The sequence below is a fragment of the Cupressus sempervirens genome, chromosome 8 (assembly GCF_028749045.1).
Source record: "Cupressus sempervirens isolate cs-2001-9-10 chromosome 8, ASM2874904v1, whole genome shotgun sequence".
NCBI classification, from domain to species: Eukaryota; Viridiplantae; Streptophyta; class Pinopsida; order Cupressales; family Cupressaceae; genus Cupressus; species Cupressus sempervirens.
This window is the reverse complement of record NC_143125.1, coordinates 38,929,558-39,001,646: the sequence shown is the minus strand read 5'-3', so window position 1 is coordinate 39,001,646 and position 72,089 is coordinate 38,929,558. Positions and strand designations below refer to the sequence as shown.

Here is a 72,089-nt window from a genome sequence, read left to right as displayed (position 1 = left end):
GCTGAAGCCTAGATCAATTATTATTATTTGTTGGAATAAATTATTATTATATGTTAAGCAAAGGTAGATTCAAACCCAAGACCTCCCACATGAGAGGCTCGTAGGTTACCATTGCATTGTACACTTTTGCCTTTATTAATATTATTATTAATTATTATTTTATTAATAAATTAATAAATATTATTTTATAATGATTTGACAAAAAAATTGATTAATAAATTACCAAAGCCTAGATTAATTATTGTTATTTGTTGTAATTAATTTTTAATTTTTTTATGTGCTAAGCAAATTTGAACCCAAGACCTCCCACATGAGAGGCTCACAAGTTATTGTTGTGTTGTAGGCTCTTGCCTATAATGATTTGATAATTATTATTGATAATTTAAGAATAATTATTAAATTTTAATAATATTTAATTACGAATTTTATTTTTTCATTTATTAATTAAGATATATATAATTTAAGATGGTAATTGTAATTCAATTTTAATTGAGGAAATTTTTAATGAAATTCTATTTTTTGTTGATACGGTATTTCATTTATATAAAAATGTGTTTGTCTACTAAAGTGTGTCTTAATGGAATGTTGGGTCTCTTGAAATACTTGTGTATTCAAAAAACATTAGCAAATGTGAGATTGGAAAATGAAAACTTGAACCCATGTTGTGAATTGAATTTTTTTCATAATATATTGACAAACCTTATTAACTACTTAACTACACTTCTTTGAATACTTGATGAGATGTATTATTTATTTCATGTTGGGCTTGAGTTTAACTTAGTACATTGACCAGTTAGGATGTTTACCAAAGGGTTGGGAGATCTTGTTTTATGATGTTGTATGCATGTCATAATTTTTTGGTGATTCGGCATTTAAGGTTTTGATCAGTGTATTTATTGTGATTTCCAATTACTTGTATAAGATTGATGTGGTCATTCTAACTTGATGAGACTTTTTGTTATGAGCTTAGGGCAGGTTATCTTTATCCATATTGGGAAGTGGATTGCAATAGAGGCCAGAGCCCTAAAGAGGCTTCCTAGGTAATCCATTGTAGGTTGTATTAATAACTAATAACATTTCATTTAAATGGGTTTAAAATGAATTTAACAAGAGGTAGTGGATTACCTTGTCCATGCATTGAGTGCTAGTACATGCAATGATGGGAGAAGAGAGCATGCTTGGTTGTAATCTTGCCTGATTAGTATGCCTTGTCTATAAGAATGGATATTGATGCCAAATAGAGTCACTGGAGGGGTAGAATCTAGAGAGGCTACCAAGGTAACCTTGGAGTTAGCTCATGCGATGACACTTGCACACTTACATAGTAGGTTTCCTATGTGTCTTTGTTGCCTCTGGGATTAGATGTTATGTGTGTACTTGGTACCTTTGAGATAGATTGATATCAAGATTACCTTGACCTAGATTATGGTTATGACTCTTCGATTGTTATCCATATGGGACTTGAGATCATCTCCTCAGCATAGTGGTAGTGGACCATTTAGGTTCCACGAGGTCACGTGGTAGTGTTTCTTATACCATTGAGATCCGACAGCTGGATGTCATTTCCAAATATACTTGTGCATTTGTTCTATTCTTCTAATATCATGATTATGTTCTTTGATCATACTATGATGTATTGTATATGATTATTGGAGATCTTATGAGATGTTGTAGCTATTCATGGTGTATATTCTTTTAGCATTTCATACCCTATAAATTATATAGAGGATGATTATGCATTCTGGTTATGTCGTGTAACATCTTATGCACTTGTATATTATTTCATTTGATTTTTACTTAAAGTTATTCTATGATGTGGATTTTGTTATGTACTAGATTTAATCTTATTAAAACTTTGTATGTGATTCAACATCATGGAACCCTTAAGAGATATAATTGTTAATGTATTGTTGTGTATGTATGTGAGTTATGTATGTGATTATTGCTTTCACTATGTTATCTCTTGTTGTTTTAATCTTCAAAAAAAATGTTTGCAAAACTTAGTGACATAATAGGTTAATTTCTTTTGGGTTCCCTAGCAGGGTGTTACATAATATGCTTCTAAATTTTTTTATCACAGTCAACCATACAAATCTAAGAAAATATATGAAATTATATGTACTTTATAGTTATGCATAGTGAGATAAATATTTTAAGTATATATAATAGATAGTATTTTTAAATTATATGTACAATAGTTTAAGGATTTTTTTTTAATTAAAGATAAAATTATATTAAACAAGTCATTATTAAGTAAGTATATTTATCTTAACAAGATTAATCACAAATCAATTTAAATGGATGAAAATAGAAAAGAAAACCTTTAAACACTATAGGTAGAGCATACACAGTTCTCAAAAAGATTGCAAAAAGAATATTTAAAAATAATAATTATAAAGTTACCCATAATGGAATAAATAAGAAGTACAACACAAGAATGGATCATTAACATGAATCACAAATTCAAAAAGAAATTGTTGTTGCATTCGTAAAGTTGCAAAAATGTCTCATATTTTAACTATGTATGTATTTATATGTGTATGTACATGTACATGTATACGTATATGTATATGTATATGTGTGTATACATACACACACATTTTATAAATGTATATGTGTATACGTATACAAATATTATGTGTGATGCACTAGTGGTCAAACAATCTATACTTAAAATAAGGAGAGACAAAAAACAATGAGGGTAACATAAAGATGACAATACAAAGTGACTATAAGAAATGAGATTGAACCCCTTAAGAAGGGAGGATAATATAGGGGTGAAATGAGTCAAAAATATATGAAGGGAATGGACATCATTTAAATGAGCATGATACATACTATGAAATTGCAATAGTATATAATTGTCCCCAACGTTATTATGGAGGACATGACTAGATAGAGATTTTCTTTTCTTGGAAGCTTTTTCTTAGAGTGTTTGTTGGTTAATTTTGTTTAGTTTAATGCCCCTCAAATTGCATTGGCTTTTCTTGATTAATAATTTTTTACCCCTATTTAAAAATAAATAAAAGATATAAACTATAGCATTATATTTCAACAGTTTGAATATTTCACTAAGATTAATATACATCTTATTATTGAGAGTATAATATTTTATAATATTTAACCTTAATTTTCTCATAAATGACAATTTAGCTATTTTTGAAAACCTTAGTATATTTTGTAAGTGGGTTGTGAGTTTAAGTTATTTACAATTTTGGTCATTAACAATTTAACTGCACACAATATTATGAGAACTATCGGAAGATCTAATCTATTAAATCATACCCCATAATATTTTTAATTAATAAAAAAATAACAATAAAATAATTAATATTTACATTAGTTACTCTATGGCCATTCTTTATCTTTTTCTACAAATGGGTATTGAATTTGTAAAGGCTTATTATCAAGGCAAGATCAAGTGTTTCCTTGGTGTTAAGGATTTCTTCATCGCATCATCTTGTTGTAAAACAAAGTGTACAAATTTTACAATAAGAACTTAAACTACTTATTTACGCAAATTTGAAACCAAAGATCAATCCTTAATGAAGTAATTACAAAATGAAAATAGGAACTAGAAAGTCATTACATATATAACACCATATTTATGTGGAGAAACCCTTTTGGAAAGAAAAAAAAAACTATAGAAAGAGAGACAAGTATATTACCAATTCAATAGAGAATACAACAACAATACACTTCTAGGACTTGTGAAGAAAATTTGGCAGCACTCTACTACCCTAGAGATCGAACAAGACTAAATAAATAACTTTATCTCAAGGCCCCAATCTATATGGATCTCTAAGGATGAATATAATTTTGGTATCATAAAATAATTTATGATATTGCTATCAGGATTTAACTGTGTGATTTTTGAGTCAAACTCATTGACTCGTATTTCATGAGTAGTGATTCAAAATGAATCCATCTCTCATGAGAATAAATGGAACACTTAGCACTCATTAAAACAACATAAATTATCTCCTACTTATCAATCATAAAATAACTTAAAATAAAACTAGTTGGAAAAGCCTCATGCCCACCCCCAAAGTAAGCCTCTTATAGATGCTCTTAAATTTCTCATAAGGAAATTCTCATGCATGTCCATGTGTGTAATGAATCTATCATAAACTTAACTATAGTAAGTGTTGTCATAGAATCTTGTCAGTTGTCATAAACCATATAAAGTATTGTCATAGAATCTTATGATATTTTTAATAACTATCATAGATACTCTTACAACCTCTAGAAAGTGTCCAATTACCTCAAAGTAGAGGATTCCAAGAGGGGATGTCTGGCTATTTATCCACACTTACTATTGTTTATAATAAATTGAGGATTTACAAGGTTAATGTTACTGAAGTCCTAACATTCTCTAAGTTGACATCATGCATTGTAAATTACCCAATAGAGTTACAAAATACAAATAAATCATTGTGATCAAGGCCCATGGTCTTCTTGAACCAAGAGAACTTACCCATGGTTGCTACCTTCATTAAGAGAATATATAACATTATCCAAAGTATCAACCTTTTAAAAAAAAATGTATCCTCTTTCAATTGTTTCTCACACAAAGTGATATTGAACATCATTTGGCTTAGTGCACTCATGATAAATAGGATTTTTGGCCAAACATATAGTACTCTAACTAACACATCCAATTATCACTATCATGCGATCAAAACCATTACCATTACCATTACCAATACTTTGAAGCCAAACTAACTCCTCAGAGGCATGTGTAGCAACCATATACTCTGCAAGTGGTAGATCATGAAACTATAGTTTCTCCTTTACTCATCCAACTAATTTCACCTCCAAACAAAGAAGACACATAGCCACTTTTTGGACTTTCTCTTTTCCAAATCAGTTGCCCAATCTACATTAACAAAACCTTATATGACCAATGACTTATCCACATTATCGGTGTTAGAATAATAAAGTATTTTCTTATTAATTAAATCTATTTGATTTAATTATTAAGTCACTTATTATCTCTAGTTTACTTAAGCTAAATATTAGGCATATAATAATTAATTATTTTATTAATTATTATAGTAAAACCTAGGTTAGTTAACTTTTAGGGTTTTGATCTCCTTTTATAAGTATTGATATCTCTTTGTAATCTACACATTCAATACAATTGCAATCTCAGTTTTTCCCATAAAGACTTCTCTTTTACTATGATAGGTGTTTGCATGTGAGTGATTCTTGGAGTTGTGGGTTGAGCTTTCATCAACTTTCATGGTATCAGAGTCGACTTTCAATCTTGGGACTTTTGGATTGAGCTTTCATTGAGCTTGTGCATGGTATTAGAGCCAAGTTTTGATCTTGGGACCTATGGATTGAGCTTCCATCATCTTCTACAATCAGTACCATGATAAAAAAAGATAATAATAAGAAGTACCTCACAAATATCTTAAAACCTTTTAAATAAAGTCCAATTTTCTCTACCAGAGTTAGACATAAACCTTCTTAGTACTCCAACTAATTGGGCTATATCTAGTCTAGTACAAACCATTGCAGTCACAACTACCAAAAATACTAGTATAATCAATGTTATACATGTCTTTAATATCATCATCAAATTTAGGACACATGTCTAAACTCAATGTAGTACCAACTAGAAGTGGATTACTCGTTGGCTAATAGTCATGCATCTTAAGTCTCTACAAAATGTTGTCAATATACATACTCTAACTTAACCATGTGAACCCAATCCTTGTTGATTTTAATCCCAAGAATATATCTAGCGACCCCCAAGTCCTTCATATCAAATATGCAACAAAGATGAGTTTTGAGCTCTTTAATCATTATCTTGTTGCTACTAATGAACAATATGCCATCAATATATAAGAGAATAATTAACAGCTGGTCATCAATAATCTATTGTGTGTAAACACAATGGTCCCATTTTCTTCCAATATAACCCAAATTTAATGCAACTATATCAAAACAATTTTACCACATTATGGGTGACTTATTCAAAACATACATTGATCTCTTTAACATAAAACCAAGTTTTAATTTCCTTTCACAAAATAACTATCAAGTTTTCACATATAATTTCTTTTTCAAGATCCCCATGTAAGAAAGATTTTTTAACATCCATTTTCTTTGTCTCAAAATCATAAGCAACAATACTACATAGTAGGAATATATAGAAGTTGACTTAACGATAGGAGAAAATATTTCACCAAAATTAACTCCTCTTTGGCAGCGGCCCTTGGCCACCAATCTGGCCTTGTACCACTCTTACTAACCATATGCTCCAAATTTATTCTTACATACCCACTTGCATCCAATGGGTTTCTTCCTTTCAAAAAGCTAACAAGATCCTAGATTTCATAAATCTCTAAAGTTCTCGTCTCCTCTTGTATGGCTTGCATCCAATACTCATTTTCTTGAGAACAAAGTGGCTCCATATGAGATCTATATTTATCATCAATACAAAGTAAAGAAAATTTATAATGAAAATATGGTGGGTTATACTTGTTAACTGGATTTTGTTGTTTTTTGGACCTTCTCAAAGGTGGATTAAGAGCTTCTTCCTTAGGTTATTCCTCATTATGATCAACTTCTTCTTTCATGACTATTTAATCTTTTGCACTTTCACTTAAAATGTCTACTTCTTCTACATCTTCTTCGCCATCCCTTTGTTCATCCACATGTGCATCTTCTTGATTAGTTTCAAAATGCACGATCTTTGACTTTCTATTTGGTTATTCTTCACCCGAGTCAACTCTAAATTCCCTAAAAATCCCATCTGTAGTAAAAATCATTTTCCAAATTAGATAAGTCCAAAGCTTATAATATTTGACATTCTCACCATATCCAAAAAAGACGTATTTTTATGATTTTGGATCCAATTTAGATCAGTTCTCTTGAGGTGCATGATCTAAAGCCTTACAACCAAAGACCCTTAAATGTAAAATTGAAGGTTTTTTCACCAAATCAAACTTTATAAGGATTTTTATTAACAAGAGCTTTACAAGAATTTATATTAACCAAATAGAAGGAAGTATAAATAGCTTCTACCTAGAATCATTTATCTAGATTAGCATTTCTCAACATGCTCCTGGCTCTTTCCATTAATGTATGATTCATTCTTTTTTATACCCGATTTTGTTGAGTGTAATGTGTAGTATTTTTCCTAAAAATTCCTACATGTTTACCAAACTCATCAAATTCCCTAGAGAAATATTTGCATGCATTTTCAAATCTCAACACTTTTATCTTATAATTTGATTTCTTCTCAACCATTGCCTTAAATTCTTTGAACTTAGAAAAACTTTAAATTTTGAATGGAGAAAATAAATCCAAGTATATTATTGAAGTTTATGAAAGATCGCCCCCATAGCTCCCAATAATCACCTGCATACAAACACCTTTCACAAAAAGAGTGAAGCAAAAGCTATGGAGGCTAGAATTTTGAGATCCAAAGATGAGACATTATTGATGAGAAAAAAGAGAGATTGCTATAATCAAAAGTGAAATGAATAATTACAAAGAGAGATCATCCTTATAAAGGAGATCAAAACCCTAAAAGGTAAAACCTAGGTTGCATGATAATAATTAATAAAATAATTAATTATTATATGCCCAAAGTTTAGCTTAAGTAAACTAGAGATAATATGTGACCTAATAATTAAATTGATTTGATTAAATTAATAAGAAAATACTTTACTACTCTTACAACCCCCCTTAAGATAAACTTATGGAGTAGCTAAAAACCTATAAACTACTATTGAAAGTAAATTTGGGTCCTGACAACAAGGCCCAATAAGGTACCCAAGCACAACCAAATCTCTAAAAAGAGGAGAAATGGAGAAAACCACATGAGAAAAGCCCTACTCCAAAAAGAGATGGCAATAACATTGAAAAGAACTAGTGAAGGACTGAAGAAGCCTCCAAAGTAGGGAATGTCCCATAAGATAGGAACAAAGGGTGATCATGAACAACACCACTAAAGCATGTAGAAGCTACAAACCTCTGTGAAAAGTAACTGTTGATTTGAAGAACCTCCATTGAAATAGAACTAGACCAAGTAGAGAAGACAATGATTTGCATAAGTGCTCTTAGAAAACACTACTCAAATCAGAAGGCACACAAAGGAAAATAACTAAACTCAAAGATACAAATGGCATAAAACACCAAAGCCTAAAGATTTGATCAATCAAACATGGAAGGCTGCAACCAAAGTAGGAACAAAAAGAAGAGTGTCCATATGGTAAATGGTCCATCTCACCTAAATGCATAGGTACCTAGCCTCTGTATCCAACTAATACATAGTAACAAAAGATAAATACATAGCTCACTCAATCAAACCAAGGAATCATAAGAACCAACCGAAGAAACCCCCCCAATGCAGACAAGGGTGAGGTGACAAGCAACTGGAAAAGAGAGCCAAATGAAATACATGTCAAGGAACCATAATCGAGATGCAAAAAAGAGTACATATGTGTGTACAGAGGTGATTAATCTCATACATGTCATGTGGCTAATGTCATAGAAGGGAAACTCACTAGACAAAGGAAGATGGCAAAAAAAGGCAAAACATCAACCCCCCATAGCACCTTAATCAGAGTAGTGTATGTACAATAGGTCACAAGATATAATGAATCCCAAGAATACAATAATTTATACGAGTGTCCTTAGGTGACACTACTTGAATGAGAAGGAAAAACAAGGCAAAATAACTAAAATGGAAATATAGATGGAATACGACACTTTATCTCAATGTGTTTGCAAGAATGAATACTAATGATATCTAAATAGACTAGAAGAGATATAAGGCTGATACAATAGGTAGTAAAATCCATGAAGAATCATTTGAAGCAACAAAATTGATCCCCAGACCTGAAATAACCAAGATATTCACTAGAATGCAAAAATGTAAAAAATTAAAGATGCACCTAAAATCAAGGCCTGTGTATTTTAAATGGTGACACGGGGCTACCAAAGTTTACAATGTGCTTTAATAAAGACAAAAACAAAAGGAACCATAGAGTGCCCAAACACATGCACTACAAAACAAAATCACACTAGACCACAACTCAGGAATTGAAAAATTGGAGACCAAAAAATATGGGCATGCACTCAATTTCCACCATTAACTTTGGATTGCTTTCTAAAGTAAGTGAAGCACTTGGCACATAAGCCACAAATTGTGTTATGTAAACACCAAATCACCAACCATCATTCAATCACATCACCAATCATATCACTTGGCCCAAGTAAAAAAATGAGGTGACCTACCTAAGAAATCATGCCAAAAGGAATCAATTGAGGATGTTTCACATTGCAAAAGGGCACAAAGATCTAAAGCTTCAAAATAAACTATGTCTCCAATCAAAATCCACTAATCAAAGGAATCGTCAACCAAGGAATGATTGATGTGTCCAAGTTGTCCCAAAGTGCATAGCTCCTTTTGGTGCCAAAAACAAGAATAACTACATGTATTGTGGGGTCTTAAATTCAAGTGGCATCTCCCAAAATGCATGCAGTGTGGACATCGACCAAAAAGTAGGTGCGAGTGAAAGAAATCCATCCCACAACTTACCATAAATTTTAACCCCACAAAATATGAAAAAATCACTATTTAGATTAAAATTCGTTGGGGGCGGTTGCCCGAAAACCACCGGGATTTGCATGGAAGTACATCTATGTGGGGTCCATAAAGAATATATCACTCCAAATATAAGGAGCCATCGGTTGTTAAACAATGCTCCCCAAAAAAAATCACACCCACCACTTGAGTCTAAAATATGCAATCACCCATACTTTGGCATGTTCTCTAAGGAGGTCACATTAAAAAGAGTCCAAGGCTGGAAGGCACCTAAATAATGGCACAGATAATAAGATGTTGTGATGTGCAGCCTAATAAGACTCGAAGGTTTATTTGACATGATTTTCTCCCTATATTATTTCTATGAGGGGCTGGGGGCAGCGCCTCCAAGATGAGGTCAAGGGGCAGCGCCCTTGTGGGGTCTTGTGTTCTCTTTTATGTGATCTATTATTTTCTAGTATTGGTTATATTTGCATGTAACTATATTTTTGTCTTAGGATAACCTTAACAAGTGGTATCAGAGCTAGACAGTCGTCTTCTTTTTAGCCAAACAGTTGTCATTTTTTTTAGTTAGATTGTCGTCATTATCTTTTTAGCAATCCTTTGCAGGAAGGTCTCACTATTGAGTGGAAGCGATGGTAGATGAGTAAATTGAAGGTTGACAAGTTTAAGTGGTAGAAATTTCAGTAATGGAAAATGCAAATGGAGGACTATCTTTATTAGAAATATTTATGGAAGTTATTGGAAGGAAAAACCAAGAATCAGGGATCTATGACAAATGACGACTAGAATCTTTTAGATAGAAAGTCATTTGGAAGCATTTAGTTATGCCTAGCACCATCGGTGGCATTTAATATAACATAAGCAAAGATAGTGGAAGAGTTGATGGAAACCCTAAAGAAATTGTATGAAAAGCCCTTCACTTCAAACAAGGTATTTCTCATGAACCATTTATTTAATATGAAAATGACAGAAGGTGGATCTATTGCAAATCATTTAAATGAGTTTAATACTATTACTAATAAGTTATTTTCTGTGGGTATCAATTTTGATGAAGAAATTAGTGCTCTCTTAATTTTGTATTCTTTCCCTGAAAGCTGAATAGCTTGGTAGTGGCTGTGAGTAATACTATTTCTAGATCTAGTATTCTAAAATATGATGATGTGATCGATGTTATTTTGAGTGAGGAAACTAGTAGGAAAACCTCGGGTGGATCTACATCATGAAGTGCTTTGAATGCACAAAGTAGAGGCAGAATGACTAGGAGAGGAAATAATTCTGGAAATCATGAGAAATCAAGAGGATAGTCAAAGGAGAAGAGGTCTCAATCCAGAGGACTGAGAGATTGTTGGTATTGTGGAAAATTAGGGCATAAGAAGAAAAATTGTTGGACTAGAAAGAAAAATGAAGGAGATAAACTAGATGGAGACAATGAGGAAAATGTGGTAAGTAACAAATCCAAAGAGGATGTTTTTCTTCTATCTTTAGAAAGTCTTGATGATTCATGTTTTTAAGATTTTGGTGCTTCATTTCATGCTACACCTCATAGAGGTTATTTTATTGATTATGTCCAAGGGGATTTTGGGCTTGTTTATTTGGGGGATAATGAACCCTGTCAAGTTGTTAGAAAGGGAAAAGTTAAGATTAAGTTGTAGAATGGGAATCATTGGCTACTACATGAGGTAAGATGTATTCCAAGGCTAAGTAGGAATTTAATTTTAGTAGGGCAACTTGGTGATGAGGGTTGTGTAGTTACTTTTAATGATAAAAATTTGAAGGTTTCAAAAGGTTCCCTTGTAGAAGCAAAAGGTGTGAAAGTAGGCACCTTATATCTTTGTACAAGTCATATTGTTCTGTCTACTTTGATTGTTTCAGGAAAAAAATGAATGTTCAAGAACATTTGCTACAATTGAGCAGGGAGAACAAATAGCTTTTATAAAATTTGATACAGTGTTCTAGCACAACAAACTTGGGCACATGAGTGAGAAAGGTATGAAAGTACTTCATTCAAAGAAAGTTTTACCAGGTCTAAAATGTGTTAATATGGACTTTTGTGAAAGTTATGTGTATGGTAAACAAAAGAGAGTGATTTTGTGAAGACTGGGAAAGAAAAATAAAGTGAGAAATTAGAGCTTGTGCATACAGATGTATGGGGACCAGCTCCAATATCTTCCCTTGGTGGCTCTAGTTATTATGTTACATTTATTGATGATGCAACTAGAATAGTATGGGTTTATTTCCTTACCCAAAAATCTAATGTATTTCAAACTTTTAAGAAATAGAAATGCTTGGTTGAAAATGAGACTGGAAAGAAATTAAATTGTCTTAGATCTGATAATGTTGGTGAGTATTGTAGTCATAAATTTGAAGATTATTTCTCTGCTAATGGTATTCATAGATAAAAAACTATTCCAAGAACTCCACAGGAAAATGGAGTGGTTGAACACATGAACAAGACTATAATGGAGCTTGCAAGAAGCATGAGGTTGCATGCAGGGTTGCCCTTGAATATGTGGGTGGATTCTATTAATACTATTGTATATTTTATTAATAGAGGTCTCTCTACTCCTTTGGGTTGTGGTATTCTAGAGGAAGCATGGACTGGTAAGAAGGTGAGTTCTTCTTTTCTCAAAACCTTTGGTTGTGAAGCATTTGCTCATATAGATTATGAAAATAGAACCAAGCTGGAGGATAAGTCAAAGAAATGTGTATTTTTTGGATATGGCATTAATGAATTTGGTTATAGGCTTTGGGATTTTGAAAATCATAAAATTATAAGTAGGGATGTCATATTCAATGAGAAATTGTTGTAAAATATCTATTGCAGCAACATGAGAATAAAGAAAATGATTATGTAGTGTTGGATGATACTCCAAAAGTTGATGTTCTAGTAATTCCTCATGATGTGCAACAACCACAACAAAAAATACCACATACCCTAGTGAATGTTAGACGGTCAACAAGGATGAGTAGACCTCCAAAAAGATTTTCTCCTTCCTTGTATTCTATTTTACTTACTGATGCTAGTAAACCTAAATGTTATGATGAAGTTGTGCAAGTGGATACAAAGATTTCGTGGGAGTCTGTAATGAAAGAAGAAATGGACTTTTTGCTGGAAAAATAAGACATGGGATTTATGCAAGTTGCCTGCAGGTAAAAAGACTTTATAGAATAAGTGGGTTTATAGGTTGAAAGAAGAGGATGGAAGTAAGAAAAGATTTAAAGCCAAGATAGTTGTAAAAAGACTTTCATAGAAAAAAAGGCATTGATTTTGATGAGATATTCCCTCCTATTGTTAAAATGACTTCTATTCTCACTATTTTAAGTATTGTGGCTACTGAAGAGTTTCATTTAGAGTAGCTTGATGTTAAAACAACCTTCCTTCATGGTGATTTAGATGAAGTGATATATATGGCTCAGCTATTGGGATTTGAGGTCAAAGGTAAGGAGAACTTAGTGTGCAGATTGAAGAAAAGTTTATATGGCTTGAAGAAAGCACCTTAGCAATGGTATCTAAAATTTGACTGTTTTATACATGAGCATGGATATAGCAGGTGTCATTCAGATTATTTTATTTATTTTAACAGGTTGGATGACGACAGCTACATTATTTTATGTTTATATTTTGATGATATGCTTGTAGCTAGGTCTAACATGGATCATATTAATGGGTTGAAACGCTAGTTAGCATATGCATTCACTGTGAAGGATTTGGGGGCAGCATAAAAAATCTTTGGTATGAAGATTTGTTGAGATAGGAAGAATAGAAAATTGACATTATCTCAGGCTAATTATATTGATAAGGTATTGCAACATTTCTCTATGGAGAATGCTAAAGTTGTCAGTACACCTTTAGTTGTTCATTTAAAGTTGACTAAGGAGATGTGTCCTAAGATACAAGAGGAGGAGGATAAGATGTCCAAGGTGCATTATGATTCTATTGTAGGAAGCTTGATGTATGTTATGGAATGTACAAGGCCAGATATTGCACATGCAATGGGAGTTGCTAGCAGGTATATGAGTCATCTAGGGCTTGAGCATTGGAATGCAGTTAAATGGATTCTTAGATATTTGAGAGGAACATCTAGTAAGTGTTTATGCTTTGGGGTCTCTACTACTAATTTATAGGGCTATGTTGACTCAAATTTGGTAGGGGATATTGATATCAAGTGGAGTACTATAGGTTATGTATTTACTCTTAGTGGGGGAGTTGTGAGCTGGGTTTCTAAGTTACAGAAGGTTAATGCTTTATCCACTACAAAGGAAAAGTATGTTGCTGCTATAGAGGTAGCTAAGAAGATTATATGGCTTCAGTTCTTCTTGGAAGAATTGGGACAACCTCAAAAGGATAATTATTTATTTATAGATAGTCAGAGTGCCATTCATCTTGCAAAGAATTCAGCTTTGCATTCCAAGACAAAACACATACAATTGTGATACCATTTCATTTGTTTAATTTTGGATGATGACCAGTTAAAGCTAGAGAAGATACATACAAATGATAATCCAATAGATATGTTTACAAAGGTTATGACAAGGGAGAAGTTGAATTCCTCTTCAATTTTGGTTGGTCTTCTAGACTAAATAGAATAACAGAACAATGGAGTCTAGGGTGGTTTGATATTCCAATGGAAGCTATAGGTTTAGCAGTGCTATGATCAGTCTCCAAGTGGGAGGTTATTGTTGTGGAGTCTAATCAGTCTCCAAGTGGAAGATTGTTGTGATGTGGAGCCTAATCATACTTGGAGGTTCATTTAGTGCAATTTTCTCCCCATATTATTTCTACGATGGGATCAAGGGGCAGCACCCTTGTGGGGTCCTAGGGTAGTGCCCCATGTGCACTCCCTATTGGAATACTAGGTAGGGTCGAGGGTCAATGCCCTCGTAGGGGTTTTTTGGGGGTAGCACCCCCAAAGCCAAAAATGACCTTATATTGTAAATGACATCAGCTATTATTTCTCTATTATTCTAGCCCTAATTTTGTAAGTGACAAAAAGCTTGTATAAAAGGCTTAGGGTTAGGGATTTTTCATAATGTGTGATATGAAAATTGGTTCTTGTGGCAGTATTGAGCTATAAGGAATTATAGATTGTAATCAGGTTATAATCACTGGATCATAATAATATTGGACTTGTTATTGGTGGACGTACCCCAAGGATTGGATGAACCACGTTAAATCTTGGTGTCTTATGTTCTCTTTTATGTGATCTATTATTTTCTGGTATTGGCTATATTTGCATGTAACTGTTATTTATGTCTAAGATTAATCTTAACATGAGGCAATGCATAATACAAACATTAGAGTGTGTGACTAGCTCCTACTTAAAATATGGGCATAGATCACTAAGCATGGGGCATGAAAATATGGGGCTTTGATACCATGTTGAAGTTGATGAAAGATTAGCCCCACAACTCCCAAGAATCATTTGCATGCAAACACCTGTCACAAAAAGAGAGAAGCAAAAGCTATGGAGGATTTTCTTAGATCCAGAGATGAGACATTCTTAATGAGTGAAAAGAGAGATTTCTATAATTGAAAGTGAAATGAGTAATTACAAAGAGAGATCATCATTATAAAGGAGATCAAAACCCTAAAAGGTAAAACCTAGGTTGCATGATAATAATCAATAATTATTATTATTATTATATACCCAAAGTTTACCTTAAGTAAACTAGAGATAATAAGTGACTTAATAATTAAATCAATATGATTTAATTAATAAGTAGATACTTTATTTCTCTAACATATATTTTGAGACATCATTAATGAAGGGAACATAATATCAAGATATATTCAAAGAGTCAACATCAACTTGACCACATACATTTGAATGAATAATCTCTAAAAGTGTCATAGTTTTATTAACTCCTTTAGGAAATGAAGATCTATTTTGTTTACCAAACACACAATGCTTGCAAAACTCACTTTACTAACAAAATAATTAGAAAACTCCTCAACTAGCTTCTTTTCTAGAATGATCTTAAGACCTTTTTCACCAAGGTGGCCCAATCTATGTTGCCACAAATACATGTATTTTCAATTCTAGTTACAAAAGATGAATTACATAGAGTAGAAGCATACAACTTTTTGAAAAAATCCTTGCCTAAGATCCTTTAGTAACTATGAAACTCCCCCTTATCAACATACAACTAGACTTAACAAATGTCACATGAATTCCATGATTATTTAACTTGCAAACCAAAAGTAAACTTCTTGTAAGATCTAGAATATGTAAAACATTATCAATGGAAACAATCATCCCATCAATATTAAAACATAAATTTACCTTTCATTTTCCTACTGTATTCATTGAGGTGCTATCAGAAAGAAAAAATTCACCTCCACCATATTCCTTATAATCATAAAATGACTCATTATGAGGAATCATATGATAGGAACCACCCAAATCAACAATCCAAGCATCATTTCTAACAAAATTAGATGAAATAAATAAAGTATTTGAATCACCATTGTCTAAGGACTTATATGTTTAAGTATTAGTGATATATTTTCTTGTATATGCACTCCTTCACATGGTCTCTCTTACTACAATTCCAACACTCTACTCTTTCTAGGGGTCTTAGAACACCATTCATAGTATTTCTCCTCATCTCTTCTAAAAGAAGAAGAGTATTTCTATACTTTCTATCTTAGGCTCACAACCACCACTACACATGGAAAGAACTAGATCTTCCCAAGAATTAGGCAAAGATGAAATCAACAAGATACATTTATCTTCATCTTCTATCTTAAAATCTATTGAATCTATCTAACTTAAATCCAAATTAGATTAATTCAAATATTCAGCAAAAGAGTCACCCTCTTTCATTTTCAAAGAATACAAATGCCTTTTCAATTATAGCTTGTTAGACAAACTATTAGTTTGATAGATATTGCTTATTTTTCTCCATATCTTGTAAGATGTGTCTTTTGTAGAGACATTTAGAGGAAAAATTATGGGAGACACAACCAAATGGTTCCTCATGCCTTCTTGTCTAACTTTTCTACTCCTCATCCGAAAAGGAGGATTTATCTAGTTATTTTATTTTTAAATTAGCAAAAACTAATATATCTATTTAAGGAGATCTTCAATTTTCAACTTTTACATCTCATAACCAAGACCATTGAACTTCCCAATATCTTGATGAGATGATGCATCAACTTTTGGGAGTCATAACTTTTAACTCAGACTTGGGTTTTCTCTCAAATTTTTATAGTGGTTTTAGAATGGGGGGTTTGATGGTCTAATGATTCAACTCTGCTCCATTGTGTCTAGAAGAATTTATTTTTTAGATCCTATAAAATCTGTTTGGACTCCCAAAACTCAATTTTTGTAATTTTTGTCCAGTTGTTATAGTTTTTTTTGTAATAACTTCAAATGGACATTTCCAAATTCAAAGTTTAGTTGGTAGGTCAAGTTTTCAGAGCTTAAGGAAATTCTAGTTTTATTTTAATCTTTTTAGGAGTTAATTTCAAAGGTTACCTAAAATGGAAAATTGAAGATTTGTTAAAATTGGTCAAAAAGGATAATCTGTGGTTTTTTCGAATTTAGAGATTTTTTAGTTATTTAAGAAGAAGTAGAGCGACGTAGAAGGAGGTTGGTTAATGAAAGGTATTCGAGTTTCAAAATATGTTTGTTGCTTCTAAATTTTCTCTGTATGTTTCCCTTCTGTAGAATGTATTATTGTAATTAGGTTCTTGGGTACTACATCATGTGGTATCAGAGCGCGAAGATAGTTGGGAGAGGAAGAGGAAGAGAAAGAGGAGGTGTCACTCCAATGTAAAGATTAATGTTGGATATGCAAAGGAAAATTGAATGATTGAATGAGTGAATGGATAATCAAGGAATACCAATAGTACAAGGAGAGAACGAATTAGATGAAGAAGGAAACCAAAGGGGTGATAAACAAAATGAAGAAAATGAAGAAGAACGGTTGGATGAGTTCAACTATGAAGATAGAGTACTTTGAGCTTTAAAAGCTAAAAATAAAGGGATCAAGATCAAAGTTTTAGACTATGTTGGTAGTCTTAAGCTAGAAGAATTGATAGACTGGCTAAATGAGATGGGGAATCTTTTTGAATGGAAGCCTATGATAGAGGAAAAGAAGATGAAGTTTTCATGCACAAAATTAAAAGGGCATGCAATGATATGGTGGGATCACCTCCAAAAGGAATGAACTAGAAAAAAAAAGAAAAAGATCATAACATGGAGCAAGATGGAGAAAAAGCTATGAGAAAAGTTCTTTCCCTTGGATTACTCACAAACCCTCTTTCACAAGTTCCAAAATTTGAAGCAAAATATGTCCTCTATAAAAGAGTACACAAATGAGTTCTATAAGTTATCCATGAGAGTAGAACATCAAGAAGATGATGAGTAGATGATTGTTAGGTACATAAATGGCCTAAAATTTTCTATCCAAGATGAGTTGAGCATGCATCTTATTAGCCAAATGGAAAAAGCCTATCAACTGACCCTGAAGGCTAAAGAAAAATTTAATTGATAGTAAAATCAGAGGAATAGAGGAGGAAGAAGGGGTCCCTCAACACCATTTCGAGGAGGTTCTAATTGTAGCCGAGGAGAATCCTCCCAAGGATTTGAAAGAAATATAGATTCCATACAAGATCTTGCAAAATAGAAAAGAGGAAGGGGATTTTAGCGAGGATGAGGTTATGGTAGTAGAAGAGGCTAGGAAAATCAACGAAGGCCCTTTACCTATTTCAGATGTGGCAAGGAAGGATATAGAGGATGTAGAGCCTTTAAATGCTCAAATTATAATATGCCAGAAATAAATCAAGGAAGACAACCTAGAGTGAACCTGGTTCAGACAGAAGAGAAGGAGCAAGAAGTTTCACCAGATGTGAGAGAAACCCTCATGATGAGAAGATCAATGATCATTCTAGAAAAAGATAAAGTTCTTGTAAACAACTCTGATGATTCATGGCTTTCGACCAACATCTTCAAAACTAGATATACTTCTGGTGGAAAGGTGTGTCAAGTTATTATTGATGGGGGTAGTTGTGAGAATATGGTATCTAGAGAAATAGTAGAGAAATTAAATTTACAATGTGAAAAGCATCCTCATCCTTACCGTATTGTATGGTTTAAGAAAGGAAGTGAAGTAATAGCTGATAAAAGATGTTTAGTCAAATTTACCATAGGGAGATTTTATAAGGATGAAATATGGTGTGAAGTTATCCCTATGGTTGCTTGTTATATGTTGTTCAAAAGGCCATGGTAGTATGAAAGGAAGGTCATACATAATGGGGAGAAAAATCATTGCACATTTTGGAAGGATGTCTCAAAAGTGGTTCTATTGTTGCTTAAGGATGAAAAGAAGAATGAAACCATATTGTCTACAAAAGAATTTGTCAATGAAATGAAAGTAACTAGATGTTGTTATGCACTAGTACTAAAAAGAGGAGAAGAACAAGAAAACTTGATGCCACCCGAGTCAATGAAGGTGTTGCAGGAGTTTGTTGATGTTGCTCCTAATGAACTACTTGATGGTCTCCCACCAAAAAGAGATATTCAACATCATATTGATCTTATTCTTGGAGCAACTCTACCTAATCAAGAAGCCTATCAGTTGAATCCAACACAACATGCAGAGTTGAATAAACAAGTGACAAAACTAATGTAAAAAGGTCTGGTCAGAGAAAGCATGAGTCCTTGTGTAGTACCTGAATTGTTGACTCCAAAGAAGGATGGCACATGTGTCATGAGCCTTAATTATGTGAATAAATATATTCAATTTGACTATTATAAGTTATAATGATTAATTGCTAAATATCAATAATAATAATAATATATTACTAAGGTAATGAGGTAATATTATTAGGTCAAATCATTATTAATAAATAAAATAATGATGTCACAACTATACTAATGTTAATCAAATTAAATATCTATTAACTAAAATATTATTAAGGAATGATAGTATTGAATAGATAAATCAATAAATATTATAGCACAAATTATTATTGAAGATATTATCTAAACCAAATTGATATAATATAATGTTATATCAATAGATGTAATAGGAATATAATAAACATTGATTATACAAATCTATATTAGTTTTTCCAACCTTTATATTAATCTAGATTATGAAAGTACGCAACCCAATGCCTATGTGGATATATATAGCAACCACCATTCAACAATTGGGAATGGACAGTGATCTCCAGGTGACCAGCAACACTGAGGGTGGAGTTCAAAGAATTATCGCCGAAAGAAAATATAGGGAAGGTGACCATCAAGTTTATATGGCCATCGACGATTGGGATTTGACGGAGTAAGGCAGATACCCAAGGAAGGATTACAATCAGTTTTAATCAAAATCAGACAATGATAAACCAAATCTTTTAGCTGCGGCATCAGGAGAATTGAATCCAAATTGGCACTGGTGTCAGATTGATTGAAGTTGATAACACCATCACAGGGAAAAGGGAAAGATTAACCCAAATGACGAACACGTCCATCAAAGAGAATATGAAATAGGCAGAATGTTGGTTTAAATAGAAATTTCTATATGCCAATCACATCAAGGGTTTAAGAAAACAATAAATTTTGGAATCGGTGAATTGCTATCAAAGATCCAATAAAAGGAGCTATGGTGGATAAATATGCCATGTTAGCCAAACAAGTGAGAATTCCAATACTATCACCAAGAAAGGTATGCTAACTTGATTGACCTAACATTGTGAACGAAAGACCCATGCATCGAGAGTTTTACATAAGGTATGGTTTATTGTTTGATATTCAAGATGAATGATTTAATAACATCCGAATAGCTTGCATAATCAAGTATGTTATTATGAAAGAAGGTATGTTTCTAATGTTTCCTCACACATTATCTAACCTTAGCAATATAGTTATAATGTGTTCAGTAATCAAGGAAAGGTTATATATGAAAATAATAGATATCTTATTAATGATGATATATATGTATGTAAGACGTATAGTATAATGATATCTAAAGGATTAGATAAATATAATCATCTAGAGAAGATTTATAATATTATAAATAAGAGATCGAAACCTCTAAAATATATATGTTTGTAAATCAAATGAGAGGGAGAAATGCCAGATATATATTTGGTGATATACGTTCAAAATTATGTAGTAAGAAATATTATATATATACATATCAAAATATACATATTATTATAGATATTTAGATATATATTAATAATATGGAATCACATGAGAAAAATCTTTATATATATAATCAAATAGTAATAAAGTGTAAATATTATGATAATAAAGAGATTGTTACATTATACTTAAACAACAACCTTAAGAATTACCATTAAAATGTATTTTTTACTATAGCCCAGGAAGCTTTGCTCTCATCTGAGCTATGATATCTTTAGATAGGGAGTGGGTGGAGGGAGAGGCGGAGTAAATTCGAGCACCTGACGGTATCCTCTAGGGAGCCGCTTGTAGCTTATTTCACGTGCCCTTGCACCATCAATCTACCGTCTCCAGATAGTCATAACTAGAAGAGAGAAGATTGGTTAGTGCTATAGGGTGAAACTTCCTAAATAAATTAAATTAATTAAACTATAATGCTCAATTCCTCAACTTTGAATAACAATAAGGATGCAAGGTATGTTTAACTTGAATGACTTCCTAAACGTATACTAAATTTTGATTACCAGGTCAAAGAATTAAAAAGGGGTCATTACAACATGGAGGATGTGCACTGATAGAAAAGTGATTAATAAGATTATCATTAAGTATCAATTTCCTATTCCTTATATAGATGACATGATGGATAAATTAGTGGGGGCTAAGTAATTCAACAAGATTGATCTCTAAAGTGGCTACCACTAGATCCACATTCGAGAGGGAGATGAATGCAAGACAAAATTTAAGACAAGAGATGGTTTGTATGAATGGATGTTTATGCCCTTTGGAATTTCGAACGCACCTAGCACATTTATATGGTTGATGAATATAGTGATGTGACCCTACATTGGTAAGTTTGTTGTAGTTTATTTTGATGATATTTTGATCTATAGAAAAAGCAAGGAAGAACACTTACAACACCTGAGGATCATCTTGAGTTTATTAAGGAAGGAGAATCTCTTTGCAAACTTGAAGAAGTGTAGATTCATGAAAACTAGTTTGACCTTTCTAGGCTTTTTCATTTCTCAAGTTGGTGTTCAAATGGATCTAAAAAAGGTAAAAGCAATCCTAGAATTGCCTGATCCTTCTAGTATAACAAGAGTACAAGGTTTTTATTGGTTGGAAACTTTCTAGCAAAAGTTTATCCAAAACTTCAGCAATATTGTAGCACCCATAACAAACTATACCAAAGAAAGGGAGTTCACATGGACAATGGATGCTAAAGAGAGTTTTAAATTCTTGAAGAAAAAGGTAATTGGAACTCCTATATTGACAATTCAAAATTTTGACAAAGATTTTGAAGTAGAATGTGATGAGTCATATGTTGGGATAGGCATTGTTCTTAGCCAAGTAGGTAAGCCTGTAGCCTTCTTTAGCGAGAAATTAAATAAAGTCAAAAAGAATTATTCTACCTATGATCTAGAGTTTTATGTAATTGTTCATGCATTAAAGCATTGGAGGCACTATGTAGTCCCACATGAGTTTGTGTTATTTATTGATCATATTACTCTGAAATATCTCAACACACAAAAGAAGTTGAATAGTCAACATGCCAAGTGGGTATCTTTCTTACAAAGATATAGTTTTTTTCTAAAACATAAGTCTATAAAAAAAAATCAAGTTGTTGATGCCTTGAGCAAGCATGCTACACTATTAACTATTGCAAGCATGAATGTTGATGATGTTCCTATGGAGTGGTATTGTAGATATGTTACTATGATGATATGCTACATTCATGACTAAGTTTTTCATTGATGTCAACATAGCAGTTTTCTATGGTATCTAACAAAAGAATAGCAAAAATATCAAGTTGGTACGGATGGCTAGTTGAGAATTATAACTATCCAAGGTTATGGGAGATAATTTTGAGTATTTGGTATATGCAGTTAACACCAAAAGAAGAAATGATAAGTCTAAAAGAAGTTATGTAAGTTTTGGTGATGTCTGTTATATGATAGAGTTTACAGAGGCATGTTCTGGTAAACTTGTTTTATCTCTTAGAAGAGTTGACATCCCAAGGATTGAGGTTGAGGACATAAATAAGACATATTTATGATGATGTGGCTAAGTTTTCTCATCATAATATTGTGTGTACAAAAATTTATTCAAGTTGCAAAGTGGAGGATTAACGTTATCGCTAAGTGTAATGTGTTCTTAATGTGGTCCTATAATAATTAATTGAGAAGGTCTAACAGCCGATTCAGGGAATTATTTTATGGACTTAGTATAAAGTAAGGACATTTCCTTTATCAAGGATGACATGAAGGATGACATGAATTATATTGATGTGAAGTAATTGTAAGCAGAGAAAGAGCTAAAAGAGAAGTTGAGCAGAGCAGTGTGAAAGTGAAGGAAACTTCGTTGCTAATGTTTTGCTAAGTGATCTGGGGTTTGATATTTTGGATCTGAGGTTTGTGACCTAGTCTACAAGGTCTAACAGTGATTGGTTAGGTTGATAGAACAAAGGAAAGAAGAACATAATAGTAAATTGCGTGTTTGAGTAGTGAGCTCTTCTTGTAGTTGAAATTGTATGTTTGGCCAGTAGACTCATCTTGCATACATTATACTACAACTCCTAACAAGGTTGGTACAACTCCTAATAGGGTTGGAATCTCTTAATAGGTATTCAAAGTCTTCAAATAGGGACTCTATGTACTAAATGTTGTAATAGGCTCCTAACAGGGTCCATCCTCCAAAAAGGAATATTTATATTAGAATATCATCTTGTGGGCATCATTCCCATCGGGGTTTTCCCTTTGATCAAGGGTTTCCCTAGTTAACATATTTGATGTAATTGTTTATGTGCATCTTATTATGGTTTATGTTTACTTTGGTTGAATGGTTAAGTTTGTTTAGAGAAGATAAATGTTTTAATTATCAGATAACTAATTCACCGCCCCCCCCCCCCCCCCCCTAGTTATCTCGGTGGACTATTGTTCCTAACAATTGGTATCAGAGCATTAGGTCCTTGAAGATAAAGTTTAACAAGTTTGGGAGATCCATGGAAAACATGTTTAGGAAAGATAGTTTGAAGTTCAATGGAAAAAATTATGACAACTAGAAGGAAAAGATGAAGACACATTTGTTGTGTATGGGTTTGAGATATTGGATCTTGATAAAATCAATGAAGACAGTCATTGTTGAAAAGGATTTGAAAACTTATAATGAGGTAGAAAGAGATATTTTTATGTGCAACATGAGAGCTAGAGAAGCACTATTGACTGCACTTCTTGAAATTGAATACAATCAGGTAAAATCACTTGCTACTTCACATTTGATTTGAAAAGCTTTGGAAACTAGTTTTGAAGGTGATGGACACTCTAAGAAGTTGAGGCTACAAAGTTGAATTTGTGCATTTCAAGATGCTAAAATGATGGAAGATGAATTTGTAAGAACATATATAGGTAGGACATCAGAAATTAATGCAGGTATTAAATCTCAAGGAGGAACCAAAGAAGATGATGAGGTTATATGAAACATATTAAAGACCCTAACACCACCATTTAAGTCAGTAGTTTGGATGATATAGTTGTTAATATCTTGTACCAAAGATTTCACAAAGGAGCCATTTCTTATAAGACTTGAAGTAGTTGAGAATGAGCTTAGACAGTCTAGAGAATTGGTTAGAATAGAGACAACTTTCAGTGCCTTGAATATTCAACCTAGTATATCAAGGAGAACAAGTGATAGAGGATATTTTTCTAGCAACAATAGATCTAGGGATGATAGAAAGATTGAAGAAGGAATAACCCTTCTGGTAAAAAGAGAAAAAGGAGGTAAGAAAATCTTTAAATGTTGGACTTGTGATGAAAATGGTCATTATGCATCTAAGTGTCCTAAAAGAGAGAAAAAGTATAAGAGAAATTACAAATCTAGAAAAGACAGAGAGTGTTTGTATGCAAATGAAGATAATGATTCTGGTGAAGAAGTAGTAAGTGCTAGTGATGATGATAGGATTTGTGGCAATTCAAGAAGAAGGTTCAGAGAAACTAGCTTTGGTGTCGCAGGTTGAGAAGAATTCTGATTGGATAATTGAAAATGGTTGTTCACATCATATGCATGGTGATATGAACAAGTTTTTTGAGTTCAAAAGTTAGGATGGAGGCATTTTCAGAGTTGGAAACAATGCAACATGCCAAGTTAAAGGTATTGGATCTATAACTCTTGATGGTAAAACTAACACTGAGGATGTATACTTTGTTGATGGTTTAAAGCACAATCTTCTAAGAGTTGGACAACTAGTGGACAAAGGTTATCAATTGTAGTTCATAGAGAAGAGATGCATGATCAAAGATAAAGATGGAAAGGTAATTAGAACAGGAACCAAATCTAGAGGTAATGTATTTCAATTGGACCCTACTGAAATGACATGTTTGGTTGCAAAGGTAGATGACAGTTGGTTATGGCATAAGAGATTTTGTTATATAAAATTTGACAATATTGTGAAGACTAGTAGTATGTTTGCAGTTAGAGATTTTCCAAAGATTGTAAAGCCTACTAACACAATTTGCAAGGAGTGTGTTTTGGAAAAGCATAACAAAACTTCTTTTCCTAGCAAGAAGTTTACCACTATAGTGAAGTTGGAGATTTTACACATAGATCTTAGTGGTCCTACAAAGACTAAAGGATTCTATGGTAAAAGGTATTTTATGATTGTAGTTGATGACTTTTCTAGAATGATGTGGGTTACATTTCTTAAAGAGAAATCTGAGGCATTTGATAAGTTTAAGGTATTCAAGAATAGAGTTGAGAATGAATCTGGTATGAAGATTAAATGTTTAAGATCAGATAGAGGAGGAGAATTTACTTCAAATGAGTTTAACATGTTTTGTGAAGAAAATGGAATCAAAAGATAGTTATCAGCTTCGAGAACCCTTGAACAAAATGGCATTGCAGAGAGAAGGAATAAATAAGTTACAAAAGTTGCAAGAGCTATGTTAGCAGAGAATGATGTATCCAAGATATTTTGGAGAGAAGTTGTGAATACAATATTCTACACTATGAAAAGAGTTCAAGTCAGGAAAGACAAAAACAAGACCCCTTATGAACTATGGTTTGGCCACTCACTTACAGTTAAGTATTTCAAATTTTTTGGGAGTAAGTGTTATATCAAAAGAGATGATGATATTGGTAAGTTTGATGCTAGAAGTGATAAGGTATGTTTCTTAGTTATTCATTGAAAAGAAAGGCTTATAGATGTTATAATCTAAGAACTAAGACTATTATGGAAAGTGCAAATGTGAGAATTGATGAGAAATTCAAGATACAAGAGAGAATAGTTGATTACAATTCAGATCATGATGTTGTTACTAAGCCAAGGAATAATGAAGTATTTCTTGAGACTAACAATGATTTGCAGAATAAAGGAGAGCCAAGACAAGAACAAAGCTTCGAACCTTTAGTAGAGCCAAGAGTTGAGATAGCAACTCCTACTTTGGGAAAGAATATGATAAAGAATCACCCATCCAATCAGATAATCGAAAGCAAAGACAAAGGTGTGATGAAAAGAAGTAGAGTTAATGAAGAACTATGCTTGATATCTCAAGTTAAGCCTAAGAATGCAGATGAAGCATGTAAAGATGATTATTGGAAACAAGCTATGAAAGAGGAATTGGACCAGAAAGTAAAGAATGAGACATGGGAATTGATTCCCAGACTAGTAGACAAGAATGTGATAGGAACTAAATGGGTATTCAGAAACAAGATGAATGAACAAGGCAAAGTTGTAAGGAAAAAAGCAAGATTGGTATGTAAAGGTTACTCACAGCAATAAGGGATAGATTATGAGGAGACTTATGCTCCTGTGGCTAGAATAGAAGTAGTGAGATTATTCTTAGCCTATGCAGCATAAAAGAAATTCAAAATGTATCAGATGGATGTCAAGCCAACATTTATGAATGGAGAACTTGAAGAAGAAATGTACATTGAGCAACCTAAAGGATGTCCTTTGACAAATGATGAGGACATAGTATGAAAACTAAGGAAAGCATTGTATGGCTTGAAGCAAGCACCTAGAAGCTGGTATGCAAGGTTGGACAAGCATTTAACAAAGCTTGGATATAGCAAAGGTATGGTAGATAGTAATATTTATTAGAAAGAAATTGATGATGGTTTGATGATTTTGGTAATATTTGTTGATGATATCATATTTGGAGGAAATGATGAAGAAAGTGACAAATTTGTTGAAGAGATGAAGAAAGAATTTGAAATGAGTATGATAGGAGAGATGGAATATTTTCTAGGATTGTAGATTGTACAAAATAAAGAAGGAATCTTTATTTCTCAAACTAAGTACTTGAAGGATTTATTGAAAAGGTTTGGTTTAGAAACATACAAATCCATTGGAACACCTATGGTAACTGCACACAAGTTATTTACAAAGGATCAGACACCTACTGTTGAGTAGAAAAAGTGCAGATCTATGATTAGAGGATTGCAATATCTGACTCACACAAGGCCGGATATAGCAAATGCAGTTGGAATTATTGCAAGATTCCAAGTTGATCCCAAAGAAGCACATTATGTAGCAGTCAAAAGGATATTTAGATATCTTAAGAGAATGTCGAAGTTCGGATTGTGGTATAACAGATTTGATGGTTTCACTCTAAGTGCTTATATTGATGTAGATTGGGCAGGCAGTATGGATGACAGAAAGAGTACCAATGGTGTAGCCTTCTTTCTTGGAGGAAGATTGGTTTCTTTGTTAAGTAAGAGGCAAGATTGTACATCACAAAGTACAGTGGAAGCAAAATATGTTACAGCAACAAACAATTGTAGTAGAGTCATTTGGATGAAGCAGATGCTGAAGGATATCAAGATAGAAATCAATGAACCTATTGTTATACATTGTGATAACACAATCATGGTAAATATGTCTAAGAATCCAGTGTTGCCAAGCACATTTCTATTAAGTATCATATGTTAAGAGAAAAAAATTAGAAAAGGAAATCAGATTGGAGTATGTGAGCACTAAAGAATTAATTGCAGATATATTCACTAAGCCTCTTCCTAAAGAAACTTTTGAGTATTTGCGAGGTATGCTTAGGGTTATTCCTCTTCCTACATTAGAGTAGAAGATGCAAGAGTGCATAAGTCTGGTGTAACAAAGCACCATTTTTGTCTAGATTGAATGTTGATGCTTCCTGTATGGGGGAGTATCTATGATGGACAAACTCATCTAAGACTCTTGTTGGATGTTGTTTTGAACAGTGTCTTTGGACACTTGATCTAAGTAAGAATCAGTTGTTGTAGAGTTTGATGCAGTAAAGTTGGTTGTTGAAACCTTTGACATTGATTTCAATGGGGGAGAAGTTTGGCATGAAAAAAAATATGCATAATAGTTAGAAAAGTTCGGCATGAGTACAGTATGTTCAAAAGAAGTACAACATGGAATGACAATTTGACAAAAAACACATGAAGGTATATCAATGGGGGAGAATGATTGATGAAGGGGATTTGAAAAGATGAACAATCTTTTGCTTGTATTCTTGGAACTAGATGTTTTTCATCTATGTTGCCATCAATGCCAAAGGGGGAGATTGTTACAAGCATGAATGTTGATGATATTCCTATGGGGGAGTATTGTAGATATGTTACCATGATGATATGTTACATTCATGATAGATTTTTTCATTAATACCAACATAGTAGTCTTCTATGGTATCTGACAAAAGAACAGTAGAAAGATCAAGTTGGTACAGATGGCTAGTTGAGTATTATAACTATCTGAGCTTATGGGAGATACTTCTAAGTATTTGGTATATGTAATTAATGTTGAAAGAAGAAATGATAATTCTATAAGAAGTTATGTAAGTTTTGGTGATGTTTGTTTTGAGACAGAGTTTACAGAGGCATGTTCTGGTAAACTTGTTATATCTCTTAGCAGAGTTGATATTTTGAGGATCGAGGTTGAGGACATGAAGAAGACATGTTTATGATGACATAGCTAAGTTCGCTCATCATAATATTGCATGTACGAAAAGTTATTCAAGTTGCAAGGTGGAGGATTAATGTTATCACTAAGTGTAACATGTTCTTAATGTGGTCCTATAATAACTAATTGAGAAGGTCTAAATACTGACTCAGTGTATTATTTTATGGACTTAGTACAAAGGAAGGACATTTTATTTTATCAAGGATGACATGAATTATATTGATGTAAAGTGATTGTAAGCAAACAAAGAGCTAAATGCAAAGTTGAGTAGAGCAATGTGGAAGTGAAGGAAACTTCATTACTGAGGTTTTGGTGAGTGATCCAAGGTTTGATATTTGGATCTGAGGTTTGTGACCTAGTCTATAAGGTCTGATAGTGATTGGTTAGGTTTACAGAACAAAGGAAAGAAGAACATAATAGTAAATTGCATGTTTGAGCAATGAGCTCTTCTTGTAATTTAAATTACATGTTTGGGCAGTGGGCTCATCTTGCATACATTATACTACAACTCCTAATAGGGTTGGAATCTCCTAACAAGGATTCAAAGTCTCATAATAGGGATTCTATGTACTAAATGTTGTAATAAATTCCTAACAGGGTCCATCCTCTAACAAGGAATATTTATATTAGTACATCATCTTGTGGGCATCATTCCCACCAGGGTTTTCCCTATGATCAAGGGTTTCCCTAGTTAACATATCTAGTGTAATTGTCTATGTGCATCTTATTATGGTTGTTTAAGTTGATTGAATGGTTATGTTTATTTAGAGAAGATAATTTTTTTAATTATTAGATAGCTAATTCACCCCCCACCCTCTCTCAATTATCTTGGTGGACTATTTTTTCTAACATTAACCACAATGGAAATAAAGGTCACTGGTTTTGATGCTATTAAGGCCTTGTATGGAACTGATGATATTTCTGGGAAATTGTAGAACAACTAAAGGCTTCATCTTCTGATAATTTGAATTATGTGAAAGGTGACTCTTTTATGCAGGATACTTACCTCTTTAAAGGTAAACAACTATGTATACTGGGTTGATCTATGCAGGAAAACATTATCAGGGAATTTCATAGTGGTGGACTAGCTTGACACTTTGGAAAGGACAAAACAACAAACTTGGTTGAAGATAAGTATTGTTTTCCCAAGATAAAGAGGGACATCACTAAATATGTGGCAAGGTGCAGAATCTGTCAAGTGGCTAAAGGACATTCACAGAATACAGGATTATACATGCCTTTACCAATACCCATTGAACCATGGATTGACTTGAGTATGGATTTTATATTGGGTCTCCCACACACTTAATGAGATAATGATTCTATATTTGTGGTTGTTGATTGATTTTTAAAAATGGTCCACTTTATTGCTTGTAAAAAGACCAATGATGAAACTATAATACCATAACTATTCTTCTCATAAGTTGTCTGTTTACATGGTCTTCCAAAGACCATTACCTTTGATCTAGAGATACTAAGTTCTTGAGTCATTTTTGGAGGACTCTCTAGAGGAAATTAGGAACAAATTTATAGTTTAGTAGTGCCTATCATCCTCAAATTGATGGACAAATAGAGATAGTCAGTCAGCATTTGGGAAATCTATTATGCTGCATTGTGGGTGAGAAGCCTAAATAGTGGGACTTGGCATTGCCCTAGATTGAATTTTCTTATAATAGTTTTGTTAACAGATCCACCAAAAAATCTCCATTTCAAATTATCTATGGTTGAAACCCTTAAGGTGTTCCTTGATTTTGTGTCACTTTGCTTGGGAGACAAAATTATTGATGATGGAGTTGCCTTTGTTGAGCACCTTCACCAGCTCCAACAAGATGTCAGATAAAAGTTACAGGATAGTAATGTGAGTTACAAGATTGATGCAAATGCTAACTCAAAGACAACAAATATTTGATGTAGGTGAGTTGGTGATGGTTTACTTGAGGCATGAACAATTTCCTAAGGCACATATCATAAATTGAAGTATAAAAAGATTGGGCCTTGCAAAATCATCAAATAGATCAATGATAATGCTTATGAGGTTAGCTTACCAACAAATCTTGACATCTCCCCTAATTTTAATGTTTCTGATTTATACACATTCCATGAAGATGTTCCAAATATAGATGACGTATAGGGAGTGGGTTGGAAACATCACCTTCCAATAAGAAGGAAAAGATTGCCAAAATTCTTAACAAGCAGACTACTGCCACAAGGCATGGCCAGCATAATAGATACTTGATATAGTGAGATGAGTTACTTGAAATAGAGAGTACAACATTATCTAAGTGGGTAATGCAATTAGGTCTGAAAAAATTACAGCAATTCACAGACAACCACTTGAAGGAGTTGCGTTTCTTTCAAGAAGGGGAGAATGATGCATCAACTTTTGGAAGTCATAACTTTTGACTCGGACCTAGGTTTTCTCTCAAATTTTTATAGTGGTTTCAAAATGGGGAGTTTGATAGCCCAACAATTCAACTCCACTCCATTGTGTCCAGAAGAATTAATGTTTTAGGTCCTAGAAAATCCATTTAGACTCCCAAAACTTAGTTTTTGTGATTTTTGTCTATTTATTAGAGTTTTTTTTTTTTTTTTTTTTTCTAATAATTTTGAATGGACATTTCCAAATTCGAAGATTAGTTGGAAAGTCAAGTTGTCATAGCTTAAGGAAAGTCCAGTTTTATTTTCAACTTTTTAGGAGTTAATTTCGAAGGTTACCTAAAATGGCAAAATTGAAGATTTGTTAAAATCTACCAAAAAGGGCAATTTTCTATTTTTTGAATTTTGAGAGTTTTTAGTTATCTAAGAAGGAACAAAGCAATGTAGAAGGAGGTTGGTTAGTGAAAGACATTCGAGTTTCATAATATGTTTGTTGCTTCTATATTTTCTTTGTATGTTTCCCTTCTATAGAATGTATTGTTGTAATTAGGTATTTGGGTACTACATCATGAGATCTCGAGACCATGGTATACAAATTCTCTCAGGTTTTGAAAATCTCCCAAAGCAAAAGGGTCCATTATAGAAAAAAAATTCAACACTTAAAGAGAAAGGCATCCCTCCCTCAATAGAATTGTTGCTTTGATACTAAATGGTATTAAATAAGGTGAATAAATATTAAAATAAGAACATAAATTGCTTATTTATGCAAATATGAAACCAAAGATTAAAAATTAATTATTAAAGTGATTACAAAATGAAAATAAGAAGTAGAAAGCCATTGTACATAAAGCATTGGATTTACATGGAGAAGCCCTTTTGAGAAAAAAAACTCCACCACAAAAAGAGAGTCAATTATATTACTAATATAATGAAAAGTACAACAAAAATAGACTTCTTCGTAGACTTGTGAAGAAAATTCAACAATGTCATGTTACCGTAGAAACTTATCACGACTAAATAAATAGCTCTAGCTCAAGGGCCCAATTTATAGGGGATTTTGAGGATGAATACCATTATGGCATCATTAAATAAAAAGAAATAGAACCACCTAGATAATAATCATGTCACCCCCAAATATAGCCTCTTACAAATCCTTGTACAAGTGTCATAAGACATCTCTCTTACATGTCCACATGTGTAAGGAATCTATTACAAATTGTCATAAGTGTTGTCGTAGAATCTTATGATAGTTTTCATATTTATCATAGATGATCTTGCAACCTCTAGAAAGTGTCAAATTAGCTCACAATAGAGGATTCCAATTTCCTAAATCGAAAACATTGAAACTAACTTTTCCTTTTCATGGTTTCTTTCATCATTGTTGGTTAAACAATTTCACCTCTTCTAGGTAAATTACAAAAGATATTGGGAACATAATAAATTAAAGAAATACAAGGTTGATGGCACCTAAGTCCTAACACTTTTGGTACTTCAAATGATAAGTATTTTATTCTCAATGGGTACTTCTTATTGTTAGCAAATCATTCTCTTAGTCAAACCTTGTTCTTTTTTACGATCAATATCCTTTCTGAAAGTCTCAATGTTAGACAAATGTGTACTTGCCTTCAAAATCTTCATCTCCAACTTGGGAAGATTCTTTCTATGAGATATTGGAAACTTCAGTGAATTTTTCCTGAAGGTTGATGTTATTTCTTATATGGGAAAGTCTAATTTTTTTTATTTTGATGCATATGGATACATCTACCCCGCTTCATGTGGATATGGTTTTAGTGATGGGGAAAGAAATTTGACTCAAATTTTTTTCTATGAGGGTCTCCTCTTTTAATGCAAAAGATTTATTAAACCAATGGTCACATGACCATCATTTTTCCACTCTCTAAGTGCAAGGGTGTAACAACACATTGCACAAATGCTAGTAAAGATCACTTGACTATTGAATCTTCTCTCTCTCTCTCTCTCTCTCTCTCTCTCTCTCTCTCTCTCTCTCTCTCTCTCTCTGTGATTTAATAGTTGCTCTCATAATGCAAATTGTTCTCTAGGTGTTATTTCTTAGGCTCGTGATATAATTTTGGCAGGTCATGCATCCACAAACTCATTAGCTCATATTAGTGAGTCTTATCACTCTCTTCCCTCCAGAGTCACTCAATCTAATATGACTTTGAAATCAGCTCAACTTTAGCCTTCTCATGTAGTTGAAATTCATTGTTCAATTCCACCTCATTTTTAATCCATTTTGCTATGCATATTGTTGGGTACCCCTTGTGGAGGATTTGCTAGGTTTATTCTTGTTTGAGGATTTGGATGATAATACTTCTGGAATATAGTACAGGGAAGGAAGTTCTTCCTAAATCTACTTTCAATTGTCATATAATAGTCAATGGTGTGAGACAAAATGGGGTTGGGCTTTACATTATCTAAGATGGGTCATGAGATGTCAAGTTGTTTCTTTATATATCATTTTGATGAGTTATTTAGTTTATCCTATATCTAAAGTACTTGTTTTCTCACCAACTAGTTGATATAATGTTGGAGGTTTTAAGCCCTTTCAATCTCATATCTCATTTTGAACAGTTATTTGGGTTGTCCAATATCTCATAGTACTTGTTTTGTTGCTAACTAGTTCTATTGTAGAAGGGTTCAAGCCCTTTCAATTTTTAGTTTAATCAACATTTTTTTTAAAATTATACATAAAATTTACTTTATTTTTAAGTTTATATAACTCATACCAATTTATACTATCAATTAGTCTAATAATTTAGACTAGGTGATTTTTGTTGTTATTTTTACGTTGTTAGAATTCAAAAACCCTATAAACTACAATTTACTAGGTAACCATTTTAATGCGATATGTAACGCTAATGCGACATGCCCTCCACTACTATGTGGGTTGGGGAAAAGAATGGATGATTTTTTAAAAACTATTCAATTCTTTATTTAATAATATTTGTATATCTTTTGAATTCTAACTTATATAGTTCATATTATAATTTTGAGGTTCAAATTTTCAGATGACATGTTTGAGGTCAACAAAATGGTTGGTTGTAGACCTTCAATATTGAAAAATAAGAAGAGAGCTCACAAGTATAAACATAAAGACAAATTTTTTTTTTTAAATCTTCAGAATTCAAATAAAATAAAATAATAAATAATAAATAATAAATGACAAAAAAAAATTAAAAAGGGAAAAGGTGTACACCGATAAATAATAAATAAATGAACTCATTAAAAATAGAAACCCGGTTATTGCCTATAAACTAGAAAGAAAACGAGAATATAAGAATAAAATAATAAAAGGAAAGAAACATATAAGGATTTAATATTATAATTTGTAAGAAACGGGGAGAGCAAAAAAGTTGTATTTTTTAAAGATCGTAATTTGTATTTAAATGTAACGATAAAAACTAAGTTTGAAAACATAGATAATGAAAATACCAATTAAAATGAATAAGAGCATATGAATTTGTAAAATTAAATTTTTTAAAAAAATTCTATGAATCTTTATTTTTTATTTTTGAAAATGAGATTTATTTATCAATTAATGTAAATTAATTGATTTGTTCTAAAATATTAATGTAGGTGTATAGTTTTTCTTTATTGAATATTAAAGATAGGATATAGAAATTAGATTATTAATTTATTTATACAAAATAATATTTATAAAATAATTTGAATGTGAAATTCAACTATTTTAAGATTAAGATGAATTTAAAAATGTTATTTATTCTTTATTATTGAAATTAAATTTTTTTGATATAAATTAAATAATATTTTAATAAATATGGATACCTAAATTTATATAGGTTGTCATAATTTAGATTTAAATACTTATAATAATAAATTTGATTATTTATTATTTTAAATAAATAAATAATTATAAAATCTTTTCTTATCAAAACATCTTTTAAATTAGTGTTGAATGAACAGAGAAAATATTCTATTGTTATCATTGAATTATTTGCATACCTAAGAAAATTAGAGACTTCAAAGCCTTTGGTGATTAAAAACTTTTTTTCATGAATTCCAAACAAACTTTTCCATTATTATGGTTCAAAATTATTTACCTTCCTAAATAGGTTAAACAACTCTAAAGAATTTTATTAGGTAGAAAATTTCATTGATCAATGACAAAAAGAAAAAAAAAAATGACACTCTTCCTCTATTATCCCTAATTTACCCTACTAAATAAACAAGATAACTCCAAAGGCTTTGCTCATTAATGAATTTCTTAGATCAATACCAAACAAATAAAAATGACACTCTTCTATTATTCTCCTACAAATTTTTTATCTTCCTAAATAACTCCAAGTCCTTGTCCATTAAATGATTTCTTCTAAACAAATACAAAGAACACACTTCCATTATTATCTGTAAAGAATTTTACTCCTCTCAAATAAACCACAAAAAGTCTGTGAGGTCTTTGTTCAATAAAGAATTTCTTACATTAATGTCAAACAAACACAAAAGACACTTTACCATTATTGTCCAAGCTTGTCTCCAAAAATTAAAAAACTATTCCTTTTATTATCATAGAAATTCATTTACCTTTCAATTTTCAGCATTATCATTATTCTAAAGTCCAATTTTAAATCATAACGATATTTTATGTGTTCAAGACAAACATAAAAGATACTCTTTCTGATTATCATTCAAAAATTGATTACCCTTCTATTTTAAACATTTTTATTACTTCAAATTCTTTGGTCAAATTAAACAAAAATGACAATTTTTATTATTTTAAAAAATAATATATTAATTTGTTTTAAAACACTATCTCCAAATTGAATTGAAATTCTATTACCATCTACCAATAATTAATGTAAGGCAGGGTTCTATGAGGAGGGCTTAACCTCTATTTTTTAGGAAGTGGGGGTGGTCTAGAAGCCCAAATTTTAGGAAGTGGGTGGAAAATAGGTGGGGCCGCTTTTTGCTGCTTGTTAAATAAATGAATTTTATATTTCAGTTAAAAACTAATTTTAAAAGGAAATTAATCTTTTAAATTATTTTTTATTTATTTTCCTTAAATTTTGGGTGCATATCCTAGCTCTTTGAAATTACTATAAGATCACGTGAGCCACTTCAGTTAGATCATTACTACTTTAACCTATATCAAATACAACCATAAATTGTTACATATTAAATTCTATTATTAATGATCTTGATTCATCCCAAACAAATCGCAATTAAAATTGAACTTCCTCAATGTGAACAATCATTTATGTACCAAAAGACGTATTAAAATAAAATGACACTTTATTTCAAATGTGATGTCTTTGAAGATATCCATGAGTAGTATGAGAACTCAAAGGAAGGTCATCTACACCAATTTTTTCACATCTACAGTCTTAGTTATAAGGCCATGATTATTATTTTTTACATCCTCTTTCTTTTCCATTTTAAAGTTTTATAAGTTTGTTTTCACTGCACGTCATGTCGTTATTATCCTGGCATGACAGGCAAAGCTGACAAATAAAATTCAAAACCAACAAAATACGAGATACGAAAACGTCATACAATTATAGCAATACATATTTCTCACATTCAAAATAAAATATATTCAGCGTTACACGTACAACAGTTATCTCTGTCCAGTAAAATATATTCTTGTTTGATTGTCGAAAGGTTTGGAGTTTTCCGGCTGTTGAGAAGATGCTGATTCCTTGTAAAAACCTAAAAGCACTTGGATTAAAAAAATTGAAGTCCGAGTTCAGTGAAAGTGTCAGATATTCATGTTAGCTTAGAATCAGAAGAGGGCAGGAATGTACAGAGCTAATTAGCCCTCTTTTTGAAGTTGATATTAAAGAAAAAGGTACAGGGGAACAGCAGTTTCAGTTCCGTAGGGGAATCATCATAAATCTTTGGATCGTGCTCTTTTTTAACCAGTGAGAGAAGCAGAGCATAAATAAATTCATGGTCAGGTACATATTATCTTGTTTGTCAGGATCTCTGGTGGATTGGACTGGTAACTGCAGTCTGGTCTGTGGGAGTATTTAGTGCCAGCAGTAAGTTGGTCTGCTTATTGATAAAGACCTAGTTCCTACCTATTGTGGACTACAAAAATTTAGGTTATTTGATAAGATTAAATTGTTATATTGTTATTAAAATTTAACTGTTGGTTTTAATCAATTCTATTGATCTATGTTTCACGAGTAGGGCTCATCTTAATCTATGTTCTACTAGAATAAATCGAACACTTACACTAATTACATCTAAGCGATCTAAATTATTATTAGTGTATAGATAATTGAATGAACAAAAAAAATTAGAATTTTTGAGTAAGAGGAGTTTATGGTACTCTCTAAATAACACATCCTAGAATAGAGTGTCATTACCTTAAATAATTTTGTAGGTTCCTTTTTATCTATGCTCTTCGATAATAAATTTTGGTCATTATAATAAATTTTTGTTCTAAATTTTGGCACATAATCAAGATTCACGAGCAAAATATATTGTTATGGATTATGGAAACCTACTAGCAATGATTGGCATAGTTGATAGTTGGAACTAATGCCATTCTATGATTGGCACTCTAATAAAATGTCACTACATCTTGACATTCTACCACTCCCCTGTTGCAAAGCAAGCATATAAGCATTTTTGTTCTAATGCTCTTTGCATCATATTCGCTTCTATGCGTATATTTTTCCTCATGGCCTATCCAATTCTTTGCTATAATAGGGTTTTATCCCTCATTCTTCTATATATTAACTTCCATTTTTTTAGTAGATATTTATTGTTACAAAAGATCACACTAATGATTTGTTTCAATCATCTTTTTAAATTGTAGTCTATGATCCACCATCAAGACTATTTGTATTAATGTTTTGGATCATACATCCATCATATGAATTTGTTTGCATTAACCTTTTGGAACAAACTCCATGATCCATCATCGTCATAAATCCTAGAGGCAAAATGCACTAATCATTAGATAATTTAGAATCTAATGTCTTTGATTAAGATTATTGTATCTTCAATGCTTTTGTCAAAAAGAATAATTAAGGTATAAAACAATGTAAATCAACAATTGGATTATAAAGTTACTTGATAATGTTGATTTTTTAACTTACTACTAAATTTTATTTTTTAATTACACAATAATAAAGCAAATTTTTTATATTTTATTACATGTATTGTTGATTGGAAATAAATCGTCGAAATCCTTTTTAATTGCGAAGTAGTAGAAAATTAATTATAATAAAAAATTAAATGCTTAGTTGAAAATCTATACCATCAAAGATTTATTTGAACCAAACTAATCAATTAAATACTAAAAATCTACAAAATAAAATGTGAAAATGATACTTGTACAATATAGAAAAAGTTGCTTGTCCTAGACGTGTGAAAATAAAGTGGTTAGAAGTAAAAGTCTATATATTCATTAAGCAAAATAAATCTCTATTGAAATCTAGAGATATAGATCACATCAAATCAAAAGTATCAATAGCTATGAAATCAAACACAAGATACTTTATTCTAAATCATGCAAGAATCCCTCTATAAAAACATTTAGGACCTTAGTATTATATTATTAGTTATTATAAACAGAATATAATAATTATGAATATTAGAATTATAAAATTCAGGTGGTGTAAAAATAAATTCTTCTTCAATCATTAGATACTTTGCCCTAGATTGTAGTTAACTTTTCTTAGGACTTAATTATATTGTTGGCAAAAGTTACTTTCTCTACTTAGAAGATTCATTGAACAACAAAAAGCATTGGACGTTTATCATGCGAAAGAGAAAGGCAAACGCTTTGATAATGATCTAGATAGCTTTGATTGCCGTTTGTGGTGTGGAGCAAAGCGAACATATTTTGAAAAAATGTGCATGTCCTTTCTCTGTCCTTTCTTAAAATATCATATCATATCTTCTTGGATTATGATACACCACCACCCTACCCTTTCACAGAATCGACAAGACTTTTATCAGTTGAACCAATGCATCTACTATTTAAGTCACTTTTGATGCGTGTATCTTCAGTATTATTGAGGACTTTTCTGCTAATATTGACCACAATTTTATTGATTTCTTATTCAATCTTAATGGGGTTTGGACTGTGGCCCTTCGGTGCCAAACATAGAGACCTATCATCCCCCTTCCCATCTGTTCATTTATTGGAACTACTTACAACTGACTTCCAAACTTACTGTTTTATTTCTGATCGGAAAGTGACAATAGGAGTATATAGCAGGATTGAGATAGAATGGCTGAATGAATAAAGACATTTAAATGAATTTCACAAGACCTGGCTGTTTAAGGGATGTAAAAACTACACAGCTGAATCCTGATAGCAATATTACAACAGACGTAAACTATTTATGCTTGCACCTATATTAAACACAAACAAAACACTTTAATGGCCAACATCAACATCAAAGACAAGCAATGGTCTCTAAATTATAACCAAGTATGTGGTATCATACCTTTTTGCCAAACTTAGTAAATTCAAGATCTATTATGAAACATCATCTAGGGTTTGTTCCAAGTTTCAATCAAGTTTCAGACTTCCAATTGCCAAATTCTTGAGTGTCATCAACTTATTTGATTCTTATATGGAAAAGACTGTTGCAAACCCAGAAAATAACTCCCATGTAGTATCAAAATTAACATGTAGTATCAAAATTAACTGATTATATATTTTCCCCGCATGTCGAAGAAGTCAACAATATTACTGCAGAATTGTAATTTGATTTAGCAGCATGTGTCAATATGATAATAACTATAAATAAATGAATTACTTTATAAGAAGAGAATGTTTCTAACGTCAAGTAAAAATGATCTGCGCTAATTGCAAACTAAACGCTTCATATTTTCATTGTGAAGCAGAAGATGTTGACGAAATACTTGTCCAAATATTTTGCAAGATAGTTATCCAGTTGTTTATTTACAAGTAGCATGGTTGGCATCCTCCCAGAGCTGAGGCCATAAATTAAATCTTTTATTAATATACTCAAAGCTTACTAGGTAAACAAGCAATTTCCAAATGTAAAAGATCCATGCATGCCTGATCGGTATTACCTAAAGCTACATCCTGTGAAATAATAACTAATCTGAAAAGAATGGTGTTTCAATTCTACCATTCAATATCACAACTGACAAGTGACATGAAATTTACTCTGTTTTCCATTAAAAGCAAATATTTGTATTGCGTGTTGAAAAGAAAACAAGAAAACCCTGTGTATGTCAAATTTAAATGCGCGAAGCATATCTATATTGAAATTTAATCTTTGTGCTCATGTAGAACAGATATTAACTATAAAAGAAAATGTTGACTGAAGCTGGAAAGTTTATCTTCACTATTAAATAAATTGAGCTTCTGTTGTCCACCAGGCAATCTAACCTTCATCTCAAAAATTCCGCATCAGTTGAGAAAATATTATACTCACCTAGACTGACATAGCTACTATCTAAAACATTTTGCTACAGATGACCATGACAAAGACTCATGGTACAGAGCAAGGGGATTTTTGCAAATGGACATGCAAAAACCCTCAGAACAGACCACGCATAGTTCGTCTCATACGAGAGAGACTTCCAATTTTTACACAACCTCAAATTAGAAGGATTGATCAAACTTCCCAACAACTAATTTACATAGCATTTACATAAATTTACAGTTGGTATGGTTCTATCTCAACCGCTTCACAACTTGTGAAATTGCAACTTCGACAGAAATTGTCACAAAAGAAAGGAGCACAGTGAGGGCAGAGACTGTCAATATCGATGGTGGAGTTGCAGATAGGAAAGTGATAAACATAAAAAGGTAGTACAAGGCACCATTTGCTATGTTCTAATAGGATGAACTACCTTGGAGCTGGTTCTGAACCTTGATTGCTTAATGTTGGATTTGATCCAACGGTACCATTATCTAGAGGAGGTCCCACACCCCATTTTCCTTCTGATTCTGAAGGCTCAATGACATAAACTCCTCCGTCAGTCATTCCAAGAGCAAACTGATTTGAGTCAGATGGATGCGATGCAATTACTAGAGGATAGACACTGCATGAATAATCAAAAGGATACATTGTGAGTTAAATCCTAAAATACTTGGGGATCCATTTATTCATACATAACTTTTGCCTCCCTGGGCCAACTTACCTATTCATGCCTGAAGTTAAATATGCAGAAGGTGCAATACGACAGCGTGGCCTCAAGCTCTCTGCATCAAATACTCCGACGGCACCATCACAGTAGCCTGCAACTACGAGAAGGCTGTCGCATGAATATACAGCACTTGAAATGGGAGCAGATAGAGAATCATGAGGTGTCCACTGCAGTACAAACAATGCGATATCAGTCGTACACTCGTATAGAGAAGGTAGCTTACATCATTATCACTTGCTAAATTTGAATTCTAAATTGCTGACAAAGACTTACATAATGCAGGCGGTCAAACTTAGAAGCATCATAAATAGCAAGCTGGCTCTCGTGTACAACCAACAAGTGAACTTGATCATTATGGAACTGTACTCTTGTATCCCCAACCGGTGGTGATGATCTTCCTGTCTGCACTTGCAAAAATTTTGACTTTCGCTTCTCCCATCTATCAATGCTCCAGAAACAGAGCTGCCAGAACATTGGCCAAACATTTAGTAATTTGAATCTATAAACATGTGAATGTACAAAATGAGATGGCAATGGATTTACAAAAAGAAGACAAACCTGGGCATCAGCCCCAGAAGATACCAACACATTCAAAGTGTGTGAAAATGCCAAGCCTGTAATTTTCTTTTGGTGGCCCTTAAGCTTCATTTTTACCTGGTTAGTTTAAACAAGTTTTGAAAAGACACAAGTTAGAAGTCGCCATTTTTAATGATGCACTAAATGAGTAAGCAAGAAAGAGACTCATTGATCGCACCTCATCTACTCGGACATTGTATATCTGGATTGTTGAATCTTCCATCCCAATTGCAATGATGTTATTATCCTGAGGGTGAAAAGCCAGAAAAGTAGCTGCAGGAGGAGGTGCCATGAAGGTAGTCATAACCTGCTATAAACACTCATTAGCAAGCATGCCACAGAATATTTTCTCAAAACTTTGAAAAAAAGAAACAAAAAACTTAATAAGAAACCCAAGTAAGAATATAACTTCTAAATTGACCAGCTCAGCAGTCATGTTGAAGAGGAACATATTTTCAAAAGATGCACCTTGAATGTCATCATATTGAACAAGGAGACCTTTCCACCAGAGGCAGACATTACATAGGAATCATTCTTAGACAAAGCTATGCAAGCATCAACTTCCTCTGGATTCATAGCACCAATGTCATTAGTCATTGCAATCCCACTAGCCGGCTGCCACATTTGCGGTTGAAGATTGGCAGTAGACTGTAGAGAAGATCACTGTCTTAGTCACTTAAAAGACAATTTTCTAAGAAGCACACAGAAATTCTTTCCAAATTAAGAGCATCACCTTTCCAGATGGATTCCGCTCATTCCGTGGCCATTTCCACAGTTTGTGGAGTGCATTTGATGCCAATGCTAAAAGAGCAACACCAGAATTGGTATATATCAGTCTTGTAACCTGTACAAAACAATAGGTTACTACTTGTACCAAGAAGCACAGTTCAATGTGAATTCTACTTCCATTATTTTTTATGACAGATGAAATCATACCTTGCTCGAATGCATCACATCGGATAACCTGAGTGACTTACAGTGACCTTGATCAGTAATCTCAGTCAATTTCCAGTTCTTGTTCTTGTCTGCAGAATCCTCTAAAAGCCTTGGCTTAACATCTGTTGTCCGATTGCTATCTATACTATTCTGCATGTCTCGAATGTAATATTTTGTAAGAATTAGGGCAAAAAAGGTAATAATGGAAAATTAGGTATTTCTTTTTCTTTAGAGACATTATACAACTGAAGATATTCTCTATATTGCTTATATGGATTGTGGAAATCTGCTATCTTTGATATTCTCAAAAACTATACAAAAGAGCGGACATGAATCCATATGGTGTTAAAAGAAAATCCCTTACAAAGCCATTCATAGACATAGCCGGTGGAATTCTTTCTGTGCGATCCATAGCTCCAGAATGGGAGCCAGGTGCATTTACTGCAGCAGGCATAATGCTTACAATTGGAGCCTGCAGAACAAGAAGCACTTCAGCTAGAGTTTTTGAAATCAATGTCTAAGCCTGTTACGCTAAACATGCACATGCCGTCAACTTTCTACCTTAGATTCCATTGCTTCCGTAGAAACCCTTTTCACTTCAAAGGCTCTACTCTCCAACATACGAATCAAGCGAAATCCATCTGCATTAGCTAATATCTTGATGCCATTATCACTTGTGGTGACTGCTAGCAAGTTACCATCTTTGTTGAAACGAAGGCGTGGACTAGCCTGAAGTTTATGACAACATTTCTCATTATAAGAAGAAAAATATATTGAGTTATGGTCAAGTAAACCATATAGCAAAAGAAATCTAAAATTTAAACAATAACCCTATTTAACATCCTTTGAAATTTAACCATACCAATATTTAGAAATGATTACAGATTCTTACTAGTAAACCACCCTCGGCCTCAGTAGTTGTCAAAATATTAATGTTATCCATGTCCCAGAACTTAATTAGAAATTCATCTCCAGCTGCCAAAAAGCGATTCTTTGTTGTATCAAACTGTACAACACCCAAGGAACGCTTTCGGAAACCAGAATAAGTTCTCTTAATTGCTCCCTCACTTTCATTCCACTCAACCAAGAATGATTCACCATCTTTACTTGTTCCGCAAGAAAAGAGCCTAACAGGAAAATAAAATTGAATGAATCTCAGAAACATTGGCATCAACATAAAACAAAAATAGATAATTTTAAAAAAAAGGTCTTCATTACCGTGTTCCATCAGCACTGTAAGCCATTGTTGTGCACCATAGCCCAGGGGCATCATAATCAACCCTAGATCCCAAAAGATCATACAGCCAAGCTTTGATCTTTCCATCAATGGCAGTAGAGAAAATGAACTGTATGCAAAGAAAAGAATTACAACCATCCTGCCTTCCACATTATCAAGTACTGAAAGCAATGGTGAATGACTTGACATTGGGTGGAAATCAAACACCAAAACAAGTAGTGGTGCAAATATTCTTAAATATTCAATTGCCATGTCAATACATCAGGTTTTGAGAAATGAAGTACCTGGATACTTTCTTTGTGGTGAGGACAAACTGAATATACAGGTGCTTCATGGCCTTCAAATGTATATTGTTTTCGACCAGCTACTGCATCCCATACCTGCAGCATAGAGAGGAAGGTTAACTCTGATCTCACATAAACTGGATGACTGTAAGTAATCGAGACTTGACATATCTGACAGATTTTTTTACCTTGATAGTCTTGTCATCCCCACACGTAATAATGCACAGCTGCTTGCTAGGGTGAGAAAATGCAATATCGTTCACACCTCCAACATGTGCATCAATCTGAAGGGATATAATGATAATAAATAAATACTATGAGATCACAAACCCACAAGCTGTGCATATAATTCTTTAAGCATGCAAACAAACCTCTAGATGCTGCCTCAAATCAGTTGCCCCATGATAAAAATATATATGGACAATATGCTTGGAAAAGGCAACACCTACAAGACCAATGCAAATGTGTTAATAAATCAACGGAAAGAATCCTGACCCAAGCAAACATAATAATGTTTACGAAGGATATTTAGTGGCAATTAACTAAGGTCAAATTATCTACGCACTTTCCTTGAGAATACAAATAACAGATTCACTTACCAAGTACTTGCCCATCTGGGCTCCAGATACAGCGGTTCACTGATACAACTGGATCTTTTAATAGGGCCGCCTAAGACAACATAACAGAAAGAATATATATAATTATTACCTAAATAAAAACAGCACTATCCTCTTGAGTAAATACTAAATATATTTGCATGTTCCCTATTTAAAAGTTAAAATCAAAATTCAAGCTTATTAAACTATGCCTACCTGCATTGGCATTGAGCAGGCAGAAATGTCCCAAACTTTAAAGGTCCTTTGAACTAACTTTTCCCTAGATGCTACCTCCCAAATTGCAATGTCACCAACATTTGTTCCAACTGACAGTTCAAATCAAAAATCAAAATCTCCAAAAAAAACCAAAAAATATTCTTTACTTACAAAACCAAAGCCACCTCTTCGTAATTTAAGGAAAATTGTACTTCATGTGGAATTACCTAATAAGATTGTTTGCTGCTGAGGATGAAAATCCATGCTCATGACATTTGAACCCTGATTGAGGGTTTTTGCCACCATTTTGGGAAGATCATCTTGAGAGTACATGGTATGAGCTCCCGGATAGCTCACCTTAAAAGAAAACAGTAATGCTGAGTTTCAGTATTTAGAAGAGAAATTCTTTGTATCACTACCAGTGAACATGCTAAAGCAAAAGAATAACCTGGAAAAGATACTCTACACACACCTCATCAGATTGTCCAGTTCTAAGGGGTTTCATAATATGCTCAGAATCAGCAGACTGATAATCAACTGTAGGACCATTTGAAAGTGGAGTTCTAGGCCGTTTCAGGAAAGCAACTGAAGCAGTTAAACAAATTAGAAAATAGAATTTTCTATGTATTGGAATATCCAATAAAAAAATCAGATAATCTTTCACTTCTTACAAGATCTAAAAAAGACAATGTTATCCAATGCCGCTCATAAGAAATAATAGTTCTTTCACATGCCACTGAGCTTGTGAAATGTGTCTCCTTATTAAAAAAACATATTTTATGCTTCCAGCAGCCATGTCTCGGGATATGGTCAAGTAAATTCACCTGTATTTTGAGGTGGTGTAAGAGATACAGGCCCAGGAGCTACTGCAGGGTGTGGAGCAGAAGGATTTTGACTCGCCATCCATCCCAGAGAACTAGCAGAAGGAGCACCCGTAGGTTGAAATGGCTGAAATCAAATTGCATAAGAACTTGTTATCAGTAACACCAAAATGAAAAAATCACTCAATAAAAAGTTTTAAAAGAATTGATAAAATACAAGACTTAAACAAGTGATGTACCAGCTGATTCACACCATGGGGAGCAATAGGAAAGGTTGCTCCTTTTGGGAGTGCCCCAACAAGAGGGTTATTTGAAGGTGTTGGTGCTCGAGTTCCATTAGCAGGTGCACATGTATGATCTACAAATAATGTCTTTATATCGGGATTGGGTCGAGGGTTCTTACAAAGTTGATGCTGCCAATTAAGACTGAACACAGAAAACCCAATACCAAACTTCAGAATATAATAACCTTAACTAAACCCCTGTTTTACATGAACGCTTTAAGATTATATGAAATTCAGCAAGTATTATTCAACCTTCTCACACCACTTTCATTAACTTAAACATTGTGAATTCCTACACCAAGTCAGCTAGCTACAACATACCTTTGATTTATGAGAGTTCTAAGACGAGATGCTTTGAGGCCAGGAAATTGGAGCTTGTCACGAAAGTGAGGATTGGCCTCTATCAATTTCTTAAGTTCCATCAGCATAACGTTTCTTGCAGACTTGGACTCCCCATATTTAGACAGCTGCTCATTTTCCCTGCATGAATCACAATCTCAGAGTCTTTAAATGCTGTGTTCAACATAACACAACTCTTATACAAGCTCCCAGAAAAAAAAAAATAGTCAATAAAACTTTGCTTGTTAATCATTCCAATATGAATGCTTTTGTCAAAAAAAAGGCTTCAACAAAATGCAGTTGTATATCCCTACATGAGAATTTTAGTTCCCGATAATACATAATAATCTATCATAATTTGTATTTATGGGTAAACAATCAATTTCTCAAACCCATTACAGTAACGGACAATTTTAAAGTACAGTTGAGAAAATGAAGAATTAAATATTGCAAAAATGACATGGTACCTGAAGTTCTCCAGAGTAAGAAGCTGTGTAATCTCCTTGAATAGCTCTTCATTGAAAGAAGAAAATACTTTGAGATCCTTTACTAGTATGTCCACAGCCTTAGCCCGATCTTGTCTAAACACACACAATCTCGAATTAGTTTTCCGTAACCAATCATAACCGCCGTCTTTCAAAAATTCTTGGATATCTAAATTCCAGCTAAACAAAAGTTAAGCAATCCTTAACATGGTTCTCACAAAGACGTCTGGAAAAATAAAGATACAACATTTCCAAACATTTTTTTATGCACCTAAATTGTTTATTGTTTACAAGAAGCATAGACTTCCACAAGCCTAAAATTTAAGTTATCGTTCTAATACTACTAATTTTAATAAACAAACGCAAAATATAAGTATCTACAAAGGAACTTAGAAAACTTACTTGTCAAGTGCCTCTAGATATTTCTGTTTTCTGATCTCAAAGAAAATTTTCATGGAGTATCGATTATCATCCACCTTGGTGAACCCAGAAAGGTATCTTTCTACCTCATCCCAATCCCCTGCTTGCACTTGATCCTCAAAGTACTTCATGTTGAAAAAATACCCAGATTCTTGCTCCAATCTACAAATATCCACAAACCCAAACCATCAGAACCCATCAAAAATGGATTCAAAAAACAAAAACACAAGAACATCCATTAAAAGAAACATGGGTATCTTTTCTTTTCCATAAGCTTACTTGTGGACAGTTTCCTTGAACTTCTCTTCATCCAGGAACTGTAAGATTAGGAACACCAGTTCCCTGCTCAAAGAAGTCATGTCTGCCGCCCCTGCCTCCAGTGCAACAAATCCAATAGACCACACAGATCTATATATACCCCTCAGAACAACCTAAACCCAAACCCTACTTTGTTCTTCAAACAGATCAAGAGGGCAATAAAATATGCTAAATATGTCGAGAAAAGCACCTCTTTCTACACCTGGAAGACTCTCTCTCAGGGCGATCTGAATATGGAAACCTAAGTCTTCTGCCATGGACTGATAAACATGATCTAAATCTCTTCCGCAAGAGTATGTTTAAACACCAGTTATTTTCTCATTCACCCAATTTTTCTACGCTTTTAGATGCTGCTGCACGCGTCCTTCCCAAGAACAAGCTTGTCGATACTCGAACGGAAGAATCAAGAGAATGAGAGCCAAAAGTGAAGTATTTATAGGGGCACAAAAGTAGATGACAGCACCCCCATCAATATGAGCATTGAATTTGCCTATGCAACGACAAAACACACAACAGTAAAATTAATATTTAGAAAGGAAATAAACAATTGATAAAACAAAACATGCCTTAAACCAAAGAGTACCGCACAAATTCACAATGCCGCCTCCGTCTGACCGATCGGCATTATTAGAAATCATGGGTACAGTCTCTTTTACACATGGGATTTATAAAACAAACCCCCAACTTAAAAAATCCCATGATAATTACTCCACAAAATAATCCCTGATCGATCTCATATCTCTTTACAGGCATTAAAGTACATTTAGGTTAATCATTCATGATAAAAAACAAATCCATTTAACCCTCTTCCTATCCCTAGGCATTAACTTCACCGATTTTCCACACATTCATACTTTTTTCTCACCCGTATAAACACGGCAAGTTGTTTTCGCTTGAGTTTCACTCTCCGATCAATCCGTTGCTTTCGTATGCTGTTATTACTGGCTGTCTAGTATGATAAGTCTGTCAGCTTATCGACGATACGGCCACTTACTTATCAACTGTCTCCTTCGATCTGTGATAAGGTCGTTTCGTTTTAATTATTAATTTTGACTGACAGCGACAGGACATCTTCCAGTGGCCGGGAACATATGTCGGCCACCGAGAACATGTCCCGGTTGCCGGGAAAGTCTTTTCCCGTGGACACGATTTTCGAGGTAGTCTTGATTTAGTGTTATTATAACTCTCTCATAAATAAGTAATCAGCTATTAAAGATGACGTTATTTTCGTACTTTGGAAACCATATTTATTATTTACCATTTATTTCTGGTTACTTATCAACGATCATTGAATTTGCTTTCGGTAAACGATTTTCACTCTGAAATTTTGAATTGTTTGGTAAATTTGATCCTTGTTTTTTCCGCGTGTTTTAGTTTTTAACGGTTTTATGCAGGTAAACTCGCGCTTGTTTTTTTGTGTGTTTTACTTTTTCGGAAGTGAAGAAATAAGAATAAAATAATACCGTGTTTTACTTTTTCCTGAATATTTGATTTGAGGAAACTAATTTTTTTTAAAAAAATCTAATTAATATTACATTTTTTATATTATTATTTATAAAGTTTTTGGATAAATGGTATTTTTAAATAAGAAGAAAATTTATAAAGTTATATATTAGATCTGCTTATCAAGTTTTATATTTACACAAGAATATATGTGCACATATTCATGAAAATATTCGACATATAAACTTTAAAAATCATTACTTCAAATAAAACATTATAAATTACAATATTTTAAAATATTAATTTTAATAAATTTATTTTGAACATTATATATTGTACAACATGAATAAATATATACATTAACAATTTAAAAAATTTTGACAAATTTATGTGTATTTTTTATATAAATATTTAAAATTATATTTTTTATTAAAAAAATATTATTCTTTGTTATAATTAAATTATTTTACAACAAACAAGAAAGATAAATAATTTTGAAGCTTTTGATCCTCCTTTTTAGTAGTTTTTTGTACTTAGTTATTTTAGCTTGTGGTTTTTTGCCTTATTGGTGTTGATTGTAGTTTAGTTTGTTTTTTGAATTTTCTTTTTTTACTAGGTATTGCATTCACTTTCTCCGAAAGTCAATTAGTAGCCTTCACTAAATTCATGTCAAATGAATAGTTATGTGGCCCTTATTATATCTTAATTTATACTTAATCTTTTACATAAATTGTCATTAAGTTCTATTTGAATTTGTTGTACAATTTTGTTAGATTTAATAAATTAAAATAATTTTATATTAAAAAAAATATATTGATATCATGTAAATAATGGTAATTAATTACTAATGCAATTACAATTGATATAATTTGTAAATATAAATTACCCTTACTAATATTATTATTGAATCACAAACCAAAAACTTTTAAGAATTAGTTAGATGTATTCTATTCATATTTTTTTTAAATTATCTTTCTACTAAATAAATTCTCATTATTATAAATATCATATTAAATAAATATCTAGTATTGATTTGGGAGAAATAGATATAGAAGTGCAATTTTTTAAAAACTATTCTATCTAACTACTTTTAAAATTTATTCATTAAATTTTCATTACTTTTTATAATAATTTTATTGGATTGAATAAAATTTATTAAAAATATACTACATATTAATAATTATATTCAATAAATGAAATAAATAGTGGGTGTTGACTTCAAAAAAACTTAAATCTACTCTGCAAATATGATGAAAACTTCAAAGAATCTGAAAAAGTAGGAAATAAGTACTCTCCAATACGCCTGTCTCCCACGAAATGTATAGGCCCTCCTCTACAGACAATACGAAACCCTAACAAAACATTGCTTGCAATGGATCCTACAAAGTACAACTACATTGTCAACACATCGAGTGCATTCTCCATTTTAGAGGGGACATGAGATCTGGAACCCTAGTTTAAACATCAAAAAGCTCACAATCTTGGGACCTTTGTAGTACTGAATTAGGCGGATAGAGCTGAAAAGACAAAACAGCGAATACTATCATCACTAAAGAACAAGTTCAGGATTCAAATTAATCAAGACACAAACGAGGTTTTTTCACAATTTTGTCCATGTATTCAAATTTAGAATGGCAATTCATTGTTTAAATCTCATGATGTGAAGAATGAATTCCCCAACCATCAAGATCTTTATGTTTCCCAACTTGTAATCCTTTCCACTCTAAGTTTGGACAAACAAATCCACTTCTTTAACTCCACCAAATATGTTGACCCTAAATACTGATCCTTATTTGCCCAGTAGAAAGATTTCCTAGCAGATCTCTCCATGGATTTGGCTCCTAAAAATGCAAACCTTTATGCTTCTCCCATCACCCCCAATCTCTACACTCCCCCAATAGAAGAAGTTGAGTGTCCAACAGCAATCCTCCTCATGACACAAACCCTCTTTCACCTTTCAGCCCTAATCAAATCAAATCGGATGAAAAAGTCATGATTATTAGTAATTAGGACAGCGAAAATAAATGGCAGGAATGCTTAAAAGTTGGCATTGTTGCATTCTGGAATGGGCCAACATGAGAAATGCATAATCTCATCATCTAGCTTGAGGACTTTTGTAATTCCTAGGTAAGTATCTCTCGTTATTCAGATAGACTAGTATATATCCAATGCAGCGATGAGTATGTTAAAAAAGACTTTCTATATGCTTCTGATTGCTTCTTTAAAGGTTATGTAGTTAAAATTTTGGACTAGACCCCTAAATATAAGGAAGAAAATTTAGGTTTTTTAATTCCAATATGGATTTCCATTAACTCTATCCCTCTAGAACTAAAGCAAATAGAAATTATTAGAAAAATAGGCTCTTCAATTGGAGATCTGATTGGCATAGATACCTCTTTTAACTTCTATAATAATATCAAATTATTGGTAAATTGTAAGTTTAATACCATGGAATTTAGTCCAATCAAAATAATAACCAACAGGTCTTTATATAAACTAAGAGTACATAGATGTGAAGGAAGAGTTATAGAGATTATCAAACTAGATGATGAAAGGAGAATTACCTTCAAAAAGCTACAAACTACTATTGATCTTATGGCTACATTTCCCATGATGAAAATGAGAAATCAAAGAATGGATCAAAAGGAAGTTACACAGTGCAAGGCAATCCAAAGGCTACTCAGATCACATCAGAGAAAGTGAATTTAGAAATAGCGAATGAAGCAAAAGGTAAGACAACCAAGTCAGGAACTAAGGACAAAAGTAATCTCCCTTACACCTCTCAGAAAAATCAGGAGAAGGTATCAAAGGTAGTACAAGAGAATAAAAGGGAATCTTCTCAAAATTTGGTAACAAGAAACCTTACAAGATCAATTAAGAACAAAGTGACTTCTAAAGTATCACATATACAGAAGTCAAAAGATATCAGGTCTATATTGGAAATCCAATCTAAGAAAAATGATCTCAATTTCAAAAATTAAAATATAGTAAGGATTGATACCACAAAGAGCATGGATACTATAAGAAGCTAAAGTACAGTGAACAATAGGGAAATACTTAAGTCAAAATCAAAGAGAGCAAAAAAGGGTACGAGCTCAAAAATATTAAAAAAGGATAGGAAAATATCAGAGAGTGAGCCAAAAATCCAGGTTAAAGAGATTCCTGGAAATATAATTAGTAGGATAGAAGAAATTGAGAATATTCAACTATTCTCTACTGAAGCCTTGAATGAAGAAATGACTAAACATACAAAGGATAATTTGGAAACTCTGAAGCAATAGTTAGAGAAAACTCCAAAGGAAACCAAAAATCCTAAGAACAAGGCAGCAAAGCTATTTACCAAATTTTGGTAGACGCCTCCCTCTAGGAAAGCATCTCCAAATCATCAGATAAAGGATAATGAACAGAGCAAGATTAAAGAAACCTCAATCCAAGAATTCCAAGATTTTTTGAACAAGGATTGGGAAAAAGATGAAGATTGTGGAAAGTCAATACTAAGTGAATCTGAGAAGGAAAACTTAGATCTTTTATCTGATGAATTAATCCAAGTATTTGATTATGAGAATGTAGATAAGAGTAGTAGATCAAAAAAAGAGAACCTTATACAACATGTTTTAAAGATAGGTGGAGAACAATATACTTATGAAGACCTAAGAAGAGATCTGATATCATTTGAGAAAGGTGAAAAAAAAAAAGGAAATCCCCACTAAGAACAGAATATAAAGTAACTACAACAAGGGTAGAGGGCTCAGATGATAACCGTTCAAAGATTTCTCAAGAAGATATCAGCCTTACAAAGGATCAGTCAGTCAAGGAAGCACAAACTTTGCAAGTTAATAAAGATGTAGTAGAAGGCAATCAACCGAAATTAGTCTTAAATAGACTAGGAAGCACAAAGCAGTTTGGCATTCTAAGGAATCAAGAAGGGATAGACTCACTAAATTATGGTAAAATTAAGGCCAAAAGAGGAAGGAAATCCCTCAAGGAACTAAGAGAAGCTGATGGTCAGGCAAAGCAGCAGCAAAAAATCAGTCATTTACTCTATGCGGGGAAGGGGAAGGAAGGGGAAGAGTCTTCCCAAGTTAGCATGAAGATCACAACATGGAATGCTAGAGGCCTAAATGCCCCTAGCAAAAAATGTTTATTAAAACAAAACCTAAAACATTTTGAATATGAAATTATCATATTACAAGAAACAAAATTAAACAAAGAAGAAGGATGCAAGTTTGAAAAGAATTTGGCAGTTGGAATAGTTTCCTTCAGAAGTCTAGAGGGGCTTCAAGAGGTCTGGGTATTATTTGGAACCCTACGAAAGTCTCATTAAATATTTTATATTCAAACAACTCATGGTTGCGTAGCAGAGTCAATAGCATCAAAACTAACTTACACTTTATCTTAATTAACATATATGGTCCAACCTCTAACAGTGATAAAAAATGTTTATGGGATGAAATTAGTAACTTCATCAACAACCATAACAATGAACTCATTTTGCTGGGAGGTGATTTCAACACTATTTTAAGTATATATGAGAAATTTGGAGGCATCCAACAAACCTCCCAAGCAACCAAGGACTTTAAGAATTGGGCAAACCTTAACAATCTGATAAATATTCCATTTAATAATGGTAAGTATACATGGAATAACAAAAGGAAAGATTTTACATATATAGCTAAGAAATTAGATAGGTTTTTCCTCGAAGGAGTATTAAGTGATCTAAACTCCAAGATCCAAGCCTCAATTCTTTCAATTGCAAGTTTAGATCATTATCTGGTTTGTATTGAGCTCTTTTAACCCATTAAACTAGTAAGAAATCCATTTAAGTGTGAAAAAATGTGGTTTTTAGATAGCAATTTTATGGTACTTATCAAAGAATGGTGGACACAAGAGAACTTTAAAGGTTCAAAAATGTTCATCTTTGTCTTAAAAATGAAAATGATTAAAGAAAAGATATGTAAACGGAATAATGAACACTTCAACAATATATTTAAAGATAAACTAGATATAGAAGAAAGACTAAAGGAATTAAACATAGAAGTAATTTAAAAAGGGATGAATAACAACAACTATAATCTAGAAAAAGAGTTACTTGCTAGGCAAGAATCCATCCTAACCAAAGAAGAAGTTTTTTGGAGATAAAAGTTATGAGAAAAATGGTTAGATGAAGGAGACCAAAAAACTAAATTCTTTCATAATAGCAGATTGCAAAATAGAGCTAATAGAAAAATCACAAAATCAAAGACCCTTGGGGCACCACCATAGAAAATCTAGATAAAATAACTGAGACCTTCATTAATCACTTCCATAACATTTTAAATAACTATAACAACTCAAATTTGGCAACGCAATAAAAAATGCTTGAAGCCATTCCTAGGTTGATCTCATTAGGAGAAAATAAATTATTAAATAGTCCCATCTCCTTAGAAGAAGTTAGACAGGTGGTCTTCGACATGAACCCAAATAAATCCCCTAGACTGGATGGATTCCAGGCCTTCTTCTTCCAAAAATGTTGGGATATTATTTGTTTTGATATGTGGAAAGCCATTGAGGCTTCAAGAAATGGTGATCTATTTTATTCGAAATTAATAACACCTTTCTAACTTTGATCCCCAAAAAAGAGGACCCAGAGACTCCAGGAGAATTCAAACCCATAGCCCTTTGTAATACCATTTATAAAGAATTATCTAAAATTCTAACAAATCGTCTAAAACCTATCCTCCCCAAGATTATTTTAGAAGAACAGATTGGCTTTGTCTCAGGTAGATCTATTTTAGATGGTATACTCATCATTCAAGAGGCGCTCCATTCAGCTAACAAAAACAAACTAGCAAGTATGTTCATGAAATTGGACACCCAAAAAGCTTATGATATGGTTGATTGGAGGTTTTTATGTAAAGTTTTAGAAGCCTTTGGATTTTCACTCCAATGGATTAATTCTATCTATCAATGCATCTCTATGACTTAGATCTTAGTCCTGATTAATGGAACTCCTGAAGGTTTCTTTGGAACCTCTAGAGGAATCAGACAAGGTGACCCGCTCTCTCCATTCTTATTTATTATTATGGTAGAAGCTTTTGGCAGAGCGTTATCCAAATCTCATTTAGAAGGGAAAATAAATGGTATCACAGTTTCTGGTAATATCCCTAACATCACCCATCAACAATATGTGGATGATACCATTTTACATTTCGAAAGTTCAAAAATTGAGGCCCTTAGTATTAAATCTATCATTCAGCAATATATGGAAGCCTCTAGTCAAAAAGTGAATGCTGCAAAATCAGAAATCTTTTTTATTCATACCAAGCTTGAAAAGGAGGTTCAAATATGCAACATAATGGGCTACAAAAAATGTTCATTTCCATTCAAATACTTAGGAATTGAACTAGAAAAAGGCAATAAATCCAACATGGCATGGCACAATATTCTCAATAAATTGGATGCTCGGATAGGAGGATAGAAAGATAGATGGCCTACGAAAGTCAAAAAATTTACCAAAATTAGAGCAGTTCTATTTGCGCTTCCCATATACCCTCTTTCTTGTCTTCCTCTAGCTAGACATATCAACAAGAAATTCGAGGCCAAATTTAGGAATTTTTATGGAACGATTTGGCTGAGTCCAACAAAGTTACCCTCATGAAGTGGGAAAACATTTGTAAACCTAAGGATTTAGGAGGTTTAGGCATTAAAAATTTAACCTAGTAGAATGAAGCACTTGGGGCTAAACTTGTTTGGCACCTATTTGTAGAAAGAGAGCAAAAATGGGCTAAATTTTTGTATAGTAAATACCTTAATCCAACAAACCCTTTTTCAATTTTTAGAATGTGGTTCGTCCCTAAAAGGCTCCAAGAGCTAGAATTTTATAGTAAAAAGTAGAGAACTAATTAGCAAATACTTTACCTAGGATGTAGGGAAGGGAGATGAGGCTCTTTTTTGGGAAGACTCTTGGGATGGGGACCTCCCAATAGACACTTTGGGGATCCCATAAAATCTCAAAGAGTAATTAGTAATAGCTTGGCTGAGCAAGGTTTTTGATTATAAAACTAAAATAAGTACTAATGGAATTACGAGTTGGGTATGGAAATTAGTGGATAATCTTAATATAAATCCTACTGCAAAAAAAATTTCAAAAATCTGCTTCATAATAGGAAAATCAAGCAAGTTAAGAGTAACGATAAAATCATATGGGCTACTTCAAAAGATGGGAAGTATAGTGTGAAAAATGGTTATAGAGTTATCACTCAATCCCATGACTAGGAAGAGGTCAATATTCCCTTTAATATCTACTGGGATGTGTCCTACTTACCTAAGGTTGACCTCTTTTTATGGCTAGCTTTCCAGAACAAGATCCTTACAGTTGATAGATTACATAAGATGGGTGTTGAAGGCCCTTCAAGCTGTGTGCTTTGTAGACAAGAAGGTGAAGATACCAACCATATCTTTTGTAAGTGTCATTACTCTCATGTATGCTGGGAATGGCTCAGATAGATGTTAGCCTAGACAACTCCCATGCCATCATCTCTTATTGAGCTTCTCAAAAGATGGTCGACAGGAGTCTGTAAAGGTGTTTATAGCAAAATTTGGAATATTAGCCCATCTATTCTTATGTGGGAAATCTAGAAGGAAAGGAGCAAAATAATTTTTTGAAGTCAGGATATGTTGACAGATGCAATACTTAATAAAATTGAAGTATGCATAGTTGAGACCTTAAATTCTCACCTTAGGAATTCTCAGCAAGAGGAGGGTTCTTTCTCAAGATGGGATGAGTTGATGAAGAAGAACTAGAAGAACCTTATAAACCCCTTGCTCATATATAATAAGAAAACAAAGAAGCAAGGGAAAATTGCAAATGGATCCCCCCACCATCGGGGTGGACCAAGTTAAATTTTGATGGTGCCTCATAAGGTAATCTTAGTAAAGTAGGCATTGGGTGCATCATTAATAACACCTCGGGTAAATGGATAGCGAAAAGACCTAAATCCATTAATCCTACCACTAACAACCTCATGGAACTAGAAGCTCTGCAGGAAGGACTTCAAATATGTCTAGATTTAGGCATATCGAAGGTCATTATTGAAGGCGACTCTCAGATCATCCTTAATACCTTCAGGAAATGCTCTACACCAAATTGGGTCCTTAATTCAAAATTGGAAGAAATCTTCAACATCCTAGACTATTTCACAGATACTCAAATTCTACATATTTTTTGGGAAGGAAATAAGAAGGCAAACCAGCTGGCTAATAGGGGCGCTAATGGGGTAGACTTTTTTATTACCAACTCTCTATTACATCCTCAGGTATCTAGGTTATAGTATAGTATATATCTTAGCCTAAAATAACTCTATTAGTATTATTATTCCACCCCTTAAAAATGAATTAATTCTTTTGAAACTTCTCGGTTTGATCTAATCTAGTTTCACATTTGGTTTTGTCTTTTCTAGTTTTATTTCCCAGCTTGGGCACTCAGATGTGTCGTATGAATAATTATGGTCTCAGTAGGCATAGCAATCATTGGAGGATCGAAGATCTAGTAATTAGACCCCCTTTGTAGTCCTTTTCTATACCTTTTTAACCCTTATTAGTTGGTCTTCCTTTCTGTCTTGGTATTGGTTTATCTTTTCCCCTAACTAGTCTATGGTAAGACTTATGACATATCATTTTTTGATTACTTCACTGGCTATCTTCTTTCAGCTATCCCTACTTTCTCTCCAGCTTTCCATCATTAGGTGTTAATAGGTTTCCCTCATGCCTTAGTCCAAGCTAGTTTCATTAGTGGATGGCATCACAACTTCTAGGTTTTTCTAGGCCCTTCTTTGGTAGTGTTTCACCTTTTTATATCATCGTTGTCTTAGTTATTTCTCTGTCTTTCTGAGTAATTTTAATCTTCATAGTGGACTCTAATATCAGTCTTTTTCATGCCACAAAGATGAGGAAAATGACATTCTAGGGAAACATGAAGCTAGAAAGATGGAGTAGAATTTTGAAGCCTGCTGATGACATGACCAGGATTGCAGTCAGTTGGGCCATTGGAGAAGGCACGTTCCACTATGATCATACATGGTGGACCAACAATGATATTATAGGAATGTTTATAGGTTCTCTAGCCAGAGCTAGGGTGGAGCAGTGGGCTATGATTAGGCTCTATTGTAATATTTTTGACATAGTTTGGAGAGTGGGTTTGGAAGAAGCCATCAAAAGCATTGATGAGAAGATCAGGGTTCCCCTTCGAAAAAGGTACATGGCACACCCACCTGGTAGTCCTGAATTGAGCATGGTGACTTGATGCCCCTCCTTGGTCATTGGTGAGAACCTAGATTTCTACATGGAATGGCTTAGAATGGAGGCCAACATATAGTTCCTCCTCCAATCGAGAGGGATTGTTGAAGACGTCAGTAAAGACTGGCTTATAAACTATTTAAACATTTTTAAGGCATATATTCATCAAGGGATGGTTCTAGAAAACCTCAAGGCTTTGAAATTTTGCACCCCTAACTCGAAGAAATCTAGTAGGGAGAAAAAAGCATTTGAATTCCCGCCTAATTTCTAGCTTGAGAAGCCTAACGACATTGCTAAGCTCATTATGGTGTATTGGAAGTAGGCATCCGGGCTAGGAAGGCTCTCTTGATGGTTGTTTGGGGGTATCCCCTCTTCCCTCCTTTTCCTATTTGCCTTTTGTATTGTTTTGGTATGGTAGCTCATTTGCCTGCCTTTTTGTCTTTTCTAAATATGTATCATGTAATCTTATAGTATATGGAAGGATAGTAGATTTAAGGGTTTATGTTTATAGGGTAGTCTTTTATCTCACATATTACTAAATGTAAATTCACCCTCTTAATATATATATGAATGGTTTCAGCTACTCTGGCATGCTCAGTCATCCATCTTTTGGTTCCTTTTTAATATGGATGCTTGTGTGGTTCTTGCTTCCCATTTTTGTATGGCTCAGTTTTGTTTTTATTTTACAGCAGTAACTGAGATAGGGATCTACGCCTCTAAATAACTGAGAACTTTAGCATGGGAGAAAAAGTGAAGTTCTTATCTCACTATGGTCAATGTTTTTGATCTTGTCATATAACAGATTGCAGAATAATTGTGTATCATATCTAAAGTAGTAACAACCATGTGAAGTATATTTGCTTCTCATAAAGGTGCAGATTCACTAGACCAAACATGTTTGGGAAATTCTCCTTTCGACTCAAAATTAGGACCTTGTTTTAGTAGTGATAGAAATTTTCTTTTCTTTCGATTAGGATCATTCTAGTGAAGATAATTAAATTAAAATGAGGTATTAAGTTTCTCTTAAGTATAATCCAATCACAAATCAAGGGAAACTAGTTAAATAATATGACTGTATTTAATTGCACTTGGGTTAGACTGTATCCTCTCTTTATATGTTAGAATTAATCACTAATAACTATCCAGAATTTAGAATGCTATATTAAAACTTGAATTTTTAAGTAGGATTCTATTTTATTACGATGGTATCCAATTATTTTTTTCAAAAAAGAAAAAAATTAAAAATTAATTTTTAATTTAAAAAGGAAAGTTAGGACCAAAAAGATCTTCTAATAAATTTGAATATTATCAACATTTGGTGGATTGATCTTGATTAGCGACGTATGTTAATATCCAAACAGGAAAGTAATTTCTTACTCTTAACTAACAATACTAATGATTTCTTCTTAAGTGGACTTTTGTTCAGTAGATTAGTAAAGCATGCGAGTTTTAGACAAAACAACAAAGAAGGGACACCTACTAAGAACCTAAAGCTCTAGTTAGAGTGGTTCTTTTGGATCAAAATTATATTTGGCTAGTTTAGGCTTCTTCAGAATTGCCAAAATACAGATTAGGACTCTCGTCTGCCCCGTTTGTAATAAATGTTCAATCTAAAACTAGGGTATGCCCTGTTTATAATGTAATAATAAAGGACTAAGGTCTCGGTTGAGACTCGAGGTTTTCTTCTCCATTCTTTCCTACCAGTGCTTGTTTGAATGGAGAGACTTATGATGTATCTTTATTTGTTTATAAATATAATCAAAGGCTTCGACCGTTTAGCGATCAAAAAGTATAAAAAAATATATTCAATAAAATTAATACAAATTACTATAAGGCAAGTTCATGTTATTGTTTCAAATTTTAGTAATAAAAAATATTATAACATTATACATAGAATGTATTAGAAGAGCCTTAAGATAACAAGTGTCACGTAGTGGCGTGTACTTGTTGTTTTAGTGTATTGCATGAATATTTGCAATGTATGTGTGGTTATAACGTGTAATTGTATAATTAAATTTTATAACATTTTATAGGTTAGACATTGAAATAAGTATGCATATGAAAAAATCGTAAAAAAAATAAAATAATTGACATTAATTAACTTTGCATATTAATAATGAATAGTAATATAGTGTGCATTAAAACATGAGTAATGTAGCATAAGATGTATCAATAGTAAAAAGTAGTATAGTGTGCAAGATAGTATGATGTTAATTAACTCTTTGCATATTATAGATAGTGAAAAGTAATACATTGTGTAGTAAAATAAGAATTATATACTAGCATATTAATAATTAATATAGTGTGCAATAAAATATGTCTTTATATAAGAGTAAGTAGAGGAAGCTATACTATATTGTTTTGAGTGTAATGTAAAATTAGTTTTATAGGGACAAAATCCAATGTGAATAATAGTGTAATGTATATTTGATTTTACAGGGACCAAAAACTCAAATTGAATAAGATTGTAATATCTTTAGTCTAAACTTTACTAAAAGATTTAACAAATCATAAAACCTTGCCAAAAATAATGAATATGAAGTTATTCATTGAAAATGAATTTAAGGATAATGTAAAGATTATATAATGTTTTAAGTCAATCTTATTCTAACATATAGGAAATGTTAGACCATTATTTTCAACTGAGGTTGTGTAATAGTATCCCTACTGATTAATCTATTTGAATATGAAGGGTATGAAAGGGTTTGCAACTGAATTATACATGTAGGTTTATGGTAAAAAGGTGGAAGAAGTAGTTTACATAGTATTAGGAGGAGTTACTACATTTTAATAAATTTATCAAATATACAAATGTCTAGTAAATATACAAATATATGAGTATAATAATATCATTAGTAAATTGTAAAAAATATCAATAAATGAATAATAAAATTTAGCAAATCATAAAACCTTGCAAAAATTATGAATATGGAGGATTTATCTGAAAAAAGGGGTCCGATAAGAAAAAATTGATTGAACCAGTCAGAAGTGAAGAAATCAATTATATAAATTTTTTAATTAAAAAATATTTATTAGAACTTTAGTAATAATCAAACCTAAAAAAATATGAATGTCTAATTGGTTACTGAGTGAACAACTATTGATTAATTCAAGAGAACATAATGCTATAGTACATTGCCTACGACAAGTACAATAATATTCAATAAAATTATAAAATATATTTAGAATTCATATATCAAACAAATTTTAAGATCTCTTATTCACAAAGATTAACAATACTTTAATCATTTCTAATTTCTTTAGAAATTTATTTTTTAGTCGATAGGCTATTTGTGGGAACAAGTTCCCCAAAATTGAATTTTTGGTAGAAAAGTTGACAGTTTAGCCGAAAAATTGTAAATTCTCCTTATTAATTATTTACGACCAAGTTTTTATCTAACTAATTTATTTAGTCAATAGAATATTTGTTAAAGACATTGTTATTTTTCATCTATTTTTTAAATATTTCTCTTATTAATTTTCCACAATAGATTTTTTTGATGGGGTTTTCTAAAATGATTTTTCTTCATATTGAATAAATTGAATTTAAATAAATAATATTTATTAATCTATTTAAAATATTTTAGTAAATATTATGTTATTTAAATTGAAAATTATTAATAATCTATTTTGTTTACATAAGATTATATCTTAAATCTTCATTTTTAACTTTTTTTTTTCCTATTTATTTAAAAAATAATTACTTATGATCTCCACATTAACTCATGTTGTGATCTCTATTTATTTAACTTTAGATTTTTAAAATTGATTTAGGTTTTACTTTTTAAATTTTTTAAATTTTTATTAGTTTAGTTTTTTTTAAATATTGTTTTTTAGTTTCTATTATTTATTTAGTATTTTTTCATATTTATTTTTTTGTATTTCTCTTAATAGTATTTCATAATACATTTTTTGATTAAGTATTTTTAAATGATTTTTTTTTTCATATTTGATAAATTGAATTCAAATAAATAATATTTATTAATCTATTTAAAAAAATAGCAAATATTATGTTATTTAAATTAAAAATTATTAATAATCTAATTTGTTCACATAAGATTATGTTTTAAAAAATAATTTTATTTTTGAGTACCTATCGACTTATCGTTGCAAGCACAAAATTGTGCAATTTTTAGTTAGTTATTTTTTTCAATGATTATTAATTTAATATTTTATTAATTTCAATTATACTTTTACTATAAAAAAAATTTCCCAAATAAATTAAGCTACCCACCTACGACTAATTATATGGTGATAAATAGGTAAGAGCCGACAACACAATGGGAACTTGTGAGCCTCTCATGTGGGAGGTCTTGGGTTCAAAATCGCTTAACACATAAAATAAATAATCACAACAAATAACAATAATGAATCTATGGCTTCGGCCATTTACCGATAAAAATAAAAATAAAAATTATATGGTGATAAATTAAATGATCTTTAGTAAAATAAAAATATATTTAAAAAACTTATGATATTAAAAAAATATTAAACTAAAAATTTATGTTAAAATTTAAAATGTGCAATGTAGCAAACAATGTCAATATTTTTCATAAAAAATAAAATACAATTATGATAATTATTAATTTTTTCTAATTTTTTATGTTTCTTATCATTATTAATTGTAATTATAATAACATTACAAATAATAATATAAATATTACTTTGTTATTTCTTTGCCCTTTCTTAGAATTTCTTTGTAGGTTGAGTTATTGTTTATAGTCCTTTTAGTTGTTTTTATTTTTTGTTTAGTTAAAAATTTAGGTTTAGTTTTTACTTTGTGATCTATTATTTATTACTTTTACTTTTCTTATTTTTGTGATTGTCACAACACCTATAATAATAACAACAATAGCAATAATATAATTTAATTAATAAAATTATAATTTTTTATTCTTATTGTGGTTGGTATTATTACTATTATCATTATTGTTAATATTCTATGATTTGAGTTATTATTTTAAAACTCTTTTCTGTCCTCTCTTGAAGGTTTGATTCGACCTTTATTTTCTTCTTCATTTTTCGTGCACCCTCCTTTGCTCATCATGTTATTTATATATATATATATATATATATATATATATATATATATATATATATATATATATATATATATATATATATATACATATATACATATGTATATATATTATACATATATGTATACATATTTATATATATATGTATGTATACACACACACACACACACACACACACACACACATATATATATGTATGTATGTATAGATATATATATATATATGTACATATATGTATGTATGTATATATATGTACATATATGTATGTATATATATATATATACATATAGGTATATATATATGTATATAGATATATACATATATACATATATATATGTATATGTGTATATACACATATACATATATACATATATACATATACATATATACAATATACATATGTATATGTATATACATATATACGTATATATGTATATGTGTATATACACATATACATATACATATATACAATATACATATGTATATGTATATACATATATACGTATATATGTATATGTGTATATACACATATACATATATACATATATACATATACACATATACGTATATATGTATATGTGCATATACACATATACACATACATATATACATATATATATACATATACATATATATGTATATGTGTATATACACATATACACATATATATATATATATATATGTGTGTGTGTATATATGTACACACACACACACACACACACACACACACACACACACACACACATATATATATGGGGGAGACCAAGTTTGCAACTTATATTTATATCTCATGCATGCTCTTTCATCATGATGATGGATCAAGAGTGTGATCTGAAACTTTGATGTTAAAAACTCACACAATTCAAAAAAAAACTTGAAGTGTTTCTTTGCACAATGGTAAATATATTTGAGTGATTATAACTCTTTTAAATGAAATAATTATCTAAATTTAAAAACTAAACTTATCCTTATCCTTAATAATTAATTTGAAGCCAATAAATCATAGTTATTTGCTCTCTTTTGTGAATTAAAAATATTAAACTTTTCATATATGATAAATGTGGTTTTAAAAGTTCGATAAATTAGTTTAAAATTACACTGCACAAAGTCCAAGCTAGCCCAAAGTGAAACCATTGATTGTGTGAATGCATAAACACAATACAAGATGAAAAATAAGATTTTAATTTTTTTTTTGAAATGGGCCCCTAATAAATGGGAACTCAAAGGTTGGGTTATAGAGTCTTTTAGTGGTCTAGGTAAAGTTTATGTTGCTTGTACTTTTTCACACCCTTACTATGCCTACAATCAAGCCTAGGAATTTGACTTCCATGTAAAAGGAATTACCAAATCTAAATACCCTATATGGGTTGGTTTTCATTTCCTTAATCTTACTTTTCACCCTTTGTTTCAAGACATTGTGGCCCAACTTGGCAAGGAGCTATAGTGTAAACAACATTGTGATTGATGGCCCAACCTACATTCACATCCTAGGGTTTATGTTGAGATGGATTTGAATCATTTGTTGCCTCAAACATAATTGGGCAAACCAAAATTCAAATGTAATTAATGTACTACATTGTTGGAAGTCTAATGGGAAAGTACTGGGTGGGGCGGAATCAGAATATGTAAAACTTTTATGCTTTCAAGAAAATATCAAATATGTTAACTTCACCACTAACCCTTATCTCAACAATGTAAATCACATCAACATTTACTACTATATTGTATTAGATCTAATAACTAATCACATCCATGAAATATGTAAGCAAATGATCAACACATCACACACATCACACAAAGATTTTGGTTACCCAAAAATCCTCCAAGGTGAAGGCAAAAATGGGGTGGGGATGACACCCACAAATCTTCACTACTACATCAATAAAGTTCACATATTAGGGCTACAATTTTGATCACTTATGATGATCTATCCTATGAGGGGTTTTCCCTGTTAAGAGCTTACAAGACTTATACAATCTACCTTGATTAAATGATTTAAAAATTACAACTAAGTAAGCACTTTGTTAAGAGATTTACAAAAGTCTTTTAGGACCACTCTGCTAAGATATTTACCCCTAAAACACTTGCTACTATATCAGTAACTGATTCTTTGGTTTGCACTTTAAATGCTGATAACATATCTCCTCTTTGCAATCTCTGATATGATCTCTAATCTCATATATATGTATACTTTCCTTTACTACTATGCTTGGTCGCTATGTCTAGTTTACCTTCATACTTCATGTGCAACATCCTAACTCACAGTACCTTGGGCATTATCTTCTCATGTCATATGAAATTAGGGTTTTGATCCTTCTCTTATAACCATTTGTAGAAGTTTCTAGATTGTGATCAATGATCTAGATGTCTCTCTTTTGCTACTTATTCCTTCCATTTTTTTGATTAGCTGATCACCTTGCATAGGGATCAATGATCCATAACAAAATGTTGATTACCTCTATAATCGAATCCTTGAACAAAAACATGCATCTCTAATTCAGAAAAAAATGGTTTATCTTGGTGTTTCTGTCGTTCCAAATGATTATGTCAAAAATAGTCTACTCGGCACTTGTGCATTCTGACACTCAGTCATAATTGTTTTGCATGCTAACACTTGACATTCACTTGCTTAGAATACACTGTATAACTTGGTCTCTATTCCGCTTGGCACTAGTATGCACTCAATACTTATTGACTCAACTTAGACTAGAGTACTTAGCAACCATAGACTCGCTCGACAATCACTATTGCTTGGTTCATACATGAAATATATACAAGTCTAATTTCAAGGCTTGGCCTATATAGGATGGCTTAGTCGCAGTGATGACCGAACAAATCTTCCAATTATATGACTAAGTGTTTGACACCAATAACAACATGACTTAGGGATCAACTATCTTCCCCTTTGACATTAGTGACAAAAACACTTTGTCATGATCAAATATTATGTACTAATACATAAAGTACTCCCCCTTAGATTATACTGTTGAAAACAAATTGATACATGTATGATAAATATGTTTCAATCATTGTTTTATCACTAATGTCAAACTTGCTACTTGCTCGTAAGACAATTGTTTATATGATTTGAGTACTACCATGTGTTTGATTGATGAAGAGGATTTAATCAAATGAGGTAACAATAATGCCTAGAGGAAAGTTTGAGTTATGATATGAAAAAGAAATACAAGGATTTGTTAAGACAGTGATATTATAGTGCATTGATAATCTACTTAAGGTTGCAAAGGATGGTTACTTTAATTAAGTTTAGAAGAATAAGTTAAACAAAGTTTGTTTGCCAAGCTTAACAATCTGCATAGTAGGTGTTGAACAAAGTTAGTGTAAGCCAAGCATAAAATTAGTTGGAGCCAAGAAAAGTCAATTTCACTGTAAGCTCAGTGAAACCATGTAAGCCAAGTCAAGTTTAGTTGGTGTTGAGCACCAACAAACTTTAGTTTGTGCCAAGTGATTTGTTACTTGATGTCGAGCAACACAATATGTGTCAAGTATCAGAAGCCAGTTAATGTTGAGTGTCAGCATTATGAGAAAGATCAAGAATTTGATGAATCTGAGCCAATAAGTTTGATTTCTTAGATTGTGTGAATAGTGTGGAAGATAAGCTTGATGAACTGGTGGCACATAATTCATGGTGAACCATTTTGAGGCAAATTCAAAGAGGATTGAAGAAGGCATTTCTAGAAGGGAATGAAATGAAATGATGGGTAGATTCATTGAATCCTACCTGATTTAACCTAACCCTAAAATGGACGATGGAGGATGAACGACAAAAGATCTTAATTTTCTATTTATAGAGATGGCTAGTCAGAAGCAAAGGTTGTCATGTGCAAGAACCTAAGGAAGACAAGGAGTCTAGGGTATTGCTTCATTCATTGACCTAAGAGAAGAGACTATATTGACATGCAAAGAAAGAAGGCTTAAGGCTATGGATGCTTGAAGGATGAACAAGCTATCAGAACTAAAGTGTGTGAAAACCAAGCAGAATGGAGGACTAAAACATGTTGATCTCAGATTGGTTTTGCCACGTGAGTGTCAACACACTTAAGCCATTTACTTAGTTCATGCCAAACTAGTAATACATGTCAAGCACAACATGTAAATAATAGACCATGCCGAGTTGCAATGAGTGCCGAGTCACTCATGTGCCTAGCAGATAGACCATGTCAAGTGATTCAAGTGCTGAGTAAATAGTGGATGTCAAGCAGTATAGGTGTTGAGTCAGAAGCATAAATACAATGTATGCTAAGCATTAGTGACTTCATATGCTGAGTGACACAGTTTGAACATATTTTTTTGTAATGGCACAAACAACTATGTAAATCATTTTCAAGCCGACTTAAGGATATATTTTGATCTTTTCAAGATAAGGACAAATCTATATGTGGATTCTCTATGTAATTGTAGGATTTGAGCAAATATGCCAATCAAATCCACAAAGCCCAAGAATACCTGCATGTACAAAAATTGTCATGGAGAAGAAAAAGACAAGAAGAGGCAAGGGTTTGGTATGAAAAACATGCAAATTGTATTAAGATGAAGAAAAGATTGTTCAACAGATCAATAATTACAAAGAGATCAATCCTTATAAAAGGAGATCGAAACCCAAAAAGGGTAACCTAAAGCCTAAAAAAGCTAGGTTGAACATTATAATTAATATAAAATATTAATTATATGCACTTAAGAGATAGCTTAAGAAAAATAGAGTAATAGGAAACTTATTTAATTAAATCAAAGTGATTTAATAAAAAAGTGTAAACAAATAATTACTCTAATACCCCCCCTTAAGCGAAGCTTAGGAGGTAAGCTAACCTAGCACAACTGTGAAAGCAGAAAAATGGGTCTTGAAATGCATGAAGTGGCACTTTATCTCAATGAATTTGCATAAAAATGCTTACAACTGATATAAAAAATGATCAAAAGAGACATAAGACTAATACAACAGATAGAACAAGTCATGACTAATCATCTGAAGCAACAAAATCGATCCCCAAACTTGAAACAACCAAGATATCCACCATAATGCAAAGAAGCAGAAGACTGAATAAAATGTGCCTAGAGAAGAATCTGGAAAAACAATTAGCATCACTGGAAAGAGTGTAGAAAAAACTTTCCAACAATATAAAGAAGTCCCAAATTAGAGATCATATGCTTAAGATATGCCTCCCAGAGTGCAAAATAAAACATCTAGCTTTGACTACCAAAATAGACAACCAAACTACATCAAAACCAAAAAACACCTACACCAATGTCTTCATCTTGGAACCAGCTTTTTGGCACATTTTTTGGATTGAAAAAATACATCCGTATGCTCAAGTTACAAAAAAAAAAAAGCCCTTGGAAATGCACAAAAAATATTTTTTTAAATAAAAAAATAAAAATACCACTACCTTCGGCAGAGTAGTGAATAGGTGGTGGTCAGGTGGAGAGAGGTGGTTATGGCGGCGGGAGGCCAGTGGTCTGTTGCAACGGAGCCGCCGCGGAACTGCAAGTAGAGTAGTTGGAGGAGCTACTAGCGGTGGCCGCTAAGCGATCGCCGTTGCGGTAACCACAGAGGAGCTGCTAGTGGTTTCTAAGTGTAGCGACATAAAAAATGCCAATTTTGATTTTTTTTGTGATTTAAAATTTTTTTTTTGCCTCGAACTACATGCCAGAGGCCGTACAACCCTGTCGAGCAAAAATTTTTCGCCTCTCGAATCAACGTTGTCCAAATCAGATAAATTTTATATGGAAATGAGGGTTTTGACACCTTTTGAATCGATTTGTGACATCCGTTTGGCCTCAAATTGCTTCAAAAATGGGTGACCCCCCAATTTTCTCAAGAAATACCCAAAAAACACTAGATCTAATTTGCCAAACACTTTTTCTCCATTTATCTCCAAATACCAAATAAGCTACAATAGATCTGGCTTTGATACCATGTAGGATTTGAGCAAATATTGAAAACAAATCCATGAAGCCCAAGAATACTTGCATGTACAAAATCTGTCATGGAGAAGAAAAAGATAAGAAGAAGCAAAGGTTTGATATGAAAAATATGCAAATTGTATTCAAATGAAGAAAACATTATTCAACGTATCAATAATTACAAAAAGATCAATCCTTATAAAAGGAGATCGAAACCCAAAAAGGGTAACCTAAAACCTAAAAAAGCTAGGTTGCACATTATAATTAATATAAAATATTAATTATATGCACCTAAGAGATAGCTTAAGAAAACTAGAGTAATAGGAAACTTATTTAATTAAATCAAAGTGATTTAATTAATAAGTGTAAACAGATAATTACTCTAATAGTAATTACATGCATCCAATCAGAAAATGGGAAGGTTTAAGCAATAAAATGAATGAATCTTAGCCATAGATTCATACCTAACCCTAAGCCATTAGAGTCTTCTTAAGGAGAATGAAGGCCTACATTATTTTTTAATGTGTGTACAAGGGGTGAATGATCGAATTGGAAAAGCAAACAAGATAGTTTGGAGAGCATTCAAGGTCACTTAGAAGTAAGAGTGAATTGTAGAATCAGTTAGAGAAGAACTGAGAATAGAGAAGGATACAACATTGATACATGAAATCGTGAAGGATCAATCAGACATTGTGTAGAGGTGATCTATTATCAGACAAGCATGTGCCAACCATAGGATCTATGTTGAGACATTTTAATAGGTTATTCTAGTTAAATATCTTAACAGAGTAGTCCTAATAGGATGTATGAAATCCTTTAACAAGGTGCTTACTTAATTATAAGTTGAAGTCCTCTAACTAGGCACACTTCTAAAAGGGTGTTGAAATCATCTAACAAGGTGGGACTTAGTAGTCTTTGTAAGCCTTTAATAGGGTAGGCCTTTCACAGGGCAGACCATGATTCATGGTCAAATCAAATCATTGTAACCTTCATTGGATAAACTTTATTGCTGCAATAATGAAGATTTGTGGGTGTCATCCCCACCTTAGTTTTACCTTCTTACTTGGAGGGTTTATGGGTAATCATACTTGGTGTTATGTGTGTATTGATTACATGTTTACATGATTGATGTTTATGCTTTACATGTTATTTCAGTATATTAATGCATGTGATGTATGAATGGTGAAATTTTTATGGGTCTAAGTTTAAACTCCTGATTCACACCCCCCCCCCCCCCCCCCCCCCCCCAAAAAAAAAAAAAAAGTTTACTCTCTTCCTACTTGTAATACCAACAATTGGTATCAGAGCCTAGTTCTCTAAAAAAGAAGCTTTGCATCTTAGAGGAAAATTCTTGAAATGGAAGTCTACAAGCTAGGAGAGACTATTGAGAACTAGGAGATTGAAATAGATCTCATACTACATCAATTGAATGAGGCAAGAGAAGAACTAAAGAAATCCTTAAAGAGAAGGAAAGAGATTGTTATTGCAGAGAATGACACACTATACAAAGAAATAAACACCACCAAGCTATTTGAAGATGGTAACTCCAATGAATTTGATGCAACAATTGCAGATCTAATGGAAAAGAACAGAATCCAAGCTGAGGAAATAAAAAATCTCAAGCTAGAGCAAGAATCACAAGCTATACTACTATGCGAGGTAACTTAACAAAAGAAGAAATCCATGGAAGACAAAGCCATGATTGAAGAAGACAAAAGAATTATGGAAAATAGATTGGAAGAGAATTCAATAGAGCTAACCAAGATCTCCAACATGCAATTAGACACTCTAAGTCAAATGATGAATGCCAACTATGAGCTGAATGTCAAGGACATTGAGATAACTACATTGAAGTTGTAGAATGAACAATTGCAGAATGACCTAAAAAGAGAAAAAGAATTTGTTGAAAGTCTTAACAAGCCAAAAAAAGCCATCAAATACTTTGAGAAATTAGTGAGATCCCCTAGATCCAACAAAGATACATCAAGATTGGGCTACACAAGCATTGAAGAATGAGAGTCATCCAAAGTTGTTGAAGAGAGGAATGTTAAAGGTAAAAAATTCAAACCTACTTGTCATAATTGTGGTAGGAAAGGACATACTGCTAATGTGTGCAAGAGAAAAAATGTAAATCATCATGTCAAGCCTAAGAACATGACTCATTGTCATAAGTGCAAAAAACAAGGTCATCAGGCACACAAATGCAGACCTAGGACCATGAACACACAAAGATTTGAAGGATATTTCTACAACTATCAGAAGTATGGACATAGAGCCTTTGAATGCAGATTCAAATCCATGTGGTCATCAAACAAGCTAGCAAAGGTAAGAAGCTATGGAAACCTTTATAATTGGGATTACAATACAAGATATAGCTATCACTATTGTTAAGAATATGGACATATTCTTAAGAATTGTATTAGAACACACTTTAGTGGCAACTACAAAAGGTGGTTGAGTCAAACCACATGTTTTAGCTATTTGAAGATTGGTCATATCAGCAAACATTGTCCAACTAGGGAAAATGCACCAAGTTGTGAATTTGATAAAGGTAAAGGCAAGGCATATGTTGTACACATTAGAGATGAGATGAACAAGACATGGAAAAAGAAGAATGATTGCAACATATCAAATGGAGAAGTGATCACTTCACCCAATGGGTTAGGTGATCACACCTCATCAAATTGAACAATCAAGAGGTATGTGGAACTGATATTCAAGTGTAATATCATACATAAGTTCTAGAAGAGATACAGTACT

The 72,089-nt window shown here is 32.4% G+C and overlaps 1 protein-coding gene and 1 long non-coding RNA gene across 2 annotated transcripts; both read right to left on the bottom strand.

The window, feature by feature from the left end:
• Positions 1-40,304: 40,304 nt before the first annotated feature.
• On the bottom strand, positions 40,305-48,057 carry LOC149541467 (protein TOPLESS-RELATED PROTEIN 2-like). Its single transcript, XM_089796721.1, has 25 exons — positions 47,614-48,057; positions 47,317-47,496; positions 46,897-47,010; positions 46,412-46,570; positions 46,046-46,232; positions 45,810-45,933; positions 45,458-45,570; positions 45,213-45,342; positions 44,986-45,095; positions 44,773-44,842; positions 44,545-44,618; positions 44,362-44,457; positions 44,174-44,269; positions 43,871-43,998; positions 43,545-43,779; positions 43,214-43,381; positions 43,017-43,124; positions 42,653-42,802; positions 42,450-42,560; positions 42,185-42,364; positions 41,895-42,023; positions 41,699-41,794; positions 41,414-41,602; positions 41,135-41,307; positions 40,305-41,035 (listed from the first exon to the last, which is right to left on the bottom strand). Exons 1-25 carry the CDS (start codon positions 47,691-47,693, stop codon positions 40,840-40,842), a joined length of 3,396 nt encoding a protein of 1,131 aa, XP_089652847.1. The 5' UTR covers positions 47,694-48,057; the 3' UTR covers positions 40,305-40,839.
• LOC149541466 (uncharacterized) lies at positions 47,963-48,380 on the bottom strand. Its single transcript, XR_016355335.1, has 2 exons — positions 48,236-48,380; positions 47,963-48,142 (listed from the first exon to the last, which is right to left on the bottom strand). It is a non-coding gene; the product is annotated as an uncharacterized LOC149541466 (long non-coding RNA).
• Between the last annotated feature and the right edge of the window lie 23,709 nt (positions 48,381-72,089).

What these genes read in the sequence shown, in the direction of transcription:
- LOC149541467 (XM_089796721.1), bottom strand. Translation starts at nt 47,693, where the DNA reads ATGACTTCTTTGAGCAGGGAACTGGTGTTCCTAATCTTACAGTTCCTG. An exon ending in GGGATGACAAGACTATCAAG is followed by an intron (nt 44,270 to 44,361) that starts GTAAAAAAATCT and finishes TCTATGCTGCAG; the next exon opens with GTATGGGATGCAGTAGCTGG. An exon ending in TCAATATGATGACATTCAAG is followed by an intron (nt 42,024 to 42,184) that starts GTGCATCTTTTG and finishes TGTTTATAGCAG; the next exon opens with GTTATGACTACCTTCATGGC.